At 43.2% G+C, this 72,089-nt stretch overlaps 5 protein-coding genes across 5 annotated transcripts; all 5 read left to right on the forward strand.

Moving 5' to 3' along the window:
• Positions 1-2,667: 2,667 nt before the first annotated feature.
• On the forward strand, positions 2,668-17,353 carry LOC138785776 (olfactory receptor 5AN1-like). Its single transcript, XM_069962094.1, has 3 exons — positions 2,668-2,682; positions 3,403-3,720; positions 16,427-17,353. The coding sequence occupies exons 1-3, from the start codon at positions 2,668-2,670 to the stop codon at positions 17,351-17,353; spliced, it is 1,260 nt and encodes a 419-aa protein (XP_069818195.1).
• A 4,650-nt stretch (positions 17,354-22,003) lies between these two features.
• On the forward strand, positions 22,004-22,927 carry LOC138785784 (olfactory receptor 1468-like). The gene has a single exon (XM_069962107.1). The coding sequence runs from the start codon at positions 22,004-22,006 to the stop codon at positions 22,925-22,927; it is 924 nt and encodes a 307-aa protein (XP_069818208.1).
• A 14,031-nt stretch (positions 22,928-36,958) lies between these two features.
• On the forward strand, positions 36,959-37,888 carry LOC138785792 (olfactory receptor 11L1-like). The gene has a single exon (XM_069962118.1). The coding sequence runs from the start codon at positions 36,959-36,961 to the stop codon at positions 37,886-37,888; it is 930 nt and encodes a 309-aa protein (XP_069818219.1).
• A 10,423-nt stretch (positions 37,889-48,311) lies between these two features.
• Positions 48,312-50,039, forward strand: LOC138785799 (olfactory receptor 1G1-like). The gene is made up of 2 exons (XM_069962131.1): positions 48,312-48,338; positions 49,110-50,039. The coding sequence occupies exons 1-2, from the start codon at positions 48,312-48,314 to the stop codon at positions 50,037-50,039; spliced, it is 957 nt and encodes a 318-aa protein (XP_069818232.1).
• Positions 50,040-62,037: 11,998 nt separating this feature from the next.
• LOC138785807 (olfactory receptor 5G9-like) lies at positions 62,038-65,688 on the forward strand. The gene is made up of 2 exons (XM_069962144.1): positions 62,038-62,220; positions 64,759-65,688. The coding sequence occupies exons 1-2, from the start codon at positions 62,038-62,040 to the stop codon at positions 65,686-65,688; spliced, it is 1,113 nt and encodes a 370-aa protein (XP_069818245.1).
• Positions 65,689-72,089: the final 6,401 nt, after the last annotated feature.

Raw genomic sequence — 72,089 nt, forward strand, 5'->3', positions numbered from 1 at the left:
CTGATGATTGCTATGCCATAGGCATAGCATTGATCAGTGTTATCGGCGATCTGCTCATTGAGCCTGCCTGTGCAGGCTTAGTGCAGCAGATCGCCGATCGGACCGCACGGAGGAAGGTGAGAGACCTCTGGCGGTCCGTTTTACCGATCGTGACCCCCGCAGTCACACTGTGGGGGTCCCGATCGGTAAGTGACAGGGGACTCCCCCTGTCACTTACACTTAAACGCTGCGGTCGCACGTTTAAGGGGTTATTGACACGCGGCAGCACGATCGCTGCAGCGTGTCATTACCAGTGAGGTCCTGGCTGCTGATTGCAGCCGGCCCCCACCTGCCATAAAGCGCGCTCCGCTCCGGAGCACGCTTCATAGCGGGAGAACCACCCAGGACGTACAGTTACGCCCTAGGTCGTCTGGGGACAGACTTTCATGGCGTAACTATACGCCCTGGGTCGTCTAAGGGTTAATCAAAAACACCTAAGCTGTTCGGCAACAAATGAGGACGCTGCTGGACCAGTTGACATGGACGCTGTGATACTAGCAAAGAGCCGGACGCACACTGGTGAAGTGTGGAGAGCAGTGCTTAGCCGAGCTCTGACAGAACCTCTCCTTGAGGAGGGCCCCCTGGACCCTCACTGGGACCTCCAGTATTAGAAGCATGTTACAGGTGGAATCTCCTAACTAGGGATGGTCCGAACCTGCCGAGGTTCTGGTTCGTACGAGCCCTAACTCTCGGCAATGATTCCCGCTGTCTGCCCGCTCCATGGAGAGGGTGGATACAGCAGGAGGACCGCTGGGAAAACTGGGATACAGCCATAGCCATACTCTGTATCCCAGTTTTCCAGGCGGTCCTCCCGCTGTATCCACTCGCTGCATGGAGCCACCAGACAGCAGTATTCTGATGCCGAGCATTCTGGTTCATATGAAACCGAACCTCAGCAGGTTCGGACCATCCTTACTCCTAACCAAGCTGGAAGCTTGGAGTTCCCGGGCAGTCTCCCCTCCAGTGTACTAGATAGTTGTAATGAGTTACAAACTCTTCTAGAGTCTAGGATTCGCTCCACTTGGAAGTCAATTTCTTTATGTATAACCACTGGAGGAGGTGGAAGACAAGAAACCGTTGGAGGACTATACATTTTGAGCAAACTCTTATGGAACATGGTGAATCTTAATAGAACAAGGTAATTGCAATCTAAAGTAAACAGGGTTTATAACTTCAGTGATGGGGAATGGGCCTATAAAACGGGAAGCAAGCTTAGCAGAGGTTACTCAGAGACATAGTTTTTTTGCGGACAACCAGACCTTACACCCACTCTGTAGTCTGGGCCAGGATGACGCTTATGGTCGGCGTATTTAATTTTTTTGTTGTTGTTGTTGGGTATTTCTCCAGACTCTTTGCCCAAACTGTGCTCAGTTTTTTTGCTAAACCTGTCCACAATTACCCAGTCTTCTCATGTGAGTGGAGAAGGTCGGTAAGAAAATCCATGGATTCGTGAGACCAAGGTCTGCTAGGCAGAAAAAGAGGTTGGAGAAGACCCTCGGGCAATGACCTAGGGTTCTTGGCCTGGCACGAGTCTCACAAGCTTTTACAAACTCCTGCACATCTTTCTGCCAGGAAGGCGACCAACATGAATGAGACAACAAATAACTGGTATATGCTATGCCAGGGTGACCATCCAAGGCAGAGGAAGGAATTTCATCTAACACCTTTAACCTTTAGACCAGGATTGGGGTAGAGACCCCATCCCCCAACCCCTTACTATAGTTGACTGACAGTGAAAGCTGCCAGTCACCATCGCTAAACAATTACCTGGGGGGGGGGGGGGGGGGGGTGGAAATCCCGCAGCACCAGCACCTAAACTATCCCCCAGCCCCACCACGCTAACTTGGGAGCTAGTCTGTCACCTGGAACTGGAAATCCATTTCCCAGGTCCTATCTGAATGGAAACCTTACCATATCTACAAAACTAAATCGACCAAAGTGGGGGAGTACCACCCTTCTAATGGGTGCCCCTCAGAATGAGTCCACCTTAAAGTGGCCTATGAGATCTCCCTACCGCAGGCTGCCATAACAAGAAATAAAATATAACAAAAAGCCAACACCCTGACACCAAACAGTAAAAAAATGCTGCAACAGGGCAGCTGGTGCCCGGGGAAACTGATGCTTCACTTTTTACCCCCCCCCCCCCCCCCTTTCTTATAGACATTTAGCATGATCACAGCTTTATTCCAACCAAAAGCATTAGGAGTCTCCATTGCAAATTTGGTCTACAAAAATTCTACACAAAGCGCGAGCTTTACTGTTCAATATTATTATTGCTGGGAGCATTCAGTACGTATCCAAAGATAAGATGGCTGCTTTCTCTATTAGTCCTGATGAATCATCCTGGGTATTATGTAATTGTTTTATTTTCTATATTTTATTTGATTATTTTCTCCACACAAGAGACAAGAGAGCAGAAATCTCTCCAGACGTATTTCCTCCTCGGGTCCCGTCTCCTCTTATATATATATATGAAGCCGGTCCCTGTCTGATCATCTGTTCTCCTGGTGCTTCCATATAAATCTGCTCGTCTAGCATTGTGTATTGTTTTCTTTTCTTTTTTTCCCCTTCATTTTCTCATATCAGCATTGGCAGAAGTCGTTCGTTTTCATCCCTAGTACAAAGAGCATGAAAATATCGGAGGTAAGGGATAGCAGAAGCAAGGCTGCCTTCACTCATTCTGTTTGGTCGTATTGAATCTCCTCTATTATGTACAGGAACACATTACAAAAAAAATTCTAATCTGTCTATTGTGGGTTTTTCTTGGGATTTTAGGCCAAACCTGTAATAAGATCTATAATAGTTTCCTGCTGTCACGCTTGGGGTCTTTTAGGTCTAGCATTGGATCATTGGCTCAATGGCTCATTGTTTTGCACACCAGTTTAGAAGTTCATTTCTTTTTTTTGTTTGTTTGTTTTTTGTCAAATCCCTTTGTGTTCAATGAAAGTAAAATAAATTTAGTAAAATAAAATGCAATAAATCTGTAATTAAATTAATTCAAATAAATATGAAAAAATATGAACATCAAATAAATTGCAAACAGAGAGTTTGAGGGTCTCGATGACCTCTGATGAACGGAAGCGAAGCAATGTGCAGACAACTAAAGAAGCAAGAATACGATGATTCCCTGTAAAAATCAAGTGCTTACATATCTGTGAACGGACAGGCACAGACCCCATTTACGCCTATGGCCTGAACATTGTCAGCTAGTGACTACATTAGGGTAATTTCCTGCATGAAGAGTTAGGGGATCTGGGGATCTCTAGTGGACAAATTAGATCTTACTGGGAAAAGATTATTATTATTATTATTATTATTATTATTATTATTTATTTATTTTATTTTTTTTCTTTCTTGCTTTAGGAGAACAATCTGACTGTGGACAACACGTTTTTTCTCTTAGGATTCCAAAGTGGAAAAAATTCAAGAATCTTCCTCTTCTGTCTTCTGCTGGTGATTTACTGGGGAACAATATGTGGAAACATCATGATCATCACCCTGGTGTCCACCAGCAAGAACCTCCACACCCCAATGTACTTCTTCATCTCACAACTCTCCATCAGTGATGTCTTATTAACCACAGATATTGTCCCCAATACACTTGACATCCTACTGAATAATGGGGCGGCCATTACGTTTCCTGGTTGTCTTACTCAGTTTTATTTTTTCAGTGCCTCAGAAGTATTTGAGTGTCTTCTACTCACAGTGATGTCGTATGACAGATATGTGGCCATCTGTAATCCCCTGTCTTACACCTCCATCATGACAAGTCCTCGTTGTGTTACATTGGCTGCCATGTGTTGGGCCATAGGTTTCGCCATTGCATTGATTTACACCATAACTCTATCAATGCTGATGTTTTGTAGACCAAGTATAATTGATCATTTTTTCTGTGATATTGTTCCATTACTAGAAATTGCCTGTTCCAGTACTTACAGTATTGAGTTGGAAGTCTATATAATGTGTTTACTAGTACTGTTCATGCCCATCATAATAATCATATCTTATATTAATATTATTGTCACCATCTTACGGTTGCAGTCCAATATAAGTAGACAGAAAGCCTTCTCTACCTGTAGCTCCCACCTCATTGTGGTCTCCATATTCTACTTTACTATATTGAGTGTCTATTTTTCCCCAAAAGGAGGACAAACCCTAAATCTTAGTAAAATCCTCTCCCTGCTATATACTGTGTTCACTCCACTGATCAACCCCATTATATACAGTCTGAGGAATAAGGAAATGAAAAAATCTCTGCAGGAAATAACCAATACATAGGGGGTTAACATCTATTTTGAAAATGTTGTCTATGTAAAGGGAGTCTAGCAGAAGTTTCACCCATATTAATCTGTTACAACACTTAAAGAGGCTGTCCAGGCAAAATCAACTTTTCCCCTATCCATAGGATAAGTGAAAAGAAGGAGATTGCAAGGGGTCTGACCACCATACCCCCACCAATCTCCGTATTGGTCCCCGGCTTTTGTGTTATGAATAGAGCCGCGGGTACGGCACCTGACGACACATTGCAGAGTAAGCCGAAAGAGCGCTGTACTAGGTTTTCTCCAGCACCTCCATAGGAATGATTAGAGCCAAGGGTCACTTGCTGTACTTGTGGCTCTATTCATAACACAGAAACCGGGGGTGATCTGAAGATCAGCGGGGGCTGGGGTACGGATTTCTTACTTTTCCCTTATCTTAGGGATAGGGGAAAAGTAGATTTTGTCCACACAACCTCTTTAAATAAATGCTGTGCTCCATTTGTAAATCAGTGGTTCAGTCCTGAGATATTGATATATGAAATACGATTTCTTGGTGCAGTGGAGCTGGTCCCAGCTGGACCACTGATTTACAAACGGAGCACAGCATTCATCTCACCGTCGTGGAGCCCATCTACACATAGGGGGACATTTATTAAGTCCGGCATTTTTACGCCGGACTTATAAATGTCCCCACATCTCCGGCGCTACGGAGATTTATGTAGAGGCGGACTGCCTCTACATAAATCCCGTGCGCGTCGGTGCGCACAGCCGAAAACCTACGCCACCTGAAAGGTGGAGTAGGTTTTCGGCGTATCTTTGTGCGGAAAAAATGATAAATCACGTGGACTCTGAGTCCACGCCCCCCGTAACGCCCCCTCCACACCCCCTCTTCGCCCCCTGGCGTACTCGGCGGAAAGTGACGATATGCGAATATTTAATTCGCAAATCGGCCATTTGCGAATAAAAAAATACGCAAATCGGCACTTTCCGCCGAAAATCATCCGTACGTCGGATGATACATGCCGCCCATACTGTTTCTTTTAGATTTTCTTTTAGATACCTTTTCATTGAACTCTTTAAATTGAGCAAGACGCAATATAGAAATTTTTGTATTTATGTTTGTTTGTTTTGTTAGGCTATGTTCATACATAGTAAAAGACCGGCCGAGACGACCGATGATGTTTCAGGACACATACGTGTGGGCCCACATCAGAACTCCCCACTCTACACTATGGAGTGAGTGGCCAGAGCCGCTCGCTCCATAGTGTGCACTGACAGGGTTTTCTGCGGCCACTATTCAACTGTGCAACAACGACCGTAGTTTCAAGAAAAAATACGTAGTGTGAACATAGCCTAATAGTGTATTTCTCTGTGTACATGTTCTGTCTTAGAAGTTGGTTAGTCAATGAACGGCAACACTCTGCATGTACAAAAAGAAAGAATGTTCTGGAAGCTATTTTGAGGGGTATTATAGAGGTCTGGCTAGTCCCAAGAGACTGGAGATGGATTTTTGAGGATGGAGTCTTGTTTCCTCAACATGCTTTGCCACACTGAAAGGAGGGGGTAGAGGAGAGAATATAAAGTTAGAACGTTTAGCATCTATAGCCAAGTGGATGATCCGCCTGAGATGCTAGACCTGGTGTTGTGTGTGCGAGAGTGAGAGAGGCCAATTGGTTGAAAGGGAGGTGGCATCTTTCTTTGTGGAGGCAGGGGAGATGGGAGGCTGCTGCTGTAGAGTTGGAGGCCAGAGGGAAGGATTAGCGATCTAGGCTTGGGCAGAACAAAGAAGAACTTTCAGAATTTGAGGGAGTCCTGAAGAGACATTTGTTTCACTTTACAAACAAGGCCTGAGTTTTTTTTTTTACATGGAGAGGAGCCACTGTTAATGGTGATAAATGGTGATAGCTAAAAAGTATTAGCAACCTAGTGGTTATATCTGAGATGTCTGCTGAGAGTGAGGAAAGTGGTGGTGAGTTAGTGATATTGTCTTCAAACCTTGGTAGGACAATAGCTTGGTCTGGTCAGGACTGGGATAGAGTGGAAGCCTAGTTGCCTTGAAGGCCTGAAGTGCTGGATGTGTAGTGTGGTTCTACTTGATGGGCCAGAAGCAAGAATCTGGTAGTGAGTCCTAAGAAAGGACTGGTCGATGTGGGTCCGAATCAAAAGTGTTATACAAAATGTATTGTTTGCTTCTAGAAATTCACAGTCTCACCTTGTGTGAGGGTAACTATAATGCTTTAGTGTCTCAACTGTATATTTTAACCAGTCAGCCAAAATATGGCATATAATCTAACAAATGTTGCTTAAAAAGCCAATTACAAACAGTCTTAACATACATCTGTAGCCGCTATCCCCTGCAAACATACTTTTATAAAGTTCCATGCCATATGCTAATAAGCTCCAGCTAGGCATGAGGGCGGTCCTTCTTGTTCAGATAGTCACGCCTCTCTGTGCCAGCAGCATAGTACAGCCCCAGGAGCCATGACTAGTTGGAGAAGGAGGACAAGCCCGATGCCTGGTACTGGCTGTACTGCAATTACTGTTGTCTACGACTCTAGCAGAAAGCTGTGATTACAGTGCAGTCCAGCCAGTACTAAGCATAGGGGGAGTCTTTATGCTCTCTTCCTGTCCTCTTTCTCTAGTCTCTGGTGTCCGCCACATCTGCCTCCAGCCCCTCAGCCAATTACTGACTGAGATGGGACAGCACTGCAGACATTGATTGGCTGAGTGGGCAGGTCACTTCTTCTGAGACGAGAGTGACAGCCCACGTGGCTAAACACTCGCTACGGTGCTGTCCCATCCCAAGTTAGTCAGTGATTGGCTGAGTGGGCTGTCACTCATCTCAAGAGTGACAGCCCGCTCGGCCAATCACTGGCTGTGGCACTGTTCTGTCTCAGTCAGTCAGTGGGTTAGCAGAGTGGGCTGTCACTCCTGAGACTGCCTGACTGAGTAGCGACTGTGCCACAGCCAATGCAGGCTGTCAGGGAATCACAGGCTGTCAGGGAATCAGTGATTGGCTGAGCGAGCTGGAGGCAGCTGGAAGGGGCTGGAGACACCAGAGACCCGTGGAAGGACAGACAAGTGAGCATAACTGTGCATTAAATTGTGCTAGTGTGATCTTTATCATCTTGTTGGTACCTAACCAAACTTTTGTACAGCTTGTAACGAATCTCGGTTTGTAAGGTTCGGTTTGCTCATCTCTAGTTATTACATACAGTATATGAGTTTCTGGTAAGCATTTCTCCGCTGTTTTTACAAGGATCAAGCTACGGTGGAGGTCTAATGGAATCTAGGTGTTAACATACCAATATTTTTGTATAGTGTTAAGGGTCAAAGGGGCTTGCGGGTTAGGCAAATTACATAACTGTCATTGACATTGATGGGAGTTACACAAATGTCATAGTCCTCAAGCTGTGCTTTTTACATAATTCTGGGAGTTTTCACAACTCTCTTTAAGGTAACATACCCAAAAAATAGCCACAATAGTTACACAGCAGTGTGCGGTGTGATAACACAATACTCTTTTATCAGATTACATAGTACTCTGGCTCCATCTGCTGGTTACACACAATAATGCATATAGAGTAATTAAAGTGCTTTGTGCATTTCTGTGACGTCCTATAGCCTTTACACCAACATCACAGAAAGGAGAAGAAAGCAAAAGAAGTGCTAAAAAAAATACTAGGAAAAAAGTAAAATGAGACCAGAAATCTTTTTTTACAAAAAAGGAAATTTTTAAGGAAAACACCCCCCGACATGTGTTTCAAATTTCTGTGCTTTGTCAGGAGCTGATGAAGGTCAATAACAGTTTAAGGTCAATAAAAGTTATGCAGCCTTGCCGATTTCAGCTTCTCGACCACCTCTGACAGCCACAATCAGGCCAGAGGGAGGAAGGAGGCCGGTGCGGGGTCTCAAAGGCACAATCACATGAAGGGGACACTTAGGGCATATCACTTGGATATATCATTTGTCCTAGATGGGTTTACCCCCTTAACCCTCTCCCGCCGCTGCACAGTAAATTAACAAAGCTGCCGCCTATGACTGATGCTGCAGCAACGTTAATTTACTGCACAGGATGACACAGGTGTCATCCCCGGCGGGCGTCGGCAATCAGTGATTGCCGGGGACCCACCACAACTCAAAGCACCGGAGCCGCGCTCTGGTGCTGAGAGTTAACCCTATAGATACTGTGGTCAGCAAGACCTCAGCATCTATAGGGCTCCTAAAGAGAGAATTCTCCCTCTACAGAGGGAGAATTGTCTCTCCGGTGTCCATCGGGGCTCTGCGAACTGATCATAGCCATGGAAACCAGAAGCCTCAAGCTTCCAGTTTCTAGCTACGGTGGCGACGGGAAGAGGGAGGGAAGGCAGGCCGCGCGCCGTGCCTCTCTTGTGACAGTGGCAGGGGATATAGGAGAGGGGGCAGAGCTATAAACATCAGCTCATGGGATCATTATGATCCCATAAGCTGATGTCTTAAAACGACCTGGGCATTGAGGAATCAATGATCCCCGGTCGTGAAAGGGTTAATAATCACATACAATTTCCCAGATTTCACAATTGCTGGACATGTGGTAGACAGGTTTTAGGCAAAGTTCACGATTAAAAATGAGCGAGTATACTGGTCACCCAAACATCAAGGTACTTGAAAGTATTCGATACGCATGGGTCTCCAAACTGCGGCCCTCCAGCTGTTGCAAAACCACAATTCCCATCATGCCTGGACAGCTAAAGCTTTGGTTTTGGCTGTCCAGGCATGATGAGAAATGAAGTATTGCAACAGCTGGAGGGACGCAGTTTGGAGAGCCATGCTCTAATGAGAACCACATGATACTTATGTAAATTATCAAGTCTCCTCCTTGCATGTTTGGTGGCTTAAATCAACCAATTAAAATGTGGCATATACTACTATGCCGCAGCCATGTTGGCTGCTGGTCTTATAGTGATTGGCCAGCTGCATCAGCTGACCTGGGTGTATATAGACCCAGGTCTTCTGATGCTCGATTAGCTGACAGGGGAAGATGTCGGAGCAGGGACAGAAGTAGTGTAGGCTTAGTTTTAATAGGTAGGCAAATAGATAACAGTAAGTGGGGTCTGCACTGTGTACATGCCAACTTGCCACAGGAGGATGTGGCCAGGTGATGGGGCTTGGCAGTGTGTGCAAAGTAGTGTATTGCATCATAGCGGTGGGAGGGGGGGGCAGCGCATCCTACTGACGTCACGCAGTTGCATACTCTTATGTATTTATCACCTGCTGGACATTATTTTCATTGTTTTAGAACTGTGTTGTATGATTTACACCTGGGCTGCTTGATTGATACATTTATGCATTCTATATTCGATCACGTTTATGTTGGACATCAAACGTTTCATACAGTTTTTCATTATATACATTGGTTGCTATCACAATTTGATTTTTTTTTATATACCTAATAAATTTATAATGAGCGAATTGATGATGATTTTGCGACACTATATTTATACTGAGTCTGATCCCTATGTTGTGTCACTGCTTTAAAAAGGCTTCATTTCTGCTGAAACATTGCACTAGTGTGGATTGAACACTGAAATCCACCTGGACATGGTGTCTCTTGTGGGCTTTTTCACCACGTATGAGCAACAATACAAGACAAGAAAAAATGAAACAAAACAGATAACACGCACAGGGGCCAAAACCCGAAAATCAGGGAGGCTGGTCAATATCAGGAGGTCTAAATTATCAGTAAAACACAAGCTTGAGATGCCAGAGAAGTTGACTGTCGCCAATCTTATCATATTGATTGACATTTACGCTTCCCTTACATCACAAGGACCAGGAGACCGGCTGCACTATAAACCAACCCAATCCTGCCACATAACCCCCTGTCCACAATCACAGCTAAACATGTTATGAGAGGGTATACACAAAGTGAATTACCCATAATTCCATCTTCCATTTGTTTACATGGTCACAGATGATGGTTACATGTTTATTACAATGGATCCTTATGGTGGGGACAGGTATACAATGCAACATTTAAGGCCCTATTACACCAAGCGATTATTGACCGTACTTTATTTACTTCATTTATCGGCCGCCCCAGGCGATAATCGGTTGGTGTTATAGTGTCATGTTAAAAATCCATAATGTCATCTGATTGTGGTCTTGCTACATGTTGAAAAATTACAATCACGACAGCGGCAGACCACTGCACTCCTCTATGGGCCAACCGGACGATCTAAGGATCATCCGTGTAGCCCATCTCGCAGCTTCCCGTGGCCCCTCCCATTCCTCTTCCTCTCTGTCTGGGCATGTAATAGCGCATGTAATGGCGCTCGCTTCTTCCTTAATATTGTGCCATGTAATATGGTGTCGGCCTTTATACACTGGGACATCAGGACTATTTTCTCTATTTTATCTGCCAATAGGTCAATAGCTGATAAAGAGTTAGCTAAAGTTAAAATGTATCTGCCATATCATAGATTAAATAGGACTAAGCCTAACACCAGATATCGGTGTAGGAGTAGTCACACCTGTACAGTATATGAAACTTGGCCATGAATTTAATTTCTAAAATTGTTATTTTGTGATTTTCTCTTTGTTCTCGTTCCCCTCAGACTCCCAAGAGGACGGATTTCCTTGGGGCCTCGTCTTGTCAGGTCATAAGAGGGAGAATATCAGCCAGTGTCTCATCTTACTCCATATTTCCCTATATAAAGGTCTGTTACAGCTTTTCCATCTCTCGCCATTGGGAAGATCCCTTCTTTCTGTCAGTGGATGGAAAAATGTTATAGGGAATCTATGACTACCAATGCTCCATGTAGTAGTATGGCAGCAGGGATTTCTGCTATTACTGCTAGTGTTGTTGACTGCACTCGATTGTATTGTATAGAAATAATCGTTTTCGTCCTTGATATTAGATCTTAATTAAATCTTTTCTTTCAATGTTTTTATTAGAATTTTCATATTAAGGGAAAAGATATAACAATCTAAGCAAGGAGAGGAAAAAGAAATAGGAGATATTGTCTGACAAAGAAAATCATCCAAAGTATCATCATATAACATCGATAAATAGAGGTAGAGCAAAGTAGAAAAGAGCCAACAACATTGTAAACCGACATATTATGAGATACACCTTAAGTTTATGCTGAATAGTGTCGGCTTTGTATTTAAGGGTCCCAAGTCTATGTCGTAAGGGAGTGACCTTGAGTATGATAGCTTTTCTCATTGCCATTAATAGGTGGTTGGTTGTGATTCTCATTGGGGGAGAACTGGGAGCTGAAGGCTGAATAGAAAATAAGAAGTATGGAAGGAATTGTTAGTCTCAGCATGGACAGCAAGTAGAGAAAAGATTTGGCTCAAGACCATATCCATGTAAAGACTTTCTTAAAATGTGATCCCATTGGACATATTTAAAATTTACAGAACATTGACATTAAATTGTGAAAAAAAAGTTATAATTGCCTTACATGAGATTATAATAGTCTACATTTTGATCTACAAAAGCCGTTCTCATCAGAAAATCTGAATTCTACAAGTATCTTCAAGTTCATAAACCTCTCCAGCAGCGTCCTGATGTGTTGGGGTAAATAAAATGTAGTAGGGAGGGAGTATAGGACCTTCTCAATAGTGTTCTGAGAACGGCTTCTTGGAGGCAGGTGCATCTGTTGGATTTGGAAGTCAGATTAATGGATTGTTTCCATTTCCCGTTTGAGAATGAATGTTGTTGTTTTTTTCATAGCTAACTTTTATTTCTTATGGTATTGGAGAACATAGAGATGCCACACAGTTTATGAACTTGAAGAAACTTGTATAATTCAGATTTTTCTGATGAGAACTGCTTTTGTAGATCGAAATGTAGACTATTATAATCTCATGTGCATCTGTAGGATTTGGAAGTCGGATAGACGGATTGTTTCCATTTCTCGTTTGAAAATTAATGTCATTTTTCTCATAGCAAACCTTTATTTTTTGTGGTATTAAGAATAGAGATGCCACACACTTTAGGAAGTTGGAGATACTTGTGGAATTGAGATTTTTTATGATGAGAACGGCTTTTGTAGATCGAAATGTAGACTATTATAATCTCATGTAAGGCAATTATACCTTTATTTTCACAATTTGATGTCAATGTTCTGTATATTTTAAATATATCCAATGGGATCACATTTTAAGAGAGTCTTTACATGGATATTGTCTTGAGTAGAGATGAGCGAACCTGGAGCATGCTCGAGTAGATCCGAACCCGAACTTTCGGCATTTGATTAGCGGTGGCTGCTGAAGTTGGATAAAGCTCTAAGGCTATGTGGAAAACATGGATATAGTCATTGGCTGTATCCTTGTTTTCCAGACAACCTTAGAGCTTTATCCAAGTTCAGCAGCCCCCGCTAATCAAATACTGAACGTTCGGGTTCGGATCGACTTGAACCCGAACCCGTCTTGAGCCAAATCTTTTCTTTTATAAAATCGTAAATAAATAGTTTCACATGATATAAATAGATAATATCACAAGGTATTTCAGCCTAAAAAAAAAGAGAACATCAGGTTATATGTTTATAGGTTATATATTTATTTATTTATTTATTTATTTTATTTTTTTCCCCGTAGAAAATGGAAGCCAAAAACATAACTACAATCCTGCTGCCGTATAGTTTAAGACTTCTCTTTTATGTTTTTCTCTTTGTGATTTATCTGGTTACAATCTGCGGGAACCTCTTGGTCATCTCCCTGGTGTCCTACAGCAAGAACCTCCACCGCCCCATGTACTTCTTCCTGGCACAGCTCACAGCATCGGACATCATCCTGACCTCAGATATTGTCCCCATCATGCTCCGTGTGGTTCTGAACAATGGCTCCTCTCTGCCTCTTCCCGCTTGTTTCACCCAGTATTTTATTTTTGCTCTTTGTCAAGTTCTAGAATGTTTCCTTCTGACAGTGATGTCCTATGACAGATATTTGGCCATCTGTAAACCTCTCCATTATTACTCTATTATGAACCATTGTATCTGTATGAAATATATTCTTCTATCTTGGATACTTGGTTTTTCGGTTGCATTAGTCCTAACAGCAAACATCTCTCAGCTTCAGTTCTGTAGGTCAAACATCATCGACCACTGTGACATCAATCCCCTAATAGAATTGTCTTGTTCTAATGTATTAAGAATGAGGCTACTAGCTACATTCATGTGTGTTCCTGTACTTGTGTGTCCTTTCCTTATAGTCATGGTGTCCTATGGTTGTATTGTCCATACAATTCTCAAGATACAGTCAAAAGCTGAAAGCCTTCTCCACCTGTGTTTCCCACCTAGTGGTGGTGTCCATGTTTTATGGGACTTTAATTTCTATTTACCTGATGCCAGAGGGAGGAAAATACATGGCCTTACGTAAAATTATGTCTATTGTGCATACTGTGGTGACCCCATCCAGCAACCCTGTGATATACTGCCTGAGAAATCAAGATATTAAGAAAGCCTTCAAGAAGATGATATTGAGATGATCTAACCCTAGAGGTCAGAGTGATCAGAGAAGTCTCTTCTGTGTAGAACATTTGGTGAAATAAAACACCAAGAGGGACTCCAAAAAAATAACACTGGCATGTGAGTTATGAGATGAATGATATAAAGTAAAAAAAAAAAAAAGAAAAGAAAAAAGCTTCTAGTGCTCATCCAGTACTATCCCACAGCACAGATGACAAACAGACAAACAGAGAGTCACCAAACGTTTCTGGTCTCACACACCCAATAAACAAAAAAGTTACTTTAGCTCTTTCATAGAGTAAAAATGTTTCCTTTTTTATGTTTTAATCCATGAAAAACACACTGAATGTTAAATTAATTAAAATGTACATGATGCAGAAGAGCCAATGCACTTTTGGCTTAATACAGCCCTGCTCATGGAATACAGATAAGCACTCGTAAAACCAAAATGAGAGTAAATCTCACTTATTTCATTGGCAACATTAGTATGAAAGCTGTTCTAACATATTCCCCTCTTACTTACCACCAAAATACCTTTTTAAGGCAGCCGGTTGCATGAACCCTCTCTATCATGGAAGGTAGATAGGTGAACAGGTTGCACTCACCAAATCATTTGGATGGTCATTTATTGTAGATACAATCACCGATCAACAGTCATGGGAGACAAAGCGATTGCACATGCCACAGTCCGTTTCAGACAACTTGTGCTTCTACTGGCCTAATAGGACAGGATTAGAGATGAGTGAATTGTGTTCGAGTCGATCCAAACCCGAGCATTCGGCATTTGATTAGCGGGGGCTGCTGAACTTGGATAAAGCTCTAAGGTTGTCTGGAAAACATGGATACAGCTAATGACTATATCTATGTTTTCCACATAGCCTTAGGGCTTTATCCTGTCAGATAATCTTTCTGTGTAAATGGACCCTAATGTTGCGTTTACACAGAGCGATAATTTATCCGATCAATCATTTTAACGATTTTGAAGCAATGATTCGGTTTTTATAATGATCAGCGTTTAGAGAAGATCTTTCCGACTGGTACTGCAGTATTGACTGGATGATCTTCACTTCATCTGAATTCACATCAGTGTTCGCCCGCATCCGAATTCCCCGCTGCACACATGCTCCATTGTGTGAACTGACCGGTTCTTTGAGGCAGCTGTTCAATGAGTAGCGGCTGCAGAAAACTGACATGTCAGTTTTTCGTGCAGACGGTTGAAATCCTGGCGGGAGTGTGTACTATGTGTATGTATAAGTGTATTATGTGTAAACACCCCGGCCGGGATTCCCTATAGCTGCAACACAATGTAAGTGTGATTAATACTTTACTTACATTGTGTGAACATAGCGGGTTCACACACAGTATATTTTAGTCAGTATTGTGGTCCTCATACTGCAACCAAAACCAGGAGTGGATAAAAAACACAGAAAGGATCTGTCCACACAATGGTGAAATTGAGTGGATGGCCGCCATATAACAGTAAATAACGGCCATTATTTCAATACAACAGCCTTTGTTCTAAAATAACAGCAAATATTTGCCATTAAATGGCAGCCATCCACTCAATTTCAACATTATGTGAACAGAGCCTTTCTGTGTTTTTTATCCACTCCTGGTTTTGGTTGCAATATGAGGACCTCAATACTGACTGAAATATACGTAGTGTCAACCCAGCCCTAAACTGTAAATGAGTAAATTTTTGAGGCAATAGAACAGGCTCTCTATCAGGCTTATATATTTTTCTTTTTTTAATTTGATCTCTTTAGTCTCTACAATGATGTTATGTTTAACGAAATTATTTTTCATAAAGTTGTATATATGAAAAATAAAATTCTTAATTAATCAGTAAATTATTAATATTATATTTATATTTATTATAATGTTAATATTCCTCCACTGGCGGTCACACCGGAGACTGATCAGACAGGAGCATAGATAGGGAGTTCCAGAGAGTTCTTCTACCTGCTCCCTTGTCTTCACCTTGTAGATAAATATCGGCAGGTAATGTCTCACATTCAGGGGTCTGGTGGCCATAGAAGCTGACGCCGCTGCTGAGAGAGAAAAAAACTGAAAAAAAAACATGAATGCTGAGAGTAAAATATCTGATGTGAGTAATGTTCAGTCACGTAACACACATGAGAAAGGAGGTTAAAAGAGATGAGATAAATGAAAGAGGTTATCCAGGGTAAGAATTTTTTCATATAATGCACTGCTGGAAAAAAAAAATAGACGTTATACTTACCTCCTCCCGGCACCCTGATGACAGTATCTCCGGTGTCCCCCACTGACTGCAGCCACCACCACTTTTTTTCGAGATTAACTTGACTCAGAAGTGACAACCCACTTAGACAATCGGTAAACGAGATGGGACTGCACCACGGTCACCTAGCGTTGCATGCCAGGCTGTCAACGATTTTAGATTAGAGTCATAAGGACACGATCAGCGGATGATTGTTGACATCGGTTGATTGCTGCCTTTATTACACGGAGCAAAATATTATTGCTCGGTGTAAAAGGTGTCTAAAAATCCTCATAATAGTCATAAAAGTCATAATACAGTAGTTTTAGCAACTGTATAATACAATCTAGGCTTTAATGTAATTAATTTGGACACTCCAGTGCTAGATTGTAAAAACTCAACTGCATTTGTTTTCTTCTATGATCTGCTAACAGTTCTACACACAGGAGATTAATCTGACTGAGGTCTCCAAGTTCTTCCTCTTAGGATTTCAAGTCAGCCATATTTTAAGACTTTTCCTCTTCTGTCTGTTCCTTGTGGTTTACTGGGGGACAATATGTAGGAACCTTCTGATCATCATCCTGGTGTCCACCAGCAAGATCCTCCACACCCCAATGTACTTCTTCATCTCACAACTCTCCATCAGTGATATTTTGTTGACCACAGACATTGTTCCAAACCTGCTCCACGTCCTACTGAATAATGGAGTGACCATTGCCTTTATTGACTGTATCATTCAATTTTATGTTTTTGGTGTTTTGGAAGTATCTGAATTTCTACTCCTGGCTGTGATGTCTTATGACAGATATGTGGCCATCTGTAATCCCCTCCGGTACTCCTCCATCATGACAAGTACATATTGTGTGATATTGACCATCATCTGTTGGTTGTCTGGATTTTCTATCATCTTAATTTCCAGTATAACAATGTCAAAGCTCAACTTTTGCGGACCCAATGTCATTGACCATGTATTCTGTGACATGGTTCCTTTACTAGAACTTTCCTGTTCTGATGCCTTTGTTGTTCACTTGGAGATGTATTTACTAGGTATTCCAGTAGAGTTTATACCAACCGTGATTATCATAGTGTCTTATACGTATATTGTATTGAACATCTTGAAGATCCCATCCAGTACTGGTAGACAGAAAGCCTTCTCCACCTGTAGCTCCCACCTCATTGTGGTCTCCATATTCTACTGGACTATGTTCTGCGTTTATGTGGTCCCGACGAAAGGTCTCACCGTCACCATGAGTAAAATCCTCTCCCTGCTGTATACTGTGTTTACTCCTTTAGTCAACCTCATTATATACAGTTTAAGGAATAAAGACATAATGAAAGCTGAACAGTACATAAGCGGATGATGTGTTAGACTCCGAAAGTAACATCACTGACAGGTTAGACCCGATGGTACTGTAGGCATCAGTGCTGATCTGTCACTGGATGGTAGTTATCCCAGAAACAATTTGACATAAAATATTTTAGAACACTCAACCCTTTCCCACATTTGCACATACACTTCAATTAGAACTGCAACAGAGAGATATGGAATAGGTCCGAGCAGCCATGCCTGCTCCATATGTGGCTGGTGTCAGCTGTAAATTACCACTGACACTCATTGACATTTGTGGGGATCACCCCTTACATGCCGCAGTCAATAGCTCTTAGTAATTCGGTACCTGTTAATCCTCCTATGTATTTAACTCAATTTTTCTAAGATAATTGTGTAGTACAATGGGAAGCACAGGAACACCCCCAGCTCAGAAGAAAAACAAACAAACTGTAAACTTCATTTACAGTTCTTATTCAGGATGTAGAGCCTATCCAATCTTTATGAAAGAGCCTCACACAGTGAAGCACATCATGGGTTGGCACATCATGCCAGTGGGCCATTGTTATGGCTGGGAGGTGGAGCCCACGCGGGGATCTAGAGCATATGTCCCAGAATTTGGGTGATCTCCACTCCATTCAATTGTCAATGCATCTCCCGGTTGTAGAATCAATATTTACAAAATTCAAGTTATGCAAAGCTCCCCCACGACCAAGACAGAGTAGAATTAAGACCACGAAATGGGGGACAAGGTGTTACTCAAATGTAACTATGGAGTTCTAGTAACAAACCAACAAACATATGAAGGACAACTGAACCTCTAATTAATCAAAACATAATCTTTATTAATGAGTCAAATAAAATAGAATGAAAATGCAGGGAAAACAATGAATCACAGCTGAAAGAAAAGTTAAAAACAATAACAACGAACATACAAACGGGGTGTATCAAACAGGATATAGACCCAGCACGGGACATAAATAAAGGTTTGAAAACACACCAGTAAATCTCCTAAGACAGATAAATCAACACCCAAAGGTCAAGATGGTAAACAAAGTATATTACCGAAGTGGTGGGCGGAAAAGGATGTCTGCCTGCTTCCCCTACCCCGACGTACGTTTTGGTGACTCTGAGAAATTGTATAAATATCGGCCGCAGAAAATCATGTCAGTTCACACTATGCAGCGAGTGGCTGCGGCCACAAGCTCCATAGTGTGCAGTGGAGTGTTCTGATGTGGGTGGGCAGGGATGCAGCCGCATCAGAACATTGCGGCCGAAAAGATCATCCGGCCGGTACAGTAAACAGAACGGCCGGTCTCTTACACCATGTGAACATGGCCTAAGACTGGTCAAATTTGTAAATTAGGCCCTGGCCCTTAAGGACAAAATCAACTCACTCCTTAAGGGGTAAAATAGGGCAACATAAACCTACTGACGGAGTCTCCTCAGGCATTAGAACAAACAGTATTTTCTGTTTCTTCAATCTCAGAAGTTATCAATAGAGTAAACTCGCAATGTTCTCATGAAACACTTTTATCTCCTGTCTCTTCACATAATATGAAAACGTTGATAAAACGTTGGAAACATTGGACTTCCTCACCCTTTGCAAAATAATCTGTTTATTTGTATACTTACTTATCTCCCTTCTGTAGAACTATTAAGTTCACAAATACTTAATATTGGCTAAAGTACTCATGTATACCTTTATGTTTTTATTTATTTATTTATTTTATTTTATTTTTTTCATTTTTTTTTTTCTCTTTCCTTCTTTGCTGTAATGTTTATTGTTCAGGCCAAATGTAGGCCTTGTTGAAATTTGGTAAAAATCCAATAAAAAAAAAAAAAAAAGAACAAACAGTATTTTCACTAAAACAATGAAAGCAAGCATTGTGTGCCAAAAATTCCCAATATTGCCAAGAAAATTCTGTAGAAGTTAGCAGAGACAATGAGGGAACTCAAGAGCGGTGACTAAAAATTTTAGTAAATTAAAAAATAAAAAAAAACTTGCCTCCTCACCCCCCCCCCTTTTTTTTCTTCTTTTTAATCCCAATACTTATTTTGGCTTACTAGTAAAAACCAAGTCCCAGACTAGACTGCTGTAAACTGCTCACAGCAACCAATCACAGCTCAGCTTTCATTTTACCAGAGCTGAAAGCTGAGCTCTAATTGGTTGCTGGGGGCAGTTAACACCAGTCTATATTTTACACCCTTTGATAAATCGGGCCCATAGTGTTAGACGTCCGCCATCATGTAGGCTTAGTGTTACCCCATAAGAAACGTACACAGTAATGCCCCTCATGTCTAGTCCCCAACAATGAGAGTGTCCTCTTTCGTGCAGGCAAAAATAATAAAAGCTAATATTCACCTAGCCCATGTCTTACATTGAGTGGAGTTGTTCCAATTTCATTGCAGTAGGCTATGCCTAAAGGTGTCCATACACCTTCATACAGTCATTTGGCTGATAGTTATCCTTCCCATTCTCTCCTTCATCATCCCCATTCACAGGAACATTCAGCATGGCCAATCATTTCTGTGTTATCTATAAGAAGGGAGCAGGTAAGCCGCAGCCAGACTGCTCTGGTGGGCGCTTATGAGCCCAAGAACAAAGGCGTCTGTTATTGTTTTACTATCATGCCCAACCTCTGTCTCGACCTACATAATCATAGTGGTCATGGCTGAGAGAAGTATAAATCGCATGGGGGCCTTCACACTCTTGGCCCTTACAGCCCATATCAGAATCCAGTCACAATTCCGACCATTTAACTTCTCTACATTTAAGCACTGAACATTTTTATCTCCTGGATAAATATATTTTACTCTTCTTAATAATTGTTCCTTGGGGCTTTAGGCCGTCAGAGACCTTCACCAGACTCTGCAGAGGAGCCATATCTTTAGGGATTCCTCTGTTGCTTATAAGAAGCTGAGCTTCAGCCATTGCGTCTCATACCACATTGGTTTATCCTTTTCGCCTCTGCTTCATCGTTGGATCCACGTTGGATCCTGATAATATACCTATTGGTTTTGTTCTGTATAATTGGTCTCTCCATCTCTCATCCATCTTGCTGGGCCATCTCTATTTGTGGTAGTTTGGATGTTGTTTCTCTCTATCATAATGCATTTACACATGACCAGTTCTCCATGTTTTTTGTGACTGAATTGTATGGTATGGTCTTTGCATTTCTTATGCTTTTGTCTGGAAGAAAAAAATCTGAGTCACAATTCACCTATAACACCTATAGCAGTTCCGTCCCCCTAATAATGGCCATGGTACTCAGATGGTTCAAGGACTTACAGTATACTCTCCTAACTGGCCCTGTGACGGATCTCATACATAGGGAATTAGCAGGAACCAGATCAGACACAATGGGCAGAGATGGAAATAAAGTCACTGTGGGCCATGGCAACAGGGAAAGTCAGTAGACAAGTACTGTAAAGAGTATGATGGAAAGAGAAGGGTCAAACAGGCCAATGGCCCAACATTGAGATCAAGCAAGGTCGCATGTGCATTAACTTGGTGTGATCATGATCTTGGATGAGACAAATAGTAAAGAGATGAAGCAGAGCCAGGATAAGAGGGATGAGAGAGCAGTCCGATGAGCCAAGAGCCAAGAAGTGAGACGATATGTTGATGGACTATGCATTGCTAAGTATCTTATTCCCTTGTCTCTAATTTCTTCTTTCTCCTTCTCTCTGCCACTGATATAAACATTAAAGAATCTAGCAAGGACTTTGTTGTGGGAATGTATGTAAAGGGAAGTAACGAGAGAAATCCCTTTAATTAGAGAGTCCTACTACTGACATCCCACCAGTCTCTAGAAACGGAAATCAATGAGGAGTCTGAACTGAGCGGTGGCTGAGGCTGTTGCTCCATGTAGCATCTATGCTTATATGATTCCTTTAGTTTTCTGGACCATGAATGGAGCTGCAGCTTGTATGTTTGACCTCTGCTCCTTCCATACTCTGTCTTGCTGTATTGTGCGGGTGAAGGAGGATTGGGCACTAATGTTCCAATTCTCTAAATGTTTTGGTGACAATATCCACAACATCATCAGAAATATCTAGTTCAGAGTTGATTTGTAGGTTACACCCCTTCGGGGTCCTTAAATTGGTGAGCTGTAGGCCTACCGTGTTCCAAAAAAGATTTAAAGTTTCACATGTTGAGCTGGAGAGACCCATGGTTATTCTTCTGCTTTTTTAAAACCTCAGTATCCAGGGGTTTCACCCACGTGCTCTGACGGTGAATTGCATTTGGAGGGGACAAGTCTTGATATAGTTCAGGAGTTCTGAGCATACATTTTCGCTTGATGTAACCAGGAAATAATTGGAGAGGCAGATTGATTGTTGGCTTATCCTCAACAAAGATCAGCAATAACAGATCAGTGATTGTCTGATACCCAGTATCGCTACCGATCAGATGATTGACAGAGCTGTACTGCTGGTATACATAGTGAAGCAGAGGAGTAAATAGCTCCATCCACTGTGTAGTGGACAAGAATGGTTACTGCAGCTCATCTTCAATTGAATACCGGCTACTGGTGACTACTTCATTAAAAATGGGGATAAAAAATTTAAGCAAAGACTCCCGATTCCATAATGTCAACTATGATTCTTCAGGATTGGTTGTAGTTTTATAGTTTGTGCCGTTGATCATTACACTTCTATTATCATTTTATGTTTCTAGGAAATGAAGAACGACAGTGTCACCATAATACGTCTCCTTGGATTTCCAGGTCTTCATAGCTTTAGGATAATGTTTTTCCTTCTAATTTTAATTATTTACTTTATGACAATCTGTGGAAACTTCTTGGTCCTCAGCCTGGTGTCCTACAGCAAGAACCTCCACTGCCCCATGTACTTCTTCCTGACACAGCTCACCATATCCGACATCATGACCTCCTCAGATATTGTCCCGAACATGCTTCTTTTGATTCTGAACAATGGTTCCTCCATGCCTATTTCACAATGTATCACACAGTTTTTTTTCTTTGGTGCTTCTGAAGCTTCTGAATGTCTTCTGCTGACAGTGATGTCCTATGACAGGTACCTGGCCATATGTCACCCCTTGCATTATTGCTCTGTGATGAATCCTAGGCTTTGCCTGGATTTCATTCTCATATCCTGGATACTAAGTTTTACTTTATCCTCTATTCTAACAGCAAATATGTCCCAGCTTCCGTTCTGTCAGTCAGGCATCATTGATCACTTTTTTTGTGATTTCGAGCCTATATTAAGATTATCTTGCTCAGATGTTTTAAAGAATAAGGTGCAAGTGTTATCAACCATCCTGAACTTCCCAATAATCCTGTGTCCGTTCCTAGTAGTGCTCATCTCTTACGCTTATATCGTCCACACAATCCTCCGGATGCAGTCCATCAGCCATAGACACAAAGCCTTCTCCACCTGTGGCGCCCATCTGGCGGTGGTCTCCATGTTTTATGGCACTTTGCTCTCTATTTATTTAAGTCCTCAGAAAGGAAATTCTGTTGTTTTACATAAGGTTCTGTCCCTCGCGTACACTGTGCTGACTCCATTATTTAACCCTGTGATCTACTGCCTGAGGAATAAGGATCTCAAGGAAGCCTTCAAGGTCATCCATAAAAATGTCTAGATAAAAAAAAAAAATCTAGAAGAGATTATCTAGGATAATCTTAACCATAATATATATATATATATATATATATATATATATATATGATGGCTTCAGGTGCAACAAAAATTGTGGTGAAAAGTCTTTGGGGCACATTAATCAAGCACTGCCAAGAGCGAAAACCAGAAAAAATGCACACATTTTTGTGCATGGCTGCCCCTTGTGCAAAAATTATACAACTTTTTGACAGTTTGTGCTCCATGTGCCATGTGGGCAGAAAGGGGCTTGGGGAGGGGGCACAGCATTACGCTCGGGGAGGCTATATAACGACTGTATAACCTTTGTATCATTGTAATCTTACTGACCCACAGATTGTTTCATGTAGACTGCATATTGGCCTGTATTAAGGGTTGGCCACCAATGTTTGGTCAGCGAGTGTGCAATAGGCATCCCCTTCATTGATTACATAAGCCCCTTTGGTTATAGTTGTGCTCTGTACTGCAGTCCTGTCCTACTTGGAACAACCCTGCCATAAAGAATGTCACTCGAAGTCCATATCATTGATACTCATCTTGATAAATTCACAGAGAACATAGAAGCTTATTCAGTGGAGGAAGACGATCACTTTCACCAGGACATTATGAACTTGGAACGCCGTTACCAAGGAAAGTATAAGGAGACCATGATGCTGATCGGTGTGTGACACGTCATGTGCTAATCGGTGTGTGACATGTCATATGCTGATCGGTGTAGGACACGTTATTTGCTGATCAGGTGACCCATAACCATTTTTTGGAGATCCCTCAGTTCTGGGAAGGAGCCGAGGAACCTATGCAGGAGTTTTATTCATTTATACTGCTTATTAGCAGTATATAGTAGTGTGTTGTATATACTTGTATGTATACTAAGGATCCCGGCCTGAGTGTATACCATGTGTATGTATATATGTACTATGTGTATACACTACGACCTGGATTCCCTCGGCCTGCAGCACAATGTAATTGCCATACAATTGCAACAAGAGCCGTGATTAGTACGGAACTTACGTTGTGGGAACATGACCTAATAGTGTATATAGTTTGTTAACCATTTTCCCTATAGCCTATCCTAGCGAATGTGAGATTGGTGTCTAGTGTCAAACTGCATGACAAAATTTAAAATTAGATTCAAATTGAAAAATTTTTGAATAAAACATTGAACATTTGAATAAAAATATAATTTAAAAAATACACAAATTTTGTCATTTAACCCCTTAAGGACCGGGCCTGAAATGGCTTTAAGGACCGAGGAAAATTTTATGAATATGACCTGTGTCACTTTATTCATTAATAACTTCGGGATGCTTTTACCAGCTGATTCTGAGATTGTTTTCTCGTGACATATTGTTCTTTACATTTATTTTAAATTAGAGACGATACTTATAACGAATCTTTATGAAAATAATAATAATAATAATAATAATAATGTGAAAAATTGTATTTTTCCAACTTAGAAACTTTTCTGCTTGTACGGAAAATGGTTTTGCCACATAAATTATATATTAAATAGCATTAGCAATATGTCTACTTTATGTTGGCGGCATTTATTAAACTTTCTTTCATTTTTTTTAGACATTAGGAAACTTAAAACATTAGCAGCAATTTTCCAGATTTTCAATAAAATTTCAAAATCAGATTTTTTTAGGGACCTGTCCAGGTTTAGGCTATGTTCACACTACGTAAAAGTACGGCTGTTGTTGCCAATGGCAACAACGGCCATACTTTTACCGTGGTGGAACAATGCCTGTTGTTCTATGGGATTCCGGCCGGAGCGTACACACATCGTACACGTTCCGGCCGGGATCCCATACGCCGCCTCAAACAACTGACATGTCAGTTTTCTGCGGCTGGAATTCAGTGAATTCTGGCCGCAGAAAGACCTGTCAGTTCACACAGTGAAGCGAGCGGCTCCGTACTTAAGTACCCCAGCCGGGGTCACGGAACGGCCGGTCTCTTACGTAGTGTGAACATAGCCTTAAAGTGTATTTGAGGGGACTGTATGTTATAAATCCCCACAACCTCCCTTACTTCAGAAACTGCATCTCCTAAACTCTGCAAAAGCACATCCAGAAAGTTTTTTTAACCCTGTATGTAAGGAAATTGAAAATTAAAATTTTCTGTGCAGACATTTTATTGTAATCCAGTATCTTTCATAATTACAAACCTGTCTTAGAGAAATGCACCCCAATATTCATTGCCCCGTTTCTGCAGTTTATAGAAATATACAATATGCGGCCCTATTGCTCTATTTGACGCAACCACAAGCCTCAGATATAAAGGAGCGCCTAGTAAATTTCAATGCCTCCGTTATATTTGGAAATTTCTGACTATACCACTTCAGGTTGGCAGAGGCTCTGGGGTGCAAAAACATAAAAAACACCCCTAAAGTGACACCATTTAGAAAACTGCACCCCTCAAGGAATGTAACAAGGGGTGCGGTGAGCATCTGGACGCCACAGGTGCTTCACAGATTTTCAGAACATGAAAAATTAATTTCTTTTAGGGTACTATTTCACAGGCCGAGGAGGGCACGATCTGCTAGATCACCGCTCGTTTACTGGGCATATTCCACGGCCCGATGATCGTTGAGCAAGGGCTGCAGGGACATCGTACATCGTAATGTATGCTGCAAGGGCTGCTTCTCAAATCGTCGGTCGCCTGCCGTGCACCGCTATTCAACCGTAGCGATGCACGGTGGGGCAACGATGATTTTAGGTCTGGCCCTTAAAAGTTGTTCTAGCCTTCAATTTTTCATTTTTACAAGGAGATAAAAGGAAAAACTAAAACAAAATGTGTAGCGCAATTTCATGTGGACATAAAGTGTCAAGTGGGCGCAGGACGAGCCTCCAAATGGAAGGAGCGCCAATTGGCTTTTGGAAGCAGGATGTCACTGGAATGGATTTCAATGGCCATGTCGCATTTACAGAGCCCTCGTGCTACCAAAACAGTAGAAAGCTCCCACAAAAGACCCCATTCTGGAAACTACACCCTTCAAGGAATCTAACAAGGGGTGTAGTGAGCATATGGACCCCACTGGTGATGGGCACAAATGTGGAACAATGTGACGTGAAAGTGAAAATTTTCATTTTTTCACTTTCATGGCACAAATGTGCCTGTCATCCAGGGGGTCCATATCCTCACTGCACCCCTTGTTAGATTCCATGAGGGGTGTAGTTTCTAAAATGGGGTCACTTGTGGGGGGTTTCTACTTTCTTGGAACACAGAACCTTTGTAAATGCGAAATGGCATTCATCATCCATTCTAGCCAAATCCAGCCTCCAAAATCCAAATGGCGCTCCTTCCCTTCAGAGGCTTGCTTTGCACCCATCTGGCAAATTATGTCCACATTTGGGGCATTTCCAGACTCTGGGGATATCGCTCTACACACCTTGTGTGTTTTTTTCTCTTTCAACCCCTTGTGAAAATGAAAAATTTAAGGCTAAACCAACATTAGGCTATGTTCACAATACGTATGAGACCGGCCGTTCCGTGACCCCGGCCTGGTCACGGAACGGCCTGTCTCTGGCCTGATCATCTCGGCCGGTACTTAAGCATCAGCGCGCGCCCGCATCAGAGCTTACCATAGCACACAGTGAAGCGAGCGGCCGGAGCTGCTCGCTTCACTGTGTGAGCTGACAAGTCTTTCTGCGGCCAGAATTCACTGAATTCCGGCCGCAGAAAACTAACCTGTCAGTTTTGTTCCGGCGCCGTATGGGCTCCCGGCCGGAGCGTGTACGATGTGTGTACGGGATCCCATTGCACATAAGGAATTGTTCCACAATGCAAAACTACGGCTGTAGCTCTGCAGCGAGAACTAAGGCCGTAGTTTTACGTTGTGTGAACATAGCTTTATAGTGTAAAAAATGTAATATTTGATTTTCATACCACATTGTTCCACATTTGTGCCTTTCACCAGTGGGGTCCATATGCTCACTACACCCCTTGTTAGATTCCTTGAGGGATATAGTTTCCATAATGGGGTCACTTGTGGGGAGTTCAAACTGTCATGGCAACCCGGGGCTTTTTAAATGCAACATGGCCCCTCAAAATCCATTCCAGCAAAATCCAACCTCCAAAAGCCAAATGGCGCTCCTTCCCTTTGGAGGCTCGTCTTGTGGTTGCATGGTGCCTTAAGTCAACATGTGGGGTATTTCCTTACTCAGGGGAAATCGCTCTACACATTTTCTTTTTTTTTATCTTTTAACCCCTTGTTGAAAAAGACAAGACAAGATCAATGATTTTGTGTAAAAAAAAATTACACTAAATGTTGGTCTAGCCTTAATGTTTTCCATTTTCACAAGGGGTTTAAAGAGAAAATAAATGTAAAATGTGTAGGGTAATTTCCCCTGAGTACGAAAATACCCCACATGTGGACATAATGTGCCATATGGGCACAGGGAAAGCCACCGAAGGGACAGCGCCATTTAGAGGCTGGAATGGAGGATGGAGGCCATGTCGCAATTACAAATCTCCTGTGCTGCCAGGACAGCGGAAACCCCCCACATGTGACCCCATTCTGGAAACTAGACCCCTCTAAGGAATCTAACAAGGGGTGCAGTGAGCATATGGACCCCACTGGTGACGGGCACATATGTAGAACATGTGCTGTAAAAATAAAAAATACAATTTTTTAATTTTCACAGCACAAATGTGCCCGTCACCAGGGGGCCATACCCATATCCATATGGCAGCACAGGAGCATTGTAAATGCAACATGACAAGCTAAAAATCTGAGTAAATATATCCAGGCCCGCTTCTGCCATGAGGCGGAATGAGCCTTCCGCCTCAGGCGGCAGATTTTGCGGTCCGACAGGGGGCGGCATTATGTCCCCCATGCTGTCATTTTTGTTAAGTATCACTTAATAAAAATGACAGCGGCCGCTCACCTGTCCCGTCGCTCACGCTCTCCGCTGTCTCCACATCCAGTCAGGTCCCGCGACGTCACCCTGCAGCTGTCATAGACCTCCAGACTATGGTGAGTGCCCGGGGTCGTTGGGGGACGCGCTGGGGTGATGCGGTTGCACGGGGCCGCCGGGGGGTTGTTGCGCAACCCCCCCGGCGGCCCCGCGCGACCCGATAGCCCCACTCACTCACCACAGCCTGGAGGTCCATGACAGCTGCAGGGTGACGTCGCGGGACCTGACGAGATGTGGAGACAGCGGAGAGCGTGGGCCGGCTGCGTCGTGGGACAGGTGAGCGGCTGGCTGGGGGGGGGGGGGGGGGGGGGGGGGGGTTTGATGCCGGCCATCATTCAGGGGGCGGCCGCCTGAGGCAAAGCCAGTGACCCCAAAATCGGCCTTGAATATATCTATATTGTTATAAACAATATTATTATATTATGTTATTATAATACTTTTGGTTCCTATATTTGGTTATTATTATTATTATTATTATTATTATTATTATTATTATTATTATTATTATTATTATTATTATCATTATTTATTTGTAATGTAGGCTGCGTTCACACTACGTATATTTCAGTCAGTATTGCAACCAAAACCAGGAGTGGATTAAAAACACAAAAAAGGATCTGATCACACAATGTTGTAATCGAGTGGATGGCCGCCATTTAATGGCAAATATTTGCTGTTATTTTAGAACAACGGCTGTTATATTGAAATAATGGCAGTTATTTACTGTTATATGGCGGCCATCCACTCAATTTCAACATTGTGTGAGCAGATCCTTTCTGTGTTTTTAATCCACTCCTGGTTTTGGTTGCAATACTGACTGAAATATACTGACTGAAATATACGTAGTGTGAACGCAGCATAAGGAAAGACTTCACAGCATTTTGGACTTTTTTTTAATGTCAATATATTTAATTTTATTTCTTTTTATATTATCTATTATGTATTATTTTATATGTTATTTATATTTATTTAAATACTTTTTATTAAATATATTATTTATACTTTATTGGAATATTCACACTGTCTGATCACACTTGTATATTGTCACTGACATTAAAACACATTGCAGATAGAAAGTTCTAATAGAAAAGCGAGTTGCCTCATCTGTACAGTAATAGAAGTGATCTCAGAGTGGGAATCCTCAGCGGAGGGAGGATAATAGATTGTGTCATACAGTCTCCGCTCCTGCCGGCCTCCTGGGGGCGCTATTATACCAGGAGGTTACAATGTTATTACCACAATCACTGACAATGCATTGTACTATAGCAAACTAACAATCCCAGCAGGACGGCCGACAAGGACGTCACAGACAACAATAATTACTTTATTTTTTTCCCAATTATCATTAATGAAGAGATTAAGTCATTTCTTTAATTTCTTTATTGTAACTTCATAACGAAACCGCAGGGAATATTCATAGATGTGTGAGACGGAGAAGGAAAGATTAACTGTACACTGACCGAGCAATGGCAGAAATATAGGAATATAATATAATAATAATAATAATAATAATAATAATAATAATAATAATAATAATATAAAAATTACATTTTGCTACTACTACTAATATTCACACAGATATATGTATTAGTATTAGTAGTATACAATGTAATAAGAACAATATGTAACAATAAGTGGTGAGCGAGCATGCTCGTCCAAGCTTTGTACTCGTTCGAGCATTAGGGTACTCCATGGTACTCGTTACTCGGAAGAGTATCTCGTGATACTCAAGAAAATGGCATAATCCTTTTCCTGTACGTTTGGGCGCAATTTCTCAGCCAATCAACATGCAGGAGACTCTTTGGAACAGCGTGCGATGACTTGGGACCCATATGTCGATAGCAGCAATTGGTTGGCCAAATCAGATGACCCTGCCATATAAATAGCGTGGCGGGCAGTGCTCGCCTCATATGCATGCTGGAAGAGAATAGGGAGAGAGCTGATGATTGTCAGGGAGAGCGTTAGGGAGGGAATTAGCGTTTCAGTAGTCAGGGAATACTAGCGAAAGAACCAAACAGCCCTCAGTTCTATTATATTTTTTTGTGGCTGGTGGTGCTGCTGCTGTTGTACATTGTATTGATGTGATTTGTAGTACAGCTGCATAGAACCTTACTGCTCATTGTCCTGTGTAACAGGTGGCATACACCATATACCACCAGTTACACACAGACTATACGAAAACCTCCAAAAACTAGTGTGACCAGTTTATTTTCTTATTTCTTTATTTCTTAGTGCAGCCATATCCAAGCTCACTGCTAATTGCCCTGGGTAAGACGGTGGCATACACTAAATAGCAGCACTTACTCACAGATTCTATACGAGAACATCCAAAACTAGTGTGCTCAGTATATTTTTTCATCTGCAGCCAGTCATCAGGGTTGCTTTATTTCTTAGAGCAGCCATATCCAACCTCATTGTCCTGTGTAAGATGTGGCATACACCGTATATCACCACTTACACACAGACTATATACGTCAACCTCCAAAAACTAGTGTGACCAGTATCTTTTGTCATCTGCAGCCTGTCTACAGGGTTGCTTTATTTTTAAGAGCAGCCATATCCAACTTCACTGCTCATTGTCCTATGTAAGAGGTGGCATACACCATATAGCACCTCTTACACACAGACTCCAAAAGTAGTCTGAGTAATATGTTTTCTTGGCTTGCTGTGATCTGTAGTGCAGATAGATCAGTCTTGACTGTGCAGTGTCCATTAAATGGTGAACCCCAGGGGTAAGGGGCGAGGACGAGGGCGTGGGTGCTGGGTTTCAAGCAATGCAGTGGGCAGAGGCCGTGGTTCACTGCAGGGTGACACAGCAGCACCTGTTGAGGAGGGAGCAGTGGTACACCATAGACATTCACTCCCTAGCCTATTCTCGCAACTTACGGGGTCTCAGGGTACACTGCTATTGAAACCGCAGCAGTGCGAAAGGGTGATAACGTGGATAGCAGATAATGTGTCCAGTAACTTAATCTACCACCCAGTCTTTCACGCAGTCCACCAACGCTAGTCAAGGGAGTGGAGCCCTTGCTCCAGCAGCTCAGCCTCCTTCCCCACAGCCTGGCCCCTCCAGGGAAAGAAGGGATTCAGATCCACCACCACCATGCTCCCAGGAACTCTTTTCTGGACCGTTCCCTGAGTCTGAGCAACAGGAGCAGTCGATCTGTCCCGATGCCCAATCACGCAGTCAGTGGGTGATGAGAGTGGGGACTTGCAAGTGCGGTTTGAAGAGGTGTCTGATGATGATGATGATGAGACCCGGTTGTCAGACAGTAAGGTTGTTGTCATGGATGTAACTCAAAGTGAGGAGAAGAGTGAGGAATTGGAGGAAGAGCTGGGGGATGAGGACGAGGTGACTGACCCGAGCTGGGTGGATAAGCCTAGTGAAGACCGTGCTTCTGAGGGCGAGGCAAGTTCAGCCACAGGACTGGTTGGAAGAGGGATGGGCAGAGGGAGAGGCAGGGCCAGAGCAAGTAGATCAGCAACTGTTTCACAGAGTCAAACTCCCGTGGCCAGGGCTAGATGTTCTTAAGTCTGGAGGTTTTTTAAAGAAACTGCGGATGACCTACAGACTGTAGTGTGCAACCTGTGCCACGCAAGGATCAGAAGGGGAGCCACCACTACCAGCCTAACCACTACCAGCATGCGTAGGCATATGAGTGCTAAACACCCCACTTAGTAGAACCAAGGCTGAGTTACTGTAAGTAACACCCCTGCTACTTCCCCTGTGTCACCCTGCCCAGGCCCCAGGCACCTCCACTATGCTCCACACCCTCCAGCAAGGAGTCCAAGCGCAGCGTTCAACTGTCCCTACAACAGACCTTTGAACGGAAGCGCAAATACACTGCCACTCACTCACATGCACAAGCCCAGCATCTCCAGGCTCAGGCAAAATCCTGAGCCTGGAGATACTGCCCTATCGGCTGGTAGAGACAGAGGCTTTTAAGAACCTCATGGTGGTGGCTGTCCCTCGGTACTCTGATGTGTCAGGCCTAATTTTTGGGAGGTTAAACGCCTACCTTATCTACTTGTTCACCGAGTTCTCAACACCATGCTGTGTCAGGCATAATTTTTGGGAGGTTCCACGCATGCCTTATCTACCTTGTTCACTGAGTTCTCACCACCATGCTTTGTCAGGCATAATTTTTGGGAGGTTCCATGCCTGCCTCATCTAAAGGCCAGTAAAGGCCACTTTATGGTCTTTTTTTTTAATGTTCAATTTAAATTTTCAAATCAAATCGACTTCAATTCAAGTGCTTTTTTTGCAGGGCTGTCGGGTCATTTATTGTATCTCAAAGATACACCCTACAGTTAAAAGGAACAGACAGTGAATATGTCTTGTGTTTTACATTTCAACCCATATAAATGGTGGGTGTAAACTTGAAGGTGTCCTCTCCTCTGCTGTCCTTTCATTTTGTAGCTGTTTCAAAGGCACAAGTCAAAAGCTTAGTAAAGGCCACTTTATGGCCTTTTTTTTCATCTTCGATTTCAAATTTCATATCAAATTGACTTCAGGTCAAGTGCTATTTGCCTGGGCTGTCAGGTCATCTATTGTATGTATCTCCAAGGTACAGTACATGCCACAGCTTAAAGAAACAGACAGTGGAAATGGTGGATCCTAATTTAGGATCCTTGTATTGTTCATTTTGAACCATACAATCTGTGGATGTCAACTTGCGGGTGTCCTCTACCGTCCTTTTATTTTGAAGCAGTCACAAAGGCAGTAGTCAGATACTGGTCAGTCTAGTAATAAAAAAAACACAAGTTATTAAGGGGGGGGAGCAGTCAGCTTGTCAGGCACTGACACAGTTAAAAGGAACAGACAGTGAAAATGGTGGATCCTGATTTAGCATCCTTGTGTTGTCCATTTCGAACCATACAATCTGTGGATGTCAACTTGCGGGTGTCCTCTGCCATCCTTTAATTTTGTAGCTGTTTCAAAGGCAGTCATCAGCTGCTCGTTAAAGGCCACTTTATGGCCTCTTTTTTAATCTTCAATTTCAAATTTATAATTAAATATAACTTAATTCGACTAATAGTTGAATTCAAATTCAACTATTTTGCTTGGCTGTCTGGTCATCTAGTGTATCTCCAAAATACACCCCACAGCTAAAAGGAACAGACAGTGAAAATGGTGGAAAAAGTCCACCCACTACTACCGCACTAGTCCTCTCTTAGATACTCATTAAAGGATTAAAAGTGTATTCATTTAAATTTCGGGGCCTCTTAAGAAGACTGTATTGTTATTTCTACGTCCCTACTTCCAATGATTTTGCCTCTCATGCACAACTGCATGAGAGTGTGAGGCTAAATCTAGCCATAATCCAGCTATTTTTATTGGATGATTGTATTGTCCATTTCATACCATGTTATCGTCAAACCCAAAATTTAAACTAATTTGAATTCAAACTCAAATTTTAATTCAAACTCAAAATCATATTATAATTAAAATTTCAAAAACAAATAAATAAAAAATATATAATTTTAAATTCTGTTGCCAGAACAGAAGCGGTGAGAAGTGGTGAGTGACATGATACTGGGAAAATTATTCCAACTGCTAAAGTAGTCAGGGGTGTCATGCCACAGCCCTGGTCAGTCTAGTAATCAAAAAAAGACAAGTTATTAAGGAAGTAGCAGTCAGCTTGTCAGGCACTGGCAGGGGAACACTCTCCAAGGCCTTTTACTTTCAATGTGACCTTCAGGCCTTTGACCTTGGTCGCATGTGCCTTGCCCATGTTGGTCTGGGTCAGCACTATTGTTTTGAGGTTGACCACAAGGCTGTTGCCCAGAATTTGGCGTAATGGTTCAAATAGGCAGCCTCAGAGGCATCCATGCATGCTGCCCCTGCTGTTTTCTGTCCATTTCCGTGGTGTTTTGTGGTGCCAGGCTAAGTTTTTGGGTGGTTCATATGCTACCTCTGTTTTAATGGTTGCCTGTTTTCTCACTGCCATGCTGTGTCAGGTAAAATTTTTGGGTGGTTCATATGCTACCTCTGTTTTAATGGTTCCCAGTGTTCTTACTGCCATGCTGTTGCCCAGAATTTGGCAAAATGGTGCGATTTGACAGCCTTAGAGGCATCCATGCATGCTGCCCTGGCTGTCTCCTGCCCATTTCTGTGGTGTTTCCATCATTTTCGGAGGTTGACAGGTTTTCACACAACCTTCCCTGTGCCAAGCTTGGGTCCCCTGCAAAAATGGTCAGGTTTCCCATTGCCTTCAATGGGGTTCATTACTCAAAACGAGTACCCGAGTATCAGAATATATTCATCTCGAGTAACCAACCCCCCGAGCATTTTAGTACTCGCTCATCACTAGTCTTTATTGTTTGTGTATGCCCCACTTTATGACAACATTGTCCCAATCCATTTATTCTCTATATTTTTATTCCCCCAGGTCCACTCGCATTAATCGTCTCATATTTGACAATCTGAAGCAGGGGTGGACACAGACTGCATAGGGCCCCTGCAAAAGGCTATGCACATATCTGTTAACTTCCTTTCCTTTTTCTTACCTATAGAGTCCCAAATAGTAGTATTTCTGCTGCTTGGTACCATGTGCAGTAAAGTGTATAGACATGTGGGTTGCCCGTATGTAGGACCCCATAAAGTAATAACAACCCCTTCAACAGTCCAGCCATTTACCCCCATCATTAGACAAGGAGGCTTTATTTCGGATATTTTTTTTAATTCTGGATGGAGGTCAACGGTGAATTTGGTCTTTTGGACTAATCTGTACTACAACGTTTTATTGCTACTAAGCATGTTTCCTGCTTGTTTTTTCTGGCAGGGACATATGTTGAAAGTTTCCCCCTATGTCTGTGATTATATAGTTGGTTTGTATTGGATATAAAGTTCATTCCATATTCTGCACCATTATTTTTTTTACCTGCGTTGTGTTAGTGAAGTGGAAGTTTATTTTACATTTTTCTTATTCACATTCATAATTCTTTAAGGGTCCATTACGTAATGTGTATTCATCGGTTTGGAAATCCCTATGGTGCTATTATGCCACATTGTCATCTATATAAAGGAGCTGTGACGATAACATTATATCTTATCCCTGTGTAGAAACAAGATGCAAACATTGTTCTCCTATAGAACACAGACGATTGTCTATCACAACAAGGGTGTAGCCATAGGAGCTGCAGAGGTGTAAGTCCTATCAGGTTCTGAGGCTTCCACCCTGGAGGACCCAAGTCTTATAAGTAGCACGTGGTAGGCGGTGGACTCTGTTCCACATTTTGCTTTGGAACCCATTAGGATTGGTTTCTATGAACATCACAATGATCATCCTCCATAACCGGACTATAACCAGACAAGAAGCAAAGAGAGAAAAATAGCACGAAGATTAAGACACTGAAGATTGAATTTTTTTATTTTTCAGTTTTGTATCGTAATCAACTAGAAGTTTGGATTTTATTTTAGTGAAGGAATTTTTTTGCCTATTTCCTCTTTTACTGGGACTTAGATTTTACAGCTCTTGACAAACACTGAGGCTATTTTTACATGCTGTACAACAACGGCCGTTCCATTGTTTAACACGTTGTTTCTACAGCGTAAGTCTGTAAAGGGCATTGCCTCTAACCAGGATCCCCTGGCATTCAGCGGTCAGGAAGACAAAGCTGCTGTCACAACACCAAAAGTACAATTCTGTCAAGGGAGGAACAGGGTGGACATGGACGGCGGAATCCTGGACTAGTCTCCACCCATTGTCCCTGCCCTAGGCGAATGCAGGCAACTGGGCGACAGCCCCTAAATTACGATAAGTGAAACATGGAACACAAACAAGACAAACAGATAAGAATTGTCAGGAAGCCTGGGTCAAACCAAACAGACAACAGGGTACACAATCAGAAGTGTGGTCACAAATGCCAAGGTTAGGGAAGCCAGATAACAAGGGGAGTCAGGTACGATAGGAAAAGCCAGAAAATAACACAGGGGGCATCGAGCATGCTAGATGAACTAGTCTAATAGCCAGTGAAGGGTTAACTGACTAGGGAAGTTATAAAGAAGCACTGAAAAAAGACAAGTTTGTTCAGCTCTCCTAGAACACCATTCACACTAGGCAGGAGCACGTTGCTATGGCTAAAATTGTAAACACAAAAACACAGAACAAGTCAACAGCTCACCACAAGGGCAAGATGTAGACCCACTAAAGACATAAAAATACTTAAAAGCAGCCTTCCCAACTGCTAAAAAAAACTTCCATAAAAATAATGAGGCTCTTGGCTACCATTTGCAAACGGTGTAAACCACCCCACCAAGATAAGGTGGCCTCCTGCTCAGGGCAGTCCTACACTGTACTATGGCCTCTCCATGGCGTACAATAGGCCTGTGCTCTGGGCATGCAAGATCCATCTTATACCTGCAAAAATAATTGCACCACCTGGAGGTCAGGGGTCTGGTCTAGAACATGAACCTCAGTGGAATAAAACACTTTAAAGTGTCAGGGAGACCAAAGCACAGCTGCAGGATTCAAAATGTCCGCCGTGTGACATGGACCCATGGCGTCTCCCATTGCCGGGAACACTGTCGGGTCTCTGTGAAATCACCCAGGCGGGAGCGTATTGAAACCAAGGAGCGTACTGGGGGTGGGAGGGGGGTGATCCAGCCGTAGGGGACGAGGATGCTAGAGCGCTGTCAGGTATTTCACAGCTGCAATAATTCAATTTATATAACTTATTATTAGTCATCAATCATAAAGATAATTATTGATTGCACCACATGACTTTATTTTCTTTATTACACATTTCTAATTGCGTCCATATTACCTCCTATGGCTTCCTATTTCTTCCTCTGGATCAACACATGAGAATTGTGCATCACACATTTTATTATGTGCTTTTGTTTTACAGATACCTGTGAAAATTTGTCGGGTTGTAAAAATCCTATGGGCTTTTCTATACTACAGTAGTTTAGTGCTGGGTCTGAGCTACGGTCAGCTTGAAAAGGAATATTATTATCATTAAAGAAGTTTATTACAAAACCTTGTCATCATAGTCACAACCAATCTTCTGAAATAGAGACCCTGCATAAAGACGTCCCCACAGTTGACTTAATTTTTTTTCTTTGGCTTCTTTTCATCAGATTCTTCTCATAAATGAACTTTAACAATTCCATTACGATTAGTCAGATAATTCTTTTGGGATTTCAGACTTTTCATGATTTCAATGTCTTCTTTTTTCTTCTAATGTTTCTTACCTACTGTGTGACCATATGCGGGAACCTGCTGATCATGGTGGTGGTGTCCTACAGCCGATCCCTCCACTCCCCCATGTACTTCTTCCTCACACAGCTCTCCTTCTCCGATATCCTCCTCACCACCACCATAGTACCCAACATGCTTCACATTGTGCTATATGAGGGAAGTTCTATGTCTCTTATCGGCTGTTTGATGCAGTTTTATTGTTTTGCAGCCACAGAATCTTTAGAATGTCTTCTCCTGACGGTGATGTCCTATGACCGGTATCAGGCCATCTGTAACCCTCTTCATTACTCCTCCATCATGGACTTAACACTTTGTCTTAAAGCTGTTCTATGGTGCTGGGTGATGATCTTTCTCATGGTCTTGATGCTTTCCCTAACAATAAGTCATTTGGAGTTCTGTGGACCCAACATCATTGACCATTTTTTCTGTGATTTGGATCCATTACTTGCACTTTCATGCTCAGATACATTTGTAATAAAAATGGAAAGTGAATTACTTGTCATACCACTAGCAATCTGCCCCCTTACTATGATTATTGTCTCCTATGTGTATATTATTGTCACCATCCTGAGGATCCCCTCGGTGACCAGGCGGCAGAAGACCTTCTCCACCTGCAGCTCCCACCTGGCCGTGGTCTCCTTGTATTATGGGTCACTTATTAATATCTATTTATTTCCTAATCAGATAAATGTAAAAAAGACTTTTTCGTTTTTTTACACGGTTGTCACTCCTCTTCTTAATCCCATGATTTATAGCCTGAGTAACACAGATATTAAGCAAACTCTCAGAAAACTCTTTAAGAATTTTTTCTCTATTCTTTAGATTGGATGATTTTATGTTGTTTCTGTCTCTTTAACCAAATGTATTTATCCCTGATACATTTACATTTCTGACATATTTTGATTCTTTTACTGTAGTTAAAGTGGTAATCCGCCCAAATTAAACTTTCATAATGTTGCTTCTCTTGGGGACAAGATAACAAACAGCTTATTCTTACTTTTCCACACTCCCCAATGTCCTCCTACATCTTCTTTGGGACAGGGGTGAATGATCCTGCCTCAACTTCAGAGACTGACTATCCTCAGGGCTTATAGCGTGGTGTCCCACCACGGGTGTTGCTAGATTGAACACCCCTCACAAAAGCCTGTACTCTAAGTAAAGTGGTAATGAAGTTATGCCTCAGTTTTGCCACTAGATGCCGCTACTATTTATCTATTGTACTTGTATATTGTATATTGCACAGCTGTAGTAAGTGAGGGGTTATGGTTTATTTAGGATCTGTGCACCAATTAGAGCTCTTTTTTTTTCTCCCCCTATCTCTTTCCTTTTCTTCTCTTTGCACTTTCTTCTCCACCACTCACAGTAGTTATTACATACCCAGTAGGAAGTTGTCACATGGGGAGAGGAAGTGCACACTCACACTTAGTGAGTGTTATCTAAGCCTTGGTAGAGAGAGGACGCAACACAAGAAGGTCCCTGCTGTAGTTCAGCTGGGCCCTGACTCAGCCAGGTCCCCTTTAAGGGACAAGAGAAAAAGTCCAGTGTAGTAGTGGACGGACACACATGGGAGACACAGAAACCTTCTTCTTAAACGCAACCCTTCTTCTAACTATGCAGTGCTAAACCACTCAAGAGTAAGCCGTAAACATCTCTAAAGGTGCAGGACAGTATCCTGAAAGAAGAGGATCTAATCCGGATAGAGCAAACTTGCTAGAAGCCTACATACTTTATCTTGCAGCGCAGGTGTAATGAGGTAATTTTGGCCATCTTGCTCAACTCAGGTAACAAGAACTAGGGCTTGTGTCACCTTGTTAGGATGGGTCACCCGGCACTGCAGGGCAGTAGGTGGTATCACAACAGAGGTCGAAAAAAGGGCACAAGTATTTTTCTACTCTTAGGTATTCTACTTCTTCTTCTTCTTCTAAAGTTACGGCAGAGCACAGTACTAAATTGGGTTGGGACCCTCGAGACACACTCCTCTCTACTACTACTACTTGAGGCCCTATTCCACCAACAGATCTGACAACAGATTATCTGCCAAAGATTTGAAGCCAAACCCAGGAACAGACTATAAACATAGAACAGGTCATAAAGTAAAGACTGGATTTCTCCTCTTTTCAAATCCATTTCTGGGTTTGGCTTCAAATCTTTGGCAGATAATCTGTCGTCAGATCTGTTGGTGGAATAGGGTCTTTACTTTACTTCTCAGCACGCAACCAGTTCAACTTTGTTGTGCTACCTCTGAAGTGCTCAGCACAGATTCTGTCCAGTCAGCAGTCTATTGTCAGCTGGTGTATTAAGTGTTCCTTCAGTAAAGAAGATCTTATTTATGGTACAGGACTTAGTAGTTACTACTCCAGTAGTAACACCGTCCTTAGGTTATCTCCCCTTTCTGTGGGTGGCGGTACCGATAGTCTGGGTGGGTCGCAACTCCTTTCCGGACCACCGCGATAAGCACCCAAGGGACCCTCTCACAGCCACCGACCACAGGGGAAAGGGTATAGCCATCCAACCTAAAATAAAAGCAGGTGTACCCACATACCTGTGTGCCCAACCGACAACAACCTACCATCCGGCTGAACTATATTCTGACCAACCACCCCAGTGGGGGCATCACACAGCACCATCTGGCAGGTGATCGGGCAACCATAGTGCAACACCACAATAGCCCGCTCAGCCAATCACTGTCCACTGTGCTCTCCTGTCTCAGTCAGTGACTGGCTGAGCGAGCTGCCACCCACAAGACTAGTCAAACTCTGAAGTCAAAGCAGGATCATTCAGCTGGGACCCGAAGATGATGTATTGGAGCTTTTAATGTTCTCCACAAAAGCAACATTTAGAAAGTTTAAATTGAGCAGAATACCCCTTTAATCCTCCCAAAATGTCAGCATGAAGCTTTTCTCAACAGTTAAACTTTTAGTGAAAGAAATAAAATAAAATAAAAAAAAGTTTAATGTAATCCCAGGTCCTTCTTTTTTTTATCCTTACAGCTGGAAACATTTGTTCACCATTGCACTCACCGCACGACCAAGGGTGTTAAACTTTATCCAGCCTGCCCCTAGTTACAGAGCGGCCTCCTGTGACCACAGGAATATAGCTGCCTGCAGTCACAAGAGTGAGTGACAGTGCGAGAAGCTAGTGGCTTCTTGCGTTGTCTATCAAGGTGCCCAATTTAACTACTAGCATGTTATAAACATGTTTACAGTTAAAGGGGGTGGCGCAGCACCCAGCCGCAGCCACGGCATTTGACCATGTTTATTGAGTGCTGGCGCCCTTCTTTGACTTTCAGAGTGATGAGCCCTGTGCCGTCCAGGCTGACCCTGAATGGAGGATAGCTATCTGCTATTATTTTCTGGCTTGTACTCTCATGTGGCAAAAAAAAGAGCCACAGCCTGCAAAGCACGATCTACATATGGAGCAGCCATTATAGCCAAGAGCAATACATCTAATTCTCTGGTGAGTCGGTCAATGTTTTGTATGGCAATTCTCCATGGCATCATACTGCCCAGGAGAGAGCAGCGACACCTGTGTGGTGTGTGCAGTCAGCTCGGGTGACTGTCCGCACATGCTGTCTGGAGCTTCACTGGGCAGGATAAAGAGATTAATCCCTAGTGCCAGCCAATCAGCTGCAGGCCCCTCTGTGACATCAGCACCTCCCCCTCTATATAAGGTGGTTCAGTTAAGGAGGTGGGCAGTTGGCTGTGTGTGAAGGAGAAAGCAGAATGTCCGCAGGCAGTTAGAGCAGAGCAGAGAGAGACTAACAGAGCGATATAGGGACAGAGAGGAGAGGAGAGGAGAGGAGAGACTTACAGAGCGATATAAGGAGAGGAGAGGATAGGAGGGCTGCTTGTGGGGCATTGTTTGTTGTAGCTGCCAACCAAGTGACCAGTTTACGAAGTAACTGGGAGCCTATAGGAATTCATTGGGACCAGTGAGGACACAGTCCATATTAGTTACTCACTGGGCACTGTAATCTCCTGTAAACTCTTATTAACTTACACCAAGTTACTGGTTTCAGTGAATAGAGAGTGCACCTTACATAATCAGTGCTCGCACTCCACTCCTACTGTGTTACAAGTGGGGTTTCATTAGATTGGAGTAACTGGCTGATTTACTTTATTTAAGGGTGCCTTCACACGTAACGGATCTGCAGCGGATCTCACGCTGCAAATTCTCAGCGAGATCCGCTGCTGATCCCTGGTGTGTGCACTCTATGGGCAGACAAACTCGCAGCGGGATGGACATCCCGCTGCGAGTATGTCAGCTGCCCGCCCTTTTTCCCACCTGCCACCGGAGCGTGTACTTCACCTGCTTCCAGCCCTGGCTCGCTTCGTGGCTCCCGGCATCAACACGTCCCGCTCAGCCAATCAGAGTGCTGGGAACCCCCGAAGCAAGCCATGGCGTGGAGAAAGGGATGTATACGCTCCTGCGGTGGGGGGTTTACGGGGCAGCCTGCTGACATACAGCGGGATGTCTGCTCATAAAGTGTACATGACAGGGATCCGCAGCGGATCTCGCTGTGAATTCGCAGCGGGAGATCCGCTGCGGATCTGTTCAGTATGAAGGCGTCCTAAATTGAGATTTCCCGATTTTTGGCACTTCTACAAGAACATGCTATAGTTTGACTGTTTTATTGGAATTTGTTAAGATTCGATTTACAAATATTAACAAATTTGTCCCAAAATTTGCAAAGCTTGCAACACGAATTTCCGGCTACATCATTCATCTCTAAAAGTTTGGTTAATGTAAATGTAATGTAATTTGTGCCGAACCAAACTTTAATGTACTGCACTAAAACAGCTAAAAAGGTGTTTATCTGTTTTACTGCGGCTTGTACAAGCTGCTCATTTTACTTACCTTTCCGTGGTACCCCTAAGTCCGTCTTCTCCGTCCTCTTTTTCGATGACAGTTCGCTCAGCCAATCACTGGCCACGGGTGCTGTCTGTCCCAGTCAGCTAGTGATCGGCTGAGCGGGCTGTCACTCTTGTCTATAGAGTGACAGCCTGTTCAGACAATCACTGGCTTACTTAGACAGAACAGTACCGCAGCCAGTGATTAACTGAATGGGCAGAAGACCAAAGGAGGACATCAGGGTGAGGTGAGGCAAGGACAGGTGAGAACCCCCCCCCCCCCCCTTTTTTCTTTTTCTTTTGTTTGTTTCTTTCTTTTTTATGTGCAGCTGCCATCTTGCCAAACTTATTCTAAACTTTGTAAAAAGTTCGGTTCAGTTGGAAACCTTTTTTTTCTTTTTTTTTTTGCAAAGTACGAAACGAACCTTGGTTTGGCAGGCTCAGTTTGCTCATCTCTACTGGTGATATATACACAGCACAGGAAAATCAATTTCTATATGAGACAGAGAATGGAACTTTCTCATCTTGATTATGATGTCTTATATAACTGAATGTTTTATTTAGTCTTACAAATATTTCAGTCTGAGTTTCTCAAAAGTTTTAATGACTTACAGATCTCTATTTTCCTCCACTGACCGTCACACCGGAGACTGATCAGACAGCAGCAGAGATATCTCCGGGGAGTTCTTCTACCTGCTCCCTTGTCTTCATCTTGTAGATAAATATCGGCAGGTAATGTCTCACATTCAGGGGTCTGGTGGTCATAGAAGCTGACGCCGCTGCTGCTGTGTAACATTGTCACCCATCCCCCCAGAGACCTGACCATGAAAAAATATGATTTTGAAAATGAATTTCAGCAAGGAAATATGTGAGGTCAGTAACATTTATATAGCATTAAATCAGAAATACTTAGGGTATGTGCACACTACGGAATCCCTTAACCCCTTAAGGACAGAGCCTGAAATGGCCTTAATGACAGAGACAAATTTTATGAATATGACCAGTGTCACTTTAGTCATTAATAACTTCGGAATGCTTTTACCTATCCGGCTGATTCTGAGATTGTTTTCTCGTGACATATTGTACTTTACATTTCTGGTAAATTGGAGTCGATACTCATAACAAATCTTTATGAAAAAAACCCAAATAATGTGAAAAAATGTGAAAAAATGCATTTTTCCAACTTTGAAACTTTTTTGCGTATACAGAAAGTGGTTATACCACATAAATTATATATTAAATAGCATTAGCAACATGTCTACTTTATGTTGGCAGCATTTATTAAACTATCTTTCATTTTTTTTAGACGATAGGAAGCTTAAAACATTAGCAGCAAATTTCCAAATTTTCAGTAAAATTTCAAAATCAGATATTTTTAGGGAACTGTTCAGGTTTAAAGTGTATTTGAGGGGACTGTGTGTTAGAAAGCCTCACGAAGCACCCCATTTCAGAAACTGCACCCCCCAAACTCTGCAAAAGCACATCCAGAAAGTGTTTTAACCCTTTAGGGGAGTCACAGAAATAAAAGCTAAGTGTGTAAGGAATTTGAAAATTTAAATTTTCTGTGCAGAGATTTTATTGTAATCCAATATTTTTCATAATTATAAACCTATTACCAGAGAAATGCACCCCAATAATTATTGCCCCGTTTCTGCAGTTTATAGAAATACCCCATATGTGGCCCTATTGCGCTATTTGACGCAACCACAAGCCTCAGATATAAGGGAGCGCCTAGTGAATTTCAACGCCTCCGTTATATTTGGTCATTTTTGACTGTACCACTTTAGGTTGGCAGAGGCTCTGGGGTGTCAAAACCTAAAAAACACCCCTAAAGGGACACCACTTAGAAAACTACACCCCTCAAGGAATGTAACAAGGGGTGCGGTGAGCATCTTCACCCCACAGGTGCTTCACAGATTTTCCGAACAATATGGCGTGAAAAAAGAAAAATTTATTTTTTACACTAAAACGTTGTTCTAGCCTTCAATTTTTCATTTTCTTTAAGGGATAAGAGGCAAAAAAAAGACAAAAAATGTGTAGCGCAGTTTCTCCCGAGTACAGAAATACCCCACATGTGGCGATAGAGTGCCAAGGGGGCGCAGGACGAGCCTCCAAAGGGAAGGAGCGCCAATTGGCTTTTGGAAGCTGAATTTCACTGGAAAGGATTTCAAGGGCCATGTCGCATTTACAGAGCCCTCGTGCTGCCAAGACACTGGAAACCCCCCACAAGTGATTCCATTCTGGAAACTACACCCCTCAAGGAATCTAACAAGGGGTGCAGTGAGCATATGGACCCCACTGGTGACGGGCACAAATGTGGAACAATGTGACGTGAAAGGGAAAAATTTCATTTTTTCACTTTCATGGCACAAATGTGCCCGTCATCAAGGGGTCCATATCCTCACTGCACCCCTTTTTAGATTCCCTGAGGGCTGCAGTTTCCAGAATGGGGTCTCTTGTGGGGGGTTTCCAGTGTTTTGGCAGCACGAGGGCTCTGTAAATGCGACATGGCGTTCATCATCCATTCTAGCCAAATCCAACCTCCAAAATCCAAATGTCACTCCTTCCCTTCGGAGGCTTGCCCTGCGCCCACATGGCGCTTTATGTCCACATGTGGGGTATTTACGGACTCGGGGGAAATTGCTCTACACATATTGTGTGTTTTTTTCTCTTTTAACCGCTTGTGAAAATTATAAATTCAAGGCTAAACCAACATTATAGTGTAAAAAATGTAATATTTCATTTTCACGCCACATTGTTCCACATTTGTGTCCGTCACCAGTGGGGTCCATATGCTCACTACACCCCTTGTTACATTCCTTGAGGGGTGCAGTTTCCATAATGGGGTCACTTGTGGGGGGTTTCAACTGTCTTGGCAACACAGAGGCCTTCTGAATGCAACATGGCCCCTCAAAATCCATTCCATCCAAATCCAGCCTTCAAAAACGAAATGGTGCTCCTTCCCTTCGGAGGCTTGCCCTGCACCCACATGGCGCTTTATGTCCAAATGTGGGGTATTTACGGACTCGGGGGAAATTGCGCTACACATTTTGTTTTTTTTCTCCTCTTTTAACCCCTTGTGAAAATGATATATTCAAGGTTAAACCAACATTATAGTGTAAAAAATGTAATATTTCATTTTCACGCCACATTGTTCCACATTTGTGTCCGTCACCAGTGGGGTCCATATGCTCACTACACCCCTTGTTACATTCCTTGAGGGGTGAAGTTTCCATAATGGGGTCACTTGTGGGGGGTTTCAACTGTCTTGGCAACACAGGGGCCTTTTGAATGCAACATGGCCCCTCGAAATCCATTCCATCCAAATCCAGCCTTCAAAAACCAAATGGCGCTTCTTCCCTTCGGAGGCTTATACTGCACCCGCATGGCGCTTTATGTCCACATGTGGGGTATTTCCGTACTCAGGGGAAATTGCTCTACACATTAAATGTTTTTTTTTATCTTTTAACCCCTTGTGAAAATGAAAAAACATGACAAGATTAATGATTTAGAGTAAAAATTTTAAAAAAAATTACACTTAATGCTGGTCTAGCCTTGACAAGGGGTTAAAAAAGAAAATGAACACAAAACGTGTAGGGTAGTGTCCCCTGAGTACGAAAATACCCCACATGTGGGCATAATGTGCCATATGGGCACAGGGCAAGTCACCAAAGGGACAGAGCGCCATTTAGAGGCTGGAATGGAGGATGGAGGCCATGTCGCCAATTACAAAGCTCCTGTGCTGCCAGGACAGTAGAAACCCCCGACAAATGACCCCATTCTGGAAACTACACCCCATAAGGAATCTAACGAGGGGTGCAGTGAGCATATGGACCCCACTGGTGACGGGCACTTACGTAGAACATGTGCCGAGAAAATAAAAAATACAATTTTTTTTCATTTTCACGTCCCAAATGTGGCCGTCACCAGGGGGCCATATCCCCGCTGCCCCCCTTCTTAGATTCCTTATGGGGTGTAGTTTCCAGAATGGGGTCACTTGTGGGGGGTTTCTACTGTCCTGGCCGCACAGAGGCTTTGTAATTGCATCATGGCATCCTCTAATGGGAATGGCGGCCATACCTACTTAGCTGGGGAAAAGGGACAATTCTAATTTATTTGGGGGTATTAGGCCAATTATTAGTTTATAAGGTTGGAAATGACAGGTGTCCATCAAATTCAACCTGTGTTGATCCAGAGGAAGGCAAAAAAAAAACCTCGTGAGGCAGACGACAGTAGCCTCATCACAGGGAAAAAATTCCTTCCTGACTCCATAATGGCGATCAGAATAATCCCTGGATCAACGTGACCCCTGAAATAGAAATAAGGGACAGAATTTAGAAAATGTAGAACCCCAATGACGTGTGGTGCACCTTGGAGCGATCCAGTATGCAGAGGTCGGGGCGATCAGGACAGGCGTCACACTGGAAAATGGTGTCCTTCCTGATCCCCCTGTTACACCACACTCTGCACTTCTTCTGGGGTCTCCCTTTCTCCAGTGTGGGGGACGTCACCTGGAAAATGTTGTCCTGGTGCGATACGGGGTCCTTCATATCCAGAAGCGCTGGGTCCGCTCCATGGCTGCTAAATATTAGGGCGCTATTACTACTTCTGATATGTTCGAATCGTGCCGCAAGCTACAGTAGCTCGGGCAGCAAGAGACCAGAGGAGGGGGTGCTGGTATAAAAGTTATCCCCGTACAGGTGGTAACCTTTATCCAGCAGTGGGAAGATCAGTTCCCGGACGATCTTCCCACTAACTCCGAGGATGGGGGGGGAGGGGGCATCTGGGGGCTTGATTCGGGTGTCCCTTCCTACATACACTCTAAGGGTACATGCACACTGCGGAATCGCGACAGATAACCCTTCGTGCATTCCGCAGTTGGCACCCACCGGCGGACTGATGCAGGCACACGTCTCCGTCCGTGTCATAGACTCCATTCTATGCACGGACGGATTCCGCTCTCCGTCCAACGTGTTCATTCTTTGGATGGACGACGGATTCCGCCCGTGCATAGAATGGAGTCTATGACACGGGTGGAGACATGCGCCCGCATCAGTCCGCCGGCGGGTGCCAGCTGTGGAATGCACAAAGGATTATCCTTCGCCATTCCGCAGTGTGCACGTACCCTAAATCTGTAAGTGTACCCTGAGGTACTCTCACACAGTTTGTAGAATTTCACACCATACAGTCATCTCTTATTGGGACGGTACTGGCGGAAAAGACGTGTCTGGGGGGCAGCGTACGCTACGCTACCCCCAGACACGTCACTGGATGATGAGGATGATGAGGATGAATGGAGGAAAGAAGGATCCCCCACATTCATCCTTACTGGCTGTTTCGGTGTCCGAGCCAATAATAACGTATGCGTCCGACACCGAAAACACCCTGGGGGCCATCTTTATACGGGGACTAGTATATGGGGTATGTAGTGGTGTAGTGTCAAACTTTATTCAATGTAGTGTAGTGTAATGTAGTGTTTTTTACGTGTTTTTTTACAGTAAGTATAAAAAAAAAACCTACGCTAACAAAGGAGTTGCTGATAAATGCCGCACTTATGTGCGGCACTTATCAGCAGACCGTGGCAGTAGAATATAGAAAAAAAACACCCTACGCCAAAAAGGAGGAGTTGCTGATTAGCAGCGCACTTTCGTGCGATGCTGATCAACACTCAGCGGCGATAGGGTGCGGAAAATAGAAAAAAAAAAATTTGAAAAAAAAAAAAAAAACTTTCTACATTCTGAACATCCCTGTAGCTGCTGATAAGTGTATTACACATATCAGCCGCTAGAGGGCAGCAGAGCGCAAAATACGGAAAGAGCCGACGCTGGAGCCGAAAATAGCCGAGAGAAGCCGAACGTGACGTCACGGAAGAAGCCGAAGACCCGAACGAAGACGAGGATGCCGCGAACCCGGAAGACGCCGATCAGGAGCCCGGGACAGGTGAGTAATGTACAAATACCTGCTCTGGACCCCTCGGCTACCTAGCTGAGGGGTCCAGGGCAGGTATTTACTATTTTGTGGGACTCTGATCGCCGTGCCACCGGCCCGATCGCCGTGAACGGCCAGCCGGCCGTTCACGGCGATCGGGCCGGTGGCACGGCGATCACCATTACTTTTTACAGTAATGGCGGTCGGTGCCGTCCTCGGACAGCACCGACCGCCATTTTTTTCCTGGTCATCGGGTCGCCGATGACCCGGAAAGGTTCCGATCGCCGCTATTGGCTGATCTGAATTGATCAGCCTATAGCGGCGATCGTAAGCACGGGGGGTGTTAACCACCCCCCGTGCCGTGAAGCTAAGATGGCCTGCTATGATTTATAGCAGGCCATCTTCCCCGACCGCTGTGTGTGAACACGCAGCGATCGGGGAAACATCGGGCGTAAATTTACGCCCTGATGCGCCAAGTACCAGGGCGCGAGGGCGTAAGTTTACGCCCGATGTCGTTAAGGGGTTAAAGATTAATCAAATTGTTTAACAGCATAACATAACATGGTGCCAAAACTGCTTTGAGCTCTGGAGTCCTGGACCTCTTAAAACCCATTTGTGTCTACTTCAAGACATGAATAGCAGATCCTTTAAATCTGTAAGGTGTTAGATGCAGCCTTCATAGATGGGACTTTTTTTTCCAGAAAATCCCACGGATGATCAATCATCTTGGGAGGCCGAGTAAGGTTTGAAGGCTGAGTAACTAGAGTGATCTCTTTGTCCTGTTCCTCATTCCTGAGCAATGTCTACCGATACATGTCACAGAAATATCCACATGATTCAGGGACCCAAGGTCTCTATAAAAACAATGAACCAACCCATTTCTGTCCATTTGGTCTTCTTTCCATACTGCATTGTGGTCTCATCTCTTCTAGAAGTTATACACACACACACACACACACACACACACACACCACCACCACCACCATCCCCATGACATATAAAAGCATGATTCTTCAAACCAGGCTGACTTCTGGTAACCAGGCCAATTATTGTCAACCTTAGATGTGGACAGGGATCAGCATAAGAGCTGGGGCTGGTCTGCAGCTATGGAGGTAAAGACACAGCAAGATGTGATGTTCTATGTCATCTAACACCAGTTGTTGTTTTTCTTTTCACTGTGAAAGGATATAATGATATAAAGTTACAGTAGTGAACACAGCTTATTTTATATTATCTTTTTATGTTTTTTTTTGGTCTACATAAAGAAGACCAACAAGACGGAGGTCACAGAGTTCCGTCTCTTAGGATTTCAGGTCAGTCAAGGTTTAAGACTTTCCCTCTTCTGCCTGTTCCTTGTGGTTTATTGCCTGATAATATGTGGGAACCTCCTGATCATCATCCTGGTGTCCACCAGCAAGATCCTCCACACCCCAATGTACTTCTTCATCTCACAACTCTCCATCAGTGACATCTTATTATCTACAGATATTGTCCCCAACCTGCTCCACATCCTACTGAATAATGGGGCGACCATTACTTTTATTGGTTGTATGACTCAGTTTTATTTCTTTGGTGTCTCCGCAATATTTGAATGTTTCCTACTGGCTGTGATGTCCTATGACAGATATGTGGCCATCTGTAATCCCCTCCGGTACTCCTCCATTATGACAAGTGGAAATTGTGTGATATTGGCCGCCATCTGTTGGTTCTTTGGATTTTCAAATACTTTGGTTTACACCATAACAACAGTAAATCTTACCTTTTGTTGTCTAAATATCATTGACCATTTGTTCTGTGACATTGTTCCATTACTAGAACTCTCCTGTTCAGACTCCTTCATTGTTCAGTTAGAGATTGATGTTACAGGTATTCCAGTCATCTTCATTGCAACCACAATTATAGTGGTGTCTTATACTTATATGGTTTCAGCAATCTTAAGGATCTCATCCAGTACTGGTAGACAGAAAGCCTTCTCCACCTGTAGCTCCCACCTCATTGTGGTCTCTATATACTACTGGACTATATTTGGTGTTTATGTTATCCCAACAAATGGGCGAACCGTAACCATGAGTAAAATCCTCTCCCTGCTATATACTGTGTTTACTCCTTTGGCCAACCCCATTATATACAGTCTAAAGAATGGAGACATTAAAAAATCTGTACAAAACATGATGAAAGTGATTGATCTGATATAATAAATAATAGGAAAAGGACCAAATTTAAGCATTGTTATTCATATACCTTGTAGACTGATGACCTTCAGCTTTCTCAAGAACTTTTTTTTTCTTCTTAGTTCTTTTCTTGATGATCTGTTTGCCCTGGAGCTCTCCTGTCTTGAAGAATACCCTTACTATTGTGGTGCAATGAGCTCTTCCCTCATCAGAATGATAGAAACTTCCATTAGTTAAAGGGAAACTGACAGCACACAAATGCATACAGTGCAGACAGATCAACAGTCTTGAAGGAGTTCCCAGAGATGCTTAGCACTGATGTAAAAACATCATTTATTTTGGACTGAAAGTGTCACAAAGGCGATCATGTCTGACGAAGGGAGTTAGACTCTCCAAAGCTTACAATCAAATCTACTCAGTTAGCCTCAAAAAGGTATCGCCTGATTTCTTCTCTATTCTAAAGGCGATCTGTGACAATGTCAGATCTCGTCCCATTAGCCGCTGTGTCTGTAGTCCTGAAGACACAGCAGTGGATGGAGAGAGGAGCTGGAGCTGACAGGATCACAGACCCGCCTCTATGACACTTTAACCCCTTAAGGTCTGAGCCAATTTTCAGTTTAGTGTTTTCCTTTTTCTCCTCGTGTATATAAGGCCATAGTGCTTGTATTTTCTCACCTAGAACCCACATGGGCCCTTATTTTTTGTGTCACTAATTGTATGTTTTATTTGGAGGGGGGAGTGTTTACGTCGTTCACCCTATGGTAAAACTGACATGCTATATTTGTTCCTAAAGTTGTTACGATTACAATGATATGCAACCTGCATAACTTTTATTTTATATGACAGCTTTTAAAAAATGTTCCTTAATATTGCTCTATTCCCATCCTTATAACGCTTTTATCCTTTGGTCTATGGGGCTGTGTGAGATGTCATTTTTGATTCATGATCTTTACTTTCTGTCGGTACCTTACTAACTTTTTGATCACTTTTTATTACAATTTTTCTGGATTTGATTCGACCAAAAATGCACAATTTTGCACTTTGGATTTTTTTGGCGCTTTTTCAATTATTTATTAATAGTGATGAGCGAATACTAAAATGCTCGGGTGCTCCTTACTCGAGACAAATATGTCCCGATACTCGAGTGCTCGTTTCAAGTAACAAACCCTATTGAAGTCTATGAGAAACTCGAGCATTTTTGCAGAGGAACCAAGTTCGGTAGAGCGAAGGTCGTGTGAAAACCTTTCAACCACAGAAAATGATGGAAATACAATGGAAATGGACAGGAAACAGCAGGGGCAGCATGTATGCATGCCTCTGAGGCTGCCTAATTGCACCATTATACCAAATTCTGGGCAACAGCCTGGTTAAAACAGATGTAGGCATATGAACCACCCAAAACCTCAGCCTGACACAGCATGGCAGTGAGAACACAGGGAACCAATAAAACAGAGGTAGCATTTGATGAACCACCCAAAAACTTAGCCTAACACAGCATGGCGGTGAGGACACAGAGAACCATTAAGGCTATGTTCACACTACGTAAGTTTTCGGCCGTAGCGCGTTCCGTGAATAAGCGGCCGGAGACTTACGTAGTTTGCGTATAATGGAAAGTATATAAAGTATATATAGTATATAAAAAATGAACCAGACCATTGTTTGCGGACGAAAATGCCGTAACTTACGCCCGTAGCGTTACATGCGGTCCCGTACGTAGTGGTGATTTCTTCATTTTTGCTGCTTTTTGTGCCGATCCAAAAGGTTCTGTGGGGTGTCCTGGGCTAGGCGAAGCTTTCCAAGTAAAAGACAGCGCTACGTAGGGCGCTCGGGAAGCGTAAGTAGACTATGGGCGTAAGTTCGCGGTCTGTACGTAGCCGGCCGCAAGTAGCTTAAATCTCCGGACGGAGTTTACAGCGTATATGTCCGGACGCGAAAATATGCGGCCGGACATATACGTAGTGTGAACATAGCCTAAAAGTGAGTGAGGAAGCAAGTGAGCCTCCCAAAAATTAGGCCAGACACAACATGGCAGTGAGGACACAGAGAACCATTAAAACAGAGATAGCATATGATGAACCATCCAAAAATTAGGCTAGACCCAGCATGGCAGTGAGGACATAGAGAACCATTAAAAGTGAGTGAGGAAGCAAGTGAGCCTCCCAAAAATTAGGACAGACACAGCATGGCAGTGAGGACATAGAGAACTATTAAAACAGAGGTAGCATATGTTGAACCACCCAAAAACTTAGCCTGACACAGCATGGCAGTGAGGACACAGAGAACCATTAAAAGTGAGTGTGGAAGCAAGTGAGCCTCCCAAAAATTAGGCCAGACACAGTATGGCAGTGAGGACACAGAGAACCATTAAAAGTGAGTAAAGAAGGAAGTGAGCCTCCAAAAAATTAGGCCAGGCACAGCATGGCAGTGAGCACACAGAGAACACATAAAGTGAGTGAGGAAGCAAGTGAGCCTCCCAAAAATTAGGCCAGACCCATCATAGCAGTGGGGACACAGAGAATCATTAAAAGTGAGTGAGGAAGCAAGTGAGCCTCCTAAAACTTAGGCCAGACACAGCATGGCAGTGAGGACACAAAGAACCATTAAAAGTGAGTGAGGAAGCAAGTGAGCCCCCTAAAAATTAGGCCAGACACAGCATGGCAGTGAGAACACAAAGAACCATTAAAAGTGAGTGAGGAAGCAAGTGAGCCTCCCAAAAATTGGAATGAGGCCAGGGGCTTGGATTTATAGTGGACACGAACCTAGGTGCTGACAGCTTACTGGCTAGGCCAACTATCAGTCACCATCAATGGTACACCTGATGCCGATCGACCGGGGATGGTGAGGCCCTGGCCGCGGCTACACACACAAAAAAAGATAACACAGCTGGCTGGTTCCCGGGGACACGATTGGCGGGCCCCCGGCAACCAGTCCAGCTCTTCCTCAGATGTAGTGACGTCAGAGCGTGGCAGTGAGGACACGGAGAACCATTAAAAGTGAGTGAGAAAGGAAGTGAGCCTCCCAAAAATTAAGCCAGACATAGAATGGCTTTGGGAAAAAAAAAGAGGTAGCATATGAACCACCCCAAAATTTTGCCTGACACAGCATGGTTTTGAGAACACAGGGAACCATTCAAACACAGGTAGCAAATGGACCACCCAAAAACTGAGCCTGACACAGCATGGCGTTGAAGACACAGAGAAACATTAAAAACAGAGGTAGCATATGAACCACCCTAAAATTTAGCCTAACTCAGCATGGCTTTGAGAACACAGGGAACCATTCAAACACAGGTAGCATATGGACCACCCAAAAACTGAGCCTGACACCACTGACCCAGACCAAGATGGACAATACAATCAACCAATTAAAAACGCTGGATTATGGCTAGATTTAGCCCCACACCCTCATGCAGTTGTGCGTGAGAGGCATATCTTTGGAGGTAGGGGCGAAGAATCAACCCTGCCTTCAAAAAGGCTACAACATCCAAGGAAGGTAGAAGGTACTGGTGAAAGGCCTGGTCAATCCTGCCTTCAACATCCAAGGAAGATAGAAGGTGCTGCAGAAATCAGAAAATATACTGGTCGTCAGTCACACTAGTTTTTTGGAGGCTGTGGTATACAATCTGTTGCTGACTGCAGCTATACACTGTATGACACCCCCTAATACAGGGCAATTTGCAGTGAGCTTGGGTATGCCCTCAGGAAGAAATACAAAAATCAGAAAATATACTAGTGGTCCCACTAGCTTTTGGGGGGCTGTGGTATACAATCTGTTGGTGGCTGCCAGGATTATGGTAGTTCAAAGCGGGATCGCAGCATAGCCCCTCTCAGAACCCTCCTAACGGCGCCATGACATATGAGAGGGGCTATTCTGCGATCCTGCTTTGAACCACTATGATCCTGGCCTTTTTCTGCAGCCTGGGACCGTGGTTATAAGGGGGCGTGGATGATAGGCATGCCTGCTACTAAGGACATTTAAATGCAGCTGTCAGACATGACAGATGCATTTAAATGCCCTGCACAGCGCCATCCCTGGTGTCTAGTGACGGAATCTCTCCCCTCCGTGATCCCTTCTTCTAAACCGGCCGGGGCTCAGAATCAGACTAACGCTGATCCCGGCTTGGCGATCCATGCATCTGGTCTGCTGCAGACCAGAGCAATACAGCCCCGATCTAATGGAGATATATAAGAAATCAGTGTAGTTGTATTAGAAGTCCCCCAGGAGGACTTCTTATTATTGTGTATGTTAATAAAAAAAATCCCCTCCTCTAATAAAAGTTTGAATCACCCCTCTTTTTCCATTTAATAAATAAAAATTAATTAATGAATTGTGATGAGCGAACATGCTCGTCCGAGCTTGGTAGTCGTTCGAGTATTAGGGTACTTGAAGGTACTCTAATAAGGCTAGGTTCACACTGCGTTTTCAGCATCCGTTTAACGCATCCATTTTTTGCAAAAAAAAAACGCATGAAAAACGGATTGCAAAAAACGGATTCATTTGTGTGCATCCGTTTTTCCATTGACTTCCATTATTAAAAAAAACGGATCCGTTTTTTTTGGCGGACCAAAACGGACCAAAAAACGTTGCTGACCCTATTTTTCTGGACGTTAAAAAAAAAACGGATCCGTTAAACGGATGCTGAAAACGCAGTGTGAACCTAGCCTTAGCACTACAATTCTTTGCATTTTACTACCTTTCGGCAAGTGCTTTTTTCAAGGCAAGGGCAGTATATGTCTTTCACAGGCCAGGCATTGTAGTAACTTGGCCAGGTTCCAGTTTACTGAAGTATACAGTACAAAAAAAGAAAAAAAATCCAGGTCTTGCATGGCTTTATGTTCAGTTTTTATGCTCCTTTGTGCATTATTGGCATTTTCGGTTGTAGACAGCGATCGGCATTGGCGCTATGACCCATCTGCTGCTACAGAGCTAAAAACAGAAAGAAGTTGTAATTAAATCACTGTGAAAAAATATAAAGCTATAAAGTAGAGAACACTGCTTGTGTAATAACGTTACTTTAGGTCATGTATTAAGTCCACTCTAAGTCATTTCTAAGTGTCATTTCTTTGATAAAAACGTATTGCCTTGCTCTACATACAAGAGAACATCAAGACAGAGTTCACAGAGTTCCTTCTCTTCCTTTTGGTTTGTTGGCTGATAATATGTGGGAATCTCCTGATCATCACCCTGGTGTCCACCAGCAAGATCCTCCACAACCCAATGTACTTCTTCATCTCACAGCTCTCCATCACTGACATCTTATTAACTACAGATATTGTCCCCAACCTGCTCCACATCCTACTGAATAATGGGGCGGCCATCACTTCTATTGGCTGTATGACACAGTTTTATTTTTCCTGTTCCTCAGAATCTTTGAGTGTCTTCTCCTCACAGTGATGTCCTATGACAGATATATATAATATATAATCCCCTCCGTTACTCCTCCATCATGAAGTGAACATTGTAAGATATTGGCCGCCATCTGTTAATTGGTTGTTTTCTCTAATACAGTAGTACCTTGGTTTAAGAGTAACTTGGATTAAGAGCGTTTTGGTTTAAGAGCTCACAGTTTTTAAAAACTGTGACTTGGTTTAAGAGCATTGCTTTGGTTTAACCTCTTAAGGACCCATGACGTACCGGCACATCATGGATCACTGTCACTTAAGGACCCATGACGTACCGGTACGTCATCCCTTTAAACGGGCGCCGCGGCCGGCCGGGTCCCGATCGGGGGAGATAGCCTGCTATAATACATAGCAGGCCATCTCTCCCTGTCGGCATGGAGGGTTGTTAACCCCCCCCATGCCGACGATCGCCGCTATTGGCTGATAAGCCCATAGCGGCGATCGGAACCTTTCCGGGCCATCGGTGGCCCGATGACCCGGAAAAAAATGGCGGTCGGTGCTGTCCGAGGACGGCACCGACCGCCATTACTGTAAAAAGTAATGGTGGTCACGGTACCACCGTCCCGATCGCCGTGAACGGCCGGCCAGCCGGCCGGCCGTTCACGGCGATCAAAGTCCCCACAAGTAATAAATACCTGCTCCGGACCCCTCAGCTAGGTAGCTGAGGGGTCCGGAGCAGGTATTTGTACATTACTCACCTGTCCCGGGGTCCTGATCGGCGTCTTCCGGGTTCCCGGCGTCCTCTTCATCTTCGGCTTCTTCCGTGAGTCCCGATCGGCTTTTTCCGGCTCCAGCGTCGTCTATTTTCGTATTTTTCCGGCTCCAGCGTCGTCTATTTTCGGATCTTGCGCTCTGCTGCCCCCTAGCGGCTGATAAGTGTAATACACGTATCAGCCACTACAGGGATGTTCAGTATGTAGTAAAAAAAAAATTTTTTTTCCCAATTTTTTTTTTTCTATTTTCCGCACCCTATCGCCGCTGAGTGTTGATCAGCATCGCACAAAAGTGCGCTGCTAATCAGCAACTCCTCCTTTTTGGCGTAGGGTGTTTTTTTTTATATCCTACTGCCACGGTCTGCTGATAAGTGTCGAACATAAGTGCGGCATTTATCAGCAACACCATTTTTGGCGTAGGTTTTTTTTGTATACTTACTGTAAAAAACACGTAAAAAACACTACATTACACCACACTACATTGAATAAAGTTTTACACTACACCACTACATACCCCATATACCAATCCCCATATAAAGATGGCCCCCAGGGTGTTTTCGGTATCGGACGCATACATTATTATTGCCTCCGACACCGAAACAGCCAGTGAGGATGAATGGGGGGTCCTTTGTTCCTCCATTCATCCTCATCCTCCTCATCATCCAGTGACGTGTCTGGGAGTAGCGTAGCGTACGCTGCCCCCCAGACACGTCTTTTCTGCCAGTACCGTCCCAATAAGAGATGACGGTATGGCGTGAAATTCTACAAACTCTGTGAGAGTACCTCAGGGTACACTTACAGATTTAGGGTACGTGCACACTGCGGAATGGCGAAGGATAACCCTTCGTGCATTCCGCAACTGGCACCCGCCGGCGGACTGATGCAGGGGCGCGTCTCCGCCCGTGTCATAGACTCTATCCTATGCATGGGCGGATTCCATCATCCGTCATTCCATCAACACGTTGGACGCAGAGCGGAATCCGCCCGTGCATAGAATGGAGTCTACGACACGGACGGAGACGTGCGCCTGCATCAGTCCGCCGGCGGGTGCCAGCTGCGGAATGCACAAAGGGTTATCCTTCGCGATTCCGCAGTGTGCACGTACCCTTAGAGTGTATGTAGGAAGGGACACCCGAATCCAGCCCCCAAATGCCCCCAGATGCCCCCCCCCATCCTCGGAGTTAGTGGGGAGATCGTTGGGGAACTGATCTTCCCACTGCTGGATAAAGGTTACCACCTGTACGGGGATAACTTTTATACCAGCACCCCCTCTTCCGGTCCCTCGCTGCCTGAGCTACTGTAGCTTGCGGCACGATCCGAACATATCAGAAGTAGTAATAGCGCCCTAATATTTAGCAGCCATGGAGCGGACCCAGCGCTTCTGGATATGAAGGACCCCGTATCGCACCAGGACAACATTTTCCAGGTGACGTCCCCCACACTGGAGAACAGAAGACCCCAGAAGAAGTGCAGAGTGTGGGGTAACAGGGGGATCAGGAAGGACGCCATTTTCCCGTGTGACACCTGTCCTGATCACCCCGGCCTCTGCATACTGGATCGCTCCAAGGCGCACCACACATCACTGGGGTTCTACATTATATATATTCTGTCCCTTATTCCTATTTCAGGGGTCACGTTGATCCAGGGATTATTCTGATCGCCATTATGGAGTCAGGAAGGAATTTTTCCCCTGTGATGAGGCTACTGTCGTCTGCCTCACGAGGGGTTTTTGCCTTCCTCTGGATCAACACAGGTTGAGTTTGATGGACACCTGTCATTTTCAACCTTATAAACTAATAATTGGCCTAATACCCCCAAATAAATTAGAATTGTCCCTTTTCCCCAGCTAAATAGGTATGGCCGCCATTCCCATTAGAGGAGGCCATGATGCAATTACAAAGCCTCTGTGCGGCCAGGACAGTAGAAACCCCCCACAAGTGACCCCATTCTGGAAACTACACCCCATAAGGAATCTAACAAGTGGGGCAGCGGGGATATGGCCCCCTGGTGACGGCCACATTTGGGACGTGAAAATGAAAAAAATGGTATTTTTTATTTTCACGGCACATGTTCTACACATGTGTCCATCACTAGTGGGGTCCATATGCTCACTGCACCCCTTGTTAGATTCCTTATGGGGTGTAGTTTCCAGAATTGGGTCACTTGTTGGGGGTTTCTACTGTTCTGGCAGCACAGGAGCTTTGTAATTGCGACATGGCCTCCATCCCCCATTCCAGCCTCTAAATGGCACTCTGTCCTTTTGGTGACTTGCCCTGTGCCCATATGGCAAATTATGTCCACATGTGGGGTATTTTCGTACTCAGGGGAAATTACCCTACACGTTTTGTGTTCATTTTCTTTTTTAACCCCTTGTGGAAATGGAAAAAAATCAAGGCTAGACCAACATTTAGTGTAATTTTTTTAAAATTTTTACTCTAAATCATTGATCTTGTCTTGATTTTTTCATTTTCACAAGGGGTTAAAAGATAAAAAAAAAACACAATGTGTAGAGCAATTTCCCCTGAGTACGGAAATACCCCACATGTGGACATAAAGCGCCATGCGGGTGCAGGGTAAGCCTCCAAAGGGAAGGTGCGCCATTTGGTTTTTGAAGGCTGGATTTGGATGGAATGGATTTCGAGGGGCCATGTTGCATTCAAAAGGCCCCTGTGTTGCCAAGACAGTTAAACCCCCCACAAGTGACCCTATTATGGAAACTACACCCCTCAAGGAATGTAACAAGGGGTGTAGTCAGCATATGGACCCCACTGGTGACGGGCACAAATGTGGAACAATGTGGCGTGAAAATGAAATATTCAATTTTTTACACTATAATGTTGGTCTAGCCTTGAATTTATCATTTTCACAAGGGGTTAAAAGAGAAAAAAAAAACACAAAATGTGTAGAGCAATTTCCCCCGAGTCCGTAAATACCCCACATCTGGACATAAAGCGCCATGTGGGCGCAGGGCAAGCCTCTGAAGGGAAGGAGCGCCATTTGGATTTTAGAGGTTGGATTTGGCTAGAATGGATGATGAACGCCATGTCGCATTTACAGAGCCCTTGTGCTGCCAAAACACTGTAAACCCCCCACAAGTGACCCCATTCTGGAAACTACACCCCTCAAGGAATCTAACAAGGGGTGCAGTGAGGATATGGACCCCTGGATGACGGGCACATTTGTGCCATGAAAGTGAAAAAATGAAAATTTTCACTTTCACGTCACATTTTTCCACATTTGTGCCCGTCACCAGTGGGGTCCATATGCTCACTGCACCCCTTGTTAGATTCCTTGAGGGGTGTAGTTTCCAGAATGGGGTCACTTGTGGGGGGTTTCCAGTGTCTTGGCAGCACGAGAGCTCTGTAAATGCGACATGGCCCTTGAAATCCTTTTCAGTGAAATTCAGCTTCCAAAAGCCAATTGGCGCTCCTTCCCTTTGGAGGCTCGTCCTGCGCCCGCTTGGCACTTTATGTCCACATGTGGGGTATTTCCGTACTCGGGAGAAACTGCGCTACATGTTTTGTGTTTTTTTTTTCCTTTTATCCCTTTGTGAAAATGAAAAATTGAAGGCTAGAACAACATTTTAGTGTAAAAAATACATTTTTCTTTTTTCACGCCATATTGTTTGGAAAATCTGTGAAGCACCTGTGGGGTCCAAATGCTCACCGCACCCCTTGTTACATTCCTTGAGGGGTGTAGTTTTCTAAATGGTGTCCCTTTAGGGGTGTTTTTTAGGTTTTGGCACCCCAGAGCCTTTGCCAACCTGAAGTGGTACAGTCAAAAATGACCAAAAATAACGGAGCCATTGAAATTCACTAGGCGCTCCCTTATATCTGAGGCTTGTGGTTGCGTCAAATAGCGCAATAGGGCCACATATGGGGTATTTCTATAAACTGCAGAAACGGGGCAATCAATATTGGGGTGCATTTCTCTGGTAATAGGTTTATAATTATGAAAAATATTGGATTACAATAAAATCTCTGCACAGAAAATTAAAATTTTCAAATTTCTTACACACTTAGCTTTTATTTCTGTGACTCCCCTAAAGGGTTAAAAAACTTTCTGGATGTGCTTTTGCAGAGTTTAGGGGGTGCAGTTTCTGAAATGGGGTGCTTCGTGAGGCTTTCTAACACACAGTCCCCTCAAATACACTTTAAACCTGAACAGTTCCCTAAAAATATCTGATTTTGAAATTTTACTGAAAATTTGGAAATTTGCTGCTAATGTTTTAAGCTTCCTATTGTCTAAAAAAAATGAAATATAGTTTAATAAATGCCGCCAACAAAAAGTAGACATGTTGCTAATGCTATTTAATATATAATTTATGTGGTATAACCATTTTCTGTATAAGCAGAAAAGTTTTAAAGTTGGAAAAATGCATTTTTTCACAATTTTTCACGCTATTTTGGTTTTTTTCATAAAGATTCGTTATAAGTATCGACTCCAATTTACCAGAAATGTGAAGTACAATATGTCACGAGAAAACAATCTCAGAATCAGCCGGATAGGTAAAAGCATCCCGAAGTTATTAATGAATAAAGTGACACTGGTCAAATTCATAAAATTTGCTCCGGTCCTTAAGGCCATTTCAGGCCCGGTCCTTAAGGGGTTAAGAGCTCCCTGAACTGGGTGGGAGCGTGAGTGGAGGAGGGGCATGGTCTGCATAACAGGGTCTTCAGCCCTTTACTCTGACCTAGGAATTCCCCCTTACTTTCCAACTCATAGCAGATCCAGTTCAGGCTGGGGGTTACATCAGGGGACAGGACTGTGGAGGTAATCTCTCTATAGCTATAACCCCTCTCTCCCTTGACAGAGAGTGCTGCATGTATGTGCCTACATCTGCCCTGCTCATTCCTCCATGCTCCCTGAAGTCTCTGTCAGCCCTTGTGTTTCCCATCCTTGCCATTAAGGGGATACGCAGCTCCATCCTATATCTACAACCTGCTGCTGTGTTATCAGGGTTATGGAGTTACTATACATTATACACCACATGCTGCTATACTGTACAGTAACTTATATATCACATATCCAGCTGCTGTGTTATCAGGGTTATACAGTTACTATACATTATACACCACATACTGATTGCTATACTGTACAGTAACTTATATATCACATATCCAGCTGCTGTGTTATCAGGGTTATACAGTTACTATACATTATATACCACATGCTGCTATACTGTACAGTAACTTATATATCACATATCCAGCTGCTGTGTTATCAGGGTTATACAGTTACTATACATTATATACCACATGCTAATTGCTATACTGTACAGTAACTTATATATCACATATCCAGCTGCTGTGTTATCAGGGTTATACAGTTACTATACATTATATACCACATGCTGCTAAACTGTACAGTAACTTATATATCACATATCCAGCTGCTGTGTTATCAGGGTTATACAGTTACTATACATTATACACCACATGCTGCTATACTGTACAGTGACTTATATATCACATATCCAGATGCTGCTGTGTTATCAGGGTTATACAGTTACTATACATTATACACCACATGCTGCTATACTGTACAGTAACTTATATATCACATATCCAGCTGCTGTGTTATCAGGGTTATACAGTTACTATACATTATATACCACATGCTGATTGCTATACTGTACAGTAACTTATATATCACATATCCAGCTGCAGTGTTATCAGGGTTATACAGTTACTATACATTATGCACCACATGCTGATGGCTATACTTATAACATATCCAGCTGTTTCTAAATCTTTGTTCCATATGATTTACATGTTATTCAGAAAAAAAAAAAAAAAAAAACATTATTTTTGGAGTGGGGAACCAATTGTTAGCATTTCAGTGATTTCTTATGGGAAGTTTGGCTTTGGCTTAAGAGTGTATTTGGATTACAAGCACAGTCCCAGAATGAATTATGCTCCTAATCCAAGGCACCACTATAATCTTCTTTCCACCATACCAACAGCAAAGCTAAACTTTTGTGGTCTAAATATCATTGACCATTTATTCTGTGACCTTGTTCCATTAGTAGAACTTGCCTGTTTTGACACTTTCAGTGTTCAGTTAGAGATTGATGTTACTAGTAGAGATGTGAGACTGGTGGAATATTCGAAAGCTCAGAATTCAATTCGAATAGATCGGGATGTTCGATTATTTTACCAAATATCGAACCCCATTAAAGTCATGGAGAAAAAATCCTTGTTTCTTGGAAACCTAAATTTGACCATTTGGAGGTCACCAAGTCCACAATGACACCTCGGGAAATGATCCCAACACCTCTGGATGCAACTGGGGCAGCAAGGAAGCAGTATTACACCATCACATGAAGCGGTATTAGCAGTCCCCATGGAACCAAACCTTCTCCTATGTCACTATCCTTACCTTCCAACCCTGCCCCTATGTCACTATCCTTTCCTACCAAACCTTCTCCTATGTCACTATCCTTTCCTACCAAACCTTCTCCTATGTAACTATCCTTACCTACCAACCCTTTTCTTATGTCACTATCCTTACCTACCAAGCCTTCTCCTATGTCACTATCCTTACCTACCAACCCTTCTCCTATGTCACTATCCTTACCTACCAAACCTTCTGCTATGTCACTAACCTTACCTACCAACCCTTCTCCTATGTCACTATCCTTACCTAGCAAACCTTCTGCTATGTCACTAACCTTACCTACCAACCCTTCTCCTATGTCACTATCCTTACCTACCAGACCTTCTTCTATGTCACTATCCTTACCTACCAGACCTTCTCCTATGTCACTATCCTTACCTACTAACCCTTCTCCTATGTCACTATCCTTACCTACTAACCCTTCTCCTATGTCACTAACCTTACCTACCAACCCTTCTCCTATGTCACTATCCTTACCTACCAGACCTTCTTCTATGTCACTATCCTTGCCTACCAGACCTTCTCCTATGTCACTATCCTTACCTACTAACCCTTCTCCTATGTCACTATCCTTACCTACTAACCCTTCTCCTATGTCACTATCCTTACCTACTAACCCTTCTCCTATGTCACTATCCTTACCTACCAAACCTTCTGCTATGTCACTATCCTTACCTACCAAACCTTCTGCTATGTCACTATCCTTACCTACCAAACCTTCTGCTATGTCACTATCCTTACCTACCAAACCTTCTGCTATGTCACTAACATTACCTATCAAACCTTCTGCTATGTCTCTTACAAAAATATTAAAAAGAATTGGACCCATACAAGACTCTTGTGACCTGTCTCTGCTCGGAATATATATCATTGCTAATAACTCTCTGATATATACCCTTCACCAACCACAAATCGACTGAACTATCCAGGGATTAAGTCCAATTGGAATTGCTCAATAATCCACTAGCTTCTCTATAAGCTTTTTATGGGGAATTATATTTAAGGTGTTTTCATCTCCACAATGATGTCATAGAACACTAAATGTTTTATATATCCTTATAAATAATCAGGATTTTCAGGATCTGCTAATGACTTATAGATGTATCTCCATATTCCTCCACTGACCGTCACACCGGAGACTGATCAGACAGGAGCAGAGATATCTCCGGGGAGTTCTTCTACCTGCTCCCTTGTCTTCATCTTGTAGATAAATATCGGCAGGTACTGTCTCACATTCAGGGGTCTAACCTGTAGAAGGAGATTATACTGTTGTCTCCCATGATCATCAATCCCTCCAAGAGAGCTGTGATCTATAAGAATTATTAAGGTGAAAATGAATGTCAAGTTCAAAGAAACATCTGATGTGCGTAAATGTCTATAACATTACATAGAAATGACTTCTTAAAGTTAAAGTGTTTGATAGCATCAAAACCATAATATTAGGTAGGTCTCTATGATGGTGCCAAAACATTTTTTAGCTTTCAAGTCCTGGACTTTACAAGGACCTCTCCTCTGAAGGTATTGGTGGTGTCTACATCAAGATATGAACAGCAGATCCTGTAATGTGTGAGTTGGGACCTACATGGTTTCTCCAGCACAACAAACAGATGATCAGTTAGATTGTAATCTAAGGACTTTGGAGGTCACTAAAGTGATCCCTTTGTCATGTTCCTCATTCTTAAGACTTGTCTGCAGTGTGTCCAGGGCATTATACAGCTAATAGAGGCTACTGCCATTAGGGGATCCCACAGACATGAAGGGGGGGGGGGGGGGGGGCTTGGTGTGTACAATAGGTTGGTGGTACATGCCACAGTAACATCCACATGATGAACATTACCTATTACCCTGCCACCTTTGGTTTGTCTTTTTCCCATAATGCATCCTGGTTTCATCTCTTCTCGAAGTCAGTAACATATCTGATTTTTCAGACTAGGCCACCTTCTTGCATGGCTTTACGCTTAGTTTTTATGTTCCTCTGCCCATTTTTGGCACTTTTGGTTGTAGACAAGGATCAGCATTGGAGCTGTGACCCGTCTGCTGCTACAAAGTTAAAAACACAGAAAGATTTGTAATTTAATCACTGTGAAATAATATAATGATATAGTTATAGAAGCGAACAGAACTTGATTTATGTTTTTTCAAGTCATGTACGGTATATGGACCACTCTAAGTCTTGTGTCATTCCTTTTTTTATTTTTTTTTTTAACTGTTGTCGTGTTCTACATACAGGAGAACAAGACGGAGGTCACAGAGTTCCTTCTCTTAGGATTTCGGGTCAATCGAGGATTTAGACTTTCCCTCTTTTGTCTGTTCCTTATGGTTTATTGGGGGACAATATGTGGGAACCTCCTGATCATCATCCTGGTGTCCACCAGCAAGATCCTCCACACCCCAATGTACTTCTTCATCTCACAGCTCTCTATCAGCGACATCTTAATATCTACAGATATTGTCCCCAACCTGCTCCACATTCTACTGAATAACGGGGCCACCATTACTTTTATTGTCTGTATCACTCAATATTATTTTTTCTGCACCTCGGAAATGTTTGAATGTTTCCTCCTGGCTGTGATGTCTTATGACAGATATGTGGCCATCTGTAATCCCCTCCGGTACTCCTCCATCATGACAAGTGGACATTGTGTGATATTGGCTGCCATCTGTTGGCTGTTTGCATTTTCTTATACTTTGGTTTACACAATAACACTGGCAAAGCTAAACTTCTGTGGCCCAAATGTCATTGACCATGTATTCTGTGACATTGTTCCATTACTAGAACTTGCCTGTTCCAACACCTTCATTGTTCAGTTAGAGATTGATGTTACGGGTACTCCAGTCATCTTTATTGCAACTACAATCATTGTAGTGTCTTATACTTATATAGTATCAGCAATCCTAAGGATCTCATCCAGTACTGGTAGACAGAAAGCCTTCTCCACCTGTAGCTCCCACCTCATTGTGGTCTCCATATTCTACTGGACGCTGTTCAGTGTTTATATTGTCCCAACAAAAAGCCAAACACACTCAATGAGTAAAATCCTCTCCCTGCTATATACTGTGTTTACTCCGTTGGTCAACTCCATTATTTACAGCCTGAGGAATGGAGACATTAAAAAAGCCATACAAAAATATACAAAAGTGGTTGATCTGATAAAATAAATAGAAAAAAGACCAGATTTTGTGAACATTGTTATTCTTACACCTTGTAGACTAATGATTATCAGCTCCCACATGTCCTGCTTTTATTTTCTTTTGTGGATTATCTGTTTGCCTCGGTGGTATCTTGACTTTCCTTACTAGTGTGATGCTCCGACTCATCAGACTGATAGAGGCTTCAACCACATTAAAGGAGTAGTCCAGGGTTGACCTTTTTTTTTTTTTCTTCAAAAGAGTCAGGGAAGAGGTGGCTGAATATAACAACATTCACCTACTTACCCGGCTTCATCACTGGAGTCTGCTGTCCTACACTCTTGTTCCCAGTCCACTGAGAGGGGACCTGGGTTTCAACGTGTAGTGACTGAGGTCCCTCCTCCGCCGCTGAGTGGGACTGGTGACTGAGGTCCCTCCTCCGCCACTGAGTGGGGCTGACACGTCCATGAGGACATCACAAAGAGGACAGTGGACTCCAGTGCTGAAGCCAGAGAGGTAGGTGAATGCTGTTATGTTCAGCCACCTCCTCCCTGACTCTTTTGAGAAAAAAAAGCCTGACCCCAGACTTTTCCTTTAATGACACCAATGAGCCCTTCCATCACTTCTGAGAAGAAAAGTGATCTTTGGTGTAATGGATACTGATGAACTATATGCAGTGAGCTAAGTCACAAATTAGTGAGGCGCTTACTGCTACCATCTGATTTTTTTTAATGGGGCAGATTACACAAATGAGCAGTGCATCCTGTGTCCACATGACAATTGAAACACTGTTGACCATAGCACAGTGAAGTGTAAATGTAATCAATAGTGCCGCCAAAGCTGTTATTGGTTAGCATCACACACACATATTTCCGGTTTCTAAGTGGACATTTAAATACTGTTATCTGCGACACTGTCAACAGGGTAGTTGTTATTTAATTGATAGGAGAAGAAATAATGAGTTCTATTTTCATTAAATCTTGTAGCTATATATATATATATATATATATATATATATATATATATATATATATGTATTGCCCTAGCATTGATTCCAGTGCCCAGGCTGACAATTAAGCATGAGTGGCCGGGAGGAGCGTGGAGGCAGCATGGCGACATGCCATCACGGCTCTGCCACAGTGTTTAGGTACACGGGGGCCAGGGCCAAGGATTAAAAGTTTTTTAAGCCTCCCTACCTCACAGCTATAAGGTATCGGGGTGGGATCACACCGCACCAGAGAGGTGATTGGTTCTTTATAAGGAAATTTTTAAAACTTTGAAAGAAAACTTAGAAGACAAGTGCATCACAATAAATTTGAATATCATCAAAAAGCCCCCCTCCCCCCCAGTAATTCAATTATAAAAGTGAAACACCTATGAAGTATAAAGTCATTACAAACAAGGTGAATGTTTTCTAGTTTAGCGGGAACTATTAACAAGTTTGGCGAATCCAACCTGCTGATAGCCCCCTATTGTGCATGGGGTGCTGAGGAAGGTCTTTTCCATTCCTCCTCTGCTGTTAGCAGTTTAATCCATTGTCTGGAGCACCGTTAGGAGTATTGCCCCACCCGCTAGCACTGATCCAGCCCGCCGGCTCCATTGATTATCATTAGGAGTGAGCCAGATCGGTGCTATGGGGTGGGGCACTGCTCCTAATGGTGCGCCAGACCAAAGATTAAACTGCTAAGAGCATGAGAATGGCACAGAAGAGGAAGGTAAGAGACCTACCTTCCTCTTTGGCACTCTGTACAATAGGGGGATATTAGCAGGTTAATAGAATGGTAAATGAGGTCTGAGGAAGAGACCCCAGTAGTCTTGAAATGTGTTACTTATGAATATATCCTGAATAAACTTCTACACATATATGGTCTGCGCAGAGGAGCTCCTACTTTGTTTTGGATATTCTGAGCTTGATCCGCATCTCAAGGGCTGACGATTTCCAGCTGCTACAATCCCGTATGAGATTTGTCATCCATGCTTTGTAAAGTTGTTTGCGACTTGGCACAACCACACCAGGTGAGCAGCAACATATTTGCGAGGCTCACCTACTGCATAGAGGGTGTCACCCTATGAGGTGCTCTGCCGCTTTTTTGTTTACATTTTCATTGTTATGTTGTTTTTTTTTCCCCCATATAAAAAATAAAAGATCTGAGCAGTCATGTTTACTTGATGAGAATCTGCTGGATATGGGATTTATGTTCTTACCATCTAATCCCCTCTCCTGGAAGTTGACTCAACTACCCCTAACACCACTTTCTGTTAGATATGGGGAGACTTCAAGTGAAACCACACAGTCCAAAACTGATTACAGAGCCTGCTCTGAGAATCCAGTTGCCACCTATTGGATTCCATTTCCTCAAGAGTATATTTTCTATCATAGAATCTTTATGTCTCCTAATCTGGAGAACCTTAAGACTAAAAGAATAAAGCCTGAAATTCTGCATAGACATAGACATGCCCCCTCTCTCCTCTTGCCCTGGACCTCTTTCCTGCCCAAAGCAGTTTATTTAAGAGTGCTTCCAAATTCCAAATGTCCGTCCGGCATCCATATCAACGCCACCTCTAGCAAATATAATATCCCAGGTTGTATGATCATCTTGATAAGCGCTAACCTTCCTGACATATCCAGTGGTAACTTAATCCAGGCCCCAATTTCAATTCCAAGTAGAGTTGTGTGTGTCTTTAGATGTTGTACCATACCAGGTGACTTCTGGCCCCTTCACACAGAACAGTAGGAATTCCCTGTCACAAATGACCAGAAGGGCCGAAGATGTAATCCGAACTGTTGGAACATGTCCGCTGTCAGAAGTACAGGCCCGGGGTGCCATTTACCATCACTGTACTGATGTGGGGTAATAATAGGAGAGGGCCAGAGTGCTCCTTTATAGGGAACCAATTAGCACAATTGTGCTGATATGGTTTTCAGCTGCACTACCAACCACTGAGTATAGGATGGTGGGAAAGCTGGGTGACCACATCATACTGGGTACAAGATGCTGGAAAGCTGGGTGACCACATCATACTGAGTACAAGATGATGGGAAAGCCGGGTGACCTCCTTCATACTGAGTATAGGATGCTGGGAAAGCTGGGAGACCACATCATACTGAGTACAAGATGCTGGGAAAGCTGGGTGACCTCCATCATACTGACTATAAGATGCTGCAAAGCTAGATGACCTCCATCATACTGACTACAAGATGCCGGGAAAGCTGGGTGACCACATCATACTGAGTATAAGATACTGGGAAATCTGGGTGACCTCCATCATACTGACAACGAGATGCTGGAAATTTGGGTGACCACATCATACTGGGTACAAGATGATAGGAAAGCTGGGTGACCACATCATATTGAGCATAAGATGCTGGAAAGCTGGGTGACCTCCATCATACTGACTACAAGATGCCGGGAAAGCTGGGTGATCACATCATACTGACTAGAAGATGCTGGAAAGCTGGGGGACCTCCACCATACTGAGCATAAGATGCCGGAAAGCTGGGTGACCACATCATACTGAGTATAAGATAGTTGGAAAGCTGGGTGACCTCCATTATACAAGATGCTAGGAAAGCTGGGTGACAGCCTGTCATGATTGTGCCTGAAAAGACATCAGTGTCCCCCTCTGCGGTGAAGATCAAACCTCTGTGCCAAAGACTGTGCTTTTGGCATTAAGTCTGTTCCTGGTTTTCTTCTGTTCTTTGCTTATGTCTTCTGTGATCCGTTCCATGTTTTCTCAGTTCTCCCTGCACTTTCCTTGCTGTGGTCTGTTCACTAATTGTCTCTGCTGTGTTCTGATTGACAGGTCTCTTCACCTCTGGCTTTCTGTGATTCTCTTGTGTGTTTCTCCTGCTCTACCTATCAGCTTGGAGTCCGGGACTTCTGTTCCTTATAGCCTGGTCTCTCCCTTCAGTCTGGGCTCTTGATAGCTTTGTCTAGCTTGTCTGCTTAGCTAGGTCCAGCCTTTTTTGCCTTCAGTCTGTATTCCTGGTTTTCTTATCCCTTTGCTTGTTTCTTGTCATTCTTTGGCTTTTAGTTTGGTGTCTTGCTTTGTCCTCAGTGTATCTTGCTTAGCCTTAAGTTTACTTTGCTTAGTCCTCAGTGTGCCTCGCTTAGTCCTCAGTGTTCCTTTCTCTGTCCTCAGTTCATATTGTTTCTGTCTCTGGCTTCTGTTTCTCCCTTTGCTGTGTCTATTTGCCTGGTATTGTGTCTAGTTCCTAGTGCTCTTTCCTAGTATCTCCTTACCGTGTGTATTAGTGATTCTGACCTCCTGGATTTCATTACTTCGACCTTCCTTGTGCATTCTGGCTTTGTACTTCTGCTGCCCGTTTGTTGCCAACCTTGCCCGCTGACTATTCTTTATTGCTTGTTTTGTGTTTGCACTTACTGCAGCGTAGGGAACGCCGCCCAGTTGTCAGCAGTTATTTAGAGCTGTTGTGGCAAGTAGGTAGGGACCGTGTGGGGTGTGTTAGTCATAGGGTCCACTTGTCCAGTGTCTTTGTTCCCCAGGGCCCTGACACCGCCATTATACTGCATACTATACAAGATGCTGGGAAAGCTGGGTGACCACGATTATACTGACTACTATACAAGATGCTGGGAAAGCTGGGTGACCTCCATTATACTGACTACGATACAAGATGCTGGGTGACCTCCATATACTGACATCCGTTATTTTGCGGTTTGTCCACCGGTCAGTACAGTAATGGCTGTCGGTCTATTATTCTAGGTCAGGTGACTGATCGCCCTTTGTCTTTAACCTCTTAAGGATGGGGCCACTTTTCGTTTTTGCGTTTTATTTTTTTCCTCGTGTTTAAAAGGCCATAGCACTTGCTTTTTTCCACCTAGAAACCCACATGAGCCCTTATTTTTTTGCGCCACTAATTGTACTTTGCAATGACAGGCTGAATTTTTGCATAAAGCACACTGCGAAACGAGAAAAAAATTCAAAATGTGGTGAAATTGAACAAAAAAACACTACTTTTATTTGGGGGGTATTTGTTTTTACGCCATTCGTCCTGGGGTAAAACTGACTAGATATGCATGTTCAAGTCGTTACGATTACAACAATATATAACATGTATAACTTTTCTTTTACCTGATGGCCTTTAAAAAATTCAAACCATCGATAACAAATATATGTTCCTTAAAATCGCTCTATTCCCAGGCTTATAACGCTTTTATCCTTTGGTTTATGGGGCTGTGTGAGGTGTCATTTTTTTGCGCCATGATGTTTACTTTCTATCGGTACCTTGATTGCGCATATACGACTTTTTGATCGTTAATAGTTCGGGCGATTACAAACATGTTTATTTATTTACTTTTATTTAAAACATGGGAAAAGGGGGGTGATTCAAACTTTTCTTAGGGGAGGGGGCTTTTTCTTGATAACAACATTTTTTTTTTTTACACTTATACTAGAAGCCCCCATGGGGTTAGGGTTATTCCCCCCTGGGGGACCTCTAGTATAAGCACACTGATCTCTCATTGAGATCTTTGCTGTATACTTATACAGCAAAGATCAATGAGATCGGCACTCGGATGCTTTCGGCTGCTGAAGCCGAAAACAAACGAGTGCCGAGCCAGGATGAGCGCCATTTTGGCGGAGACTTCGGCTGGAGCGGGACGTTGTCCCGGAGAAACAATCCACCCCCACTAGACACCAGGGACGGCTGCATACAGTGATCAGATGCAGCTGTCAACTTTGACAGCTGCATCCAATTACTGAATTAGCGGGCACGGCAATCAGACCGTGCCCGCCACTAGCCGCAGTCCAGAGCTACACAAGGCACCCGGGATCACGGCGGTTCAGAGCGGGGTCGCCGCGCGGCCACGCTCTGAACACCTCTTGCGGACGCATGACGTACGGGTACATCATGCGTCCTTAAGAGGTTAATTGAATTGAATTTAATAGTAAAAATGGTGAAAGGACGGTGAAAAAAGAAAAACTGTGTGTGAACAACTATAAAAAATAACGTCCATTGTTTGCAAAAGATGTCAGAAAATAATTGTCCTGAACATTGTTTGACGTCCGCCTCAAAAGATGTCCGTCATTTAATGCACTGTGTGCAAATGACGTCCATTATTCTATAGACTTCAGTGCGATTCATTGAAGTCAATTTATATGATGCAATGACAGACTTTTTTTTCCCAACCAAAAGCGGTCGCCTTTTTCCTTTCTTTTTACTTAGTGTAAAAATAACCAATGAATACAAATCTACAATTTATAAAATTTTGGCAAATCATGGAGTGAAGTATTTGTAAGAATCTATAAAACATTCAGTTATACATTGCCTGGAAAAACTTTTTATACCCCTTAACCTCTTACGGACGCATGATGTACCCGTACGTCATGCACCCGTAAGAGGTGTTCAGAGCGGGGCCGCGGTTCCGGGTGCCGCGTGTAGCCCGGGACCGCGGGTATTAGCGGGC

The sequence above is a fragment of the Dendropsophus ebraccatus genome, chromosome 1 (genome assembly GCF_027789765.1).
Source record: "Dendropsophus ebraccatus isolate aDenEbr1 chromosome 1, aDenEbr1.pat, whole genome shotgun sequence".
Classification (NCBI taxonomy): domain Eukaryota; kingdom Metazoa; phylum Chordata; class Amphibia; order Anura; family Hylidae; genus Dendropsophus; species Dendropsophus ebraccatus.

Bases quoted from the DNA above. Each gene is read 5' to 3' on its own strand.
- LOC138785799 (XM_069962131.1), top strand. From the start codon at position 48,312: ATGCGCCAAGTACCAGGGCGCGAGGGC. The intron at 48,339-49,109 runs GTAAGTTTACGC...GTCTACATAAAG, and splicing joins AAGTACCAGGGCGCGAGGGC to AAGACCAACAAGACGGAGGT.
- LOC138785776 (XM_069962094.1), top strand. The intron at 3,721-16,426 runs GTATTTGAGTGT...ATCTGCTAACAG, and splicing joins ATTTTTTCAGTGCCTCAGAA to TTCTACACACAGGAGATTAA.
- LOC138785784 (XM_069962107.1), top strand. From the start codon at position 22,004: ATGAAGAACGACAGTGTCACCATAATACGTCTCCTTGGATTTCCAGGT.
- LOC138785807 (XM_069962144.1), top strand. From the start codon at position 62,038: ATGAATTATGCTCCTAATCCAAGGCACCACTATAATCTTCTTTCCACC. The intron at 62,221-64,758 runs GTGAGACTGGTG...TTCTACATACAG, and splicing joins TTGATGTTACTAGTAGAGAT to GAGAACAAGACGGAGGTCAC.
- LOC138785792 (XM_069962118.1), top strand. From the start codon at position 36,959: ATGAACTTTAACAATTCCATTACGATTAGTCAGATAATTCTTTTGGGA.